Source organism: Quercus lobata, chromosome 10 (genome assembly GCF_001633185.2).
Source record: "Quercus lobata isolate SW786 chromosome 10, ValleyOak3.0 Primary Assembly, whole genome shotgun sequence".
Lineage (NCBI taxonomy): Eukaryota > Viridiplantae > Streptophyta > Magnoliopsida > Fagales > Fagaceae > Quercus > Quercus lobata.
Genome location: NC_044913.1, coordinates 2,890,794 through 2,962,292, shown reverse-complemented (window position 1 = coordinate 2,962,292; position 71,499 = coordinate 2,890,794). Strand labels below are relative to the sequence as shown.

The 71,499-nt window shown below is 34.5% G+C and overlaps 6 protein-coding genes and 1 non-coding gene across 8 annotated transcripts; 2 read left to right on the top strand and 5 right to left on the bottom strand.

Moving 5' to 3' along the window:
• Positions 1-216: 216 nt before the first annotated feature.
• LOC115965529 (serine/threonine-protein kinase RIO1-like) lies at positions 217-6,360 on the bottom strand. Its single transcript, XM_031084776.1, has 12 exons — positions 5,888-6,360; positions 4,585-4,710; positions 4,005-4,097; positions 3,820-3,899; positions 3,579-3,692; positions 3,237-3,310; positions 2,896-2,972; positions 2,362-2,445; positions 2,130-2,222; positions 1,937-2,044; positions 1,788-1,859; positions 217-878 (listed from the first exon to the last, which is right to left on the bottom strand). The coding sequence occupies exons 1-12, from the start codon at positions 6,182-6,184 to the stop codon at positions 444-446; spliced, it is 1,653 nt and encodes a 550-aa protein (XP_030940636.1). The 5' UTR covers positions 6,185-6,360; the 3' UTR covers positions 217-443.
• Positions 6,361-14,920: 8,560 nt separating this feature from the next.
• LOC115963537 (troponin T, cardiac muscle-like) lies at positions 14,921-16,215 on the top strand. The gene is made up of 2 exons (XM_031082573.1): positions 14,921-15,487; positions 15,823-16,215. The coding sequence occupies exons 1-2, from the start codon at positions 14,921-14,923 to the stop codon at positions 16,213-16,215; spliced, it is 960 nt and encodes a 319-aa protein (XP_030938433.1).
• An 8,064-nt stretch (positions 16,216-24,279) lies between these two features.
• LOC115965998 (ATP synthase delta chain, chloroplastic) lies at positions 24,280-25,308 on the bottom strand. The gene has a single exon (XM_031085332.1). It carries the CDS (start codon positions 25,172-25,174, stop codon positions 24,422-24,424), a length of 753 nt encoding a protein of 250 aa, XP_030941192.1. The 5' UTR covers positions 25,175-25,308; the 3' UTR covers positions 24,280-24,421.
• Positions 25,309-40,997: 15,689 nt separating this feature from the next.
• On the bottom strand, positions 40,998-42,598 carry LOC115962653 (F-box protein At1g67340-like). The gene is made up of 3 exons (XM_031081547.1): positions 42,348-42,598; positions 42,062-42,224; positions 40,998-41,826 (listed from the first exon to the last, which is right to left on the bottom strand). Exons 1-3 carry the CDS (start codon positions 42,506-42,508, stop codon positions 41,122-41,124), a joined length of 1,029 nt encoding a protein of 342 aa, XP_030937407.1. The 5' UTR covers positions 42,509-42,598; the 3' UTR covers positions 40,998-41,121.
• A 16,876-nt stretch (positions 42,599-59,474) lies between these two features.
• Positions 59,475-66,789, top strand: LOC115965834 (ubiquitin-like modifier-activating enzyme 5). The gene is made up of 14 exons (XM_031085130.1): positions 59,475-59,719; positions 60,700-60,768; positions 60,864-60,977; positions 61,978-62,106; positions 62,387-62,455; positions 63,397-63,549; positions 63,645-63,681; positions 64,164-64,246; positions 64,533-64,607; positions 64,847-64,921; positions 65,094-65,180; positions 65,287-65,402; positions 65,724-65,770; positions 66,384-66,789. The coding sequence occupies exons 1-14, from the start codon at positions 59,630-59,632 to the stop codon at positions 66,518-66,520; spliced, it is 1,281 nt and encodes a 426-aa protein (XP_030940990.1). The 5' UTR covers positions 59,475-59,629; the 3' UTR covers positions 66,521-66,789.
• A 452-nt stretch (positions 66,790-67,241) lies between these two features.
• On the bottom strand, positions 67,242-70,613 carry LOC115965343 (deoxycytidylate deaminase). 2 transcript variants are annotated; one of them, XR_004086034.1, is made up of 9 exons: positions 70,297-70,613; positions 70,115-70,190; positions 69,597-69,636; positions 69,234-69,292; positions 69,118-69,155; positions 68,924-68,987; positions 68,656-68,709; positions 67,741-67,838; positions 67,242-67,435 (listed from the first exon to the last, which is right to left on the bottom strand). XR_004086034.1 is itself a non-coding variant. In XM_031084538.1 (9 exons), exons 1-9 carry the CDS (start codon positions 70,473-70,475, stop codon positions 67,379-67,381), a joined length of 669 nt encoding a protein of 222 aa, XP_030940398.1. In that variant the 5' UTR covers positions 70,476-70,613; the 3' UTR covers positions 67,242-67,378. The 2 variants fall into 2 exon arrangements, 1 of the variants encoding a protein (XP_030940398.1); XM_031084538.1 differs by having other exon boundaries at positions 67,741-67,842.
• A 74-nt stretch (positions 70,614-70,687) lies between these two features.
• Positions 70,688-70,768, bottom strand: TRNAL-AAG. The gene has a single exon. It is a non-coding gene; the product is annotated as a tRNA-Leu (tRNA).
• Positions 70,769-71,499: the final 731 nt, after the last annotated feature.

Sequence of the window (71,499 nt, the reverse complement as noted above, 5' to 3'; positions counted from 1 at the left end):
CTTTGAACAATTCCGTTTTTAAAATCGAACCATAGTGTTTGAACAATTCGGTTTTTAAAATCGAACCATAGTCCAATCTCAGTCAAAACCTTAAAGCCTCCCTCTCGGTTTTTAAAACCTTGCTTTATAAATGGTCCGTGGGTAAAACCAGGAATGAAGAAAGTAACAAAAGGGAAGCAACAAGCACCAAATACAAATGCTAACCCTACAACTAGGTAAATTAAGGTTTATTCTTCCCTTCTCAGTAACCACGTACCATATGTATACAAATTGCAAAACTTTACTTCCTGACCAAGTTAAGGTAAAAAGAAGTTATTGCTCAATACCAAAATTGCTACTTCCCCCACAAAAATCAAAATGAAAAACGGTTTACAAAATTATCTAATATATTAACTTGTCTGCCTTCATATGTAGGCCAGCCACATAATAGCAACTACAAGCAACTATCTAGTCTTGTGAGATTTGGCCAACTTCTTCTTTCTTTTCTTTACTGCCTTGGGCACTTTAGTTTTCCGAGCCTCCCTCTTCTCCTCTTTAACTTTCTTTTTGTTCTCTTTTCTAGCAGCTTTCTTATCTGCAGGGGTCTCTGAATCGGTTTCAGATGAAAAAGTCCCTTCTGAATCACTTGAGTTCTCTTCATCTTCGACCGTTTGAGACTCTGTTACACTCTCAAGAGCATTAATCTGACCGGTGGTATTAACAGAGGACTCTTCAATAGGGTCTGCTTCTTGTTCTGCCGGAGAAGGTTGAGCTTTTAAAACAGCCTTAAGTCCTGTTATGGTCTTATAATTTATATCTTCAGTGTCCTGGCCACTGGTAATCCGGAAAGCATCCTCCTCAGCATTCTTTACATCGTCTAGCCTCTTTGGAATGTGCGACTGTAAAACAAAACAAAATAAAACATTCAACAATTTATTACTAATCAAAATTTATCAGGGTCAACTCCATTGTGTCTAATTCTCCACTTGCATACACACATGCACAGAGACACACAGACCAGACTCAAGAACCAATTGTGGACTATCAGTCCCCACGGAAACCAAAGGGAAACTAGATCTCCCATTTCATGGATTATGTGTATAGTGTAAAATAAAGTGAGGCAAATGTCAAGCATTTAAAATATCTTAAAAGCTAAACAAGAGGCCCAGATTTTCAAGCCTGTCACTTGATCTGGTAACTTGGGGAATTGATAAATCATAGGAGGGAAAATATCATACGAGATTGATCAAATGTATCAAAACTTCAATGGGCAAAGATTGGGGGAAATGGTGTCACAACAAGCCTCCAAGCCAAGCTGAGGGCTCTTAAAGATGGGTTGAGTACAGCAATAAATATGGGAATTACATGGTTAGAGATTGAACTTGACTCTGACAGTTATTGATCTAATTAAATCAAACAAGACCACTACTGCCTTTTTAAGACCTGTTGTGGATGAGCGCACGTGGCCTAATAGAGAGGCTTGAGCAGCAGAAGCTGCATAATATCTACAGAGAAGCCAAAGGTTGCACAGATATTCTTGCTATAGCTGGCTGTATCCAGCAACTTGACTTTGTGTCTTATGTTACCCCTCCAAGTCATGTACTGGACGCTTTATTTAAAGTTTGATGTATCTGAGACCATGTGTAATCAGTGCATTTTGTTCCTTTCTAACACACCCCCCCCCCCCAAAAAAAAAATGGTAACTAGCATGCTTAATGTTTTAGGAGACCTGCTTGAAATTTACAACGTACAGGAGAAAGGTAATCAAAAGAAAATCCAATAACATGATTCACTGGCACACAGGTTACCTGCTTAAACTCAGAGTCGGCCCTTTTATCCTCCACAGATCTGCCTCCTCTAGCCAAAATTTTTTGTTCCAACTGAAATAAGTTGAAAGCAGTCAAAATAAAAGCATTCTCAAGTTCTTTAGAAATTTTGACAGGACAAGGAAGCTAACCTCTTCCAGATAACTGTCCACAGCTTCATCAGCAATAGTAGGATCAACTATAAAATCAAAAAGTTCTCGAATCGTCATAACAGCTACACCATGTTTTTCAAAGAAATCCTGCAAAGCCACTTTTGCTTAATTAATTCATTCCACAGATTATAAACACTTGTCATATGATAATTTATGTTTGGAAAAAACTTACAGAAACATGATCACAATCTTCAATTAGGAATTCAATGGCACGGGGGTGGTCAAGATCAACTGATTGAGAAACATCAATGATATACAAGTGACCCTGCAAATCAGGAGGAAAAATAAATCAAATCAATGACAAATTGAATCGATTCAATATTGGATAAGAAAAGGGGAAAAACCACATACACAAACTTTTCTTTTACAAGTAAAACACATACTCACAAACAACTGATGCTCACCTCAAAATAGAGTATGTTATATTCGCTGAGGTCCCCATGAACCAGTTTGCACTTCTGATATAATGTTCGCATTGCAATAATCACCTGAAAAAATAAATGGGAAGAAGATATTTATATCAGTTAAACAAGACAGTATTACACAACCCTTTTAACTTGCCAAAAGAAAGTTATAAAAGTAGCATTTGCAGTTTGTGTAAAAAAATAACAAATTTGTTCAAAAATAAAATTATGACTCCATAAAGCTAAGCATGTCTAAAGATAGATGAGTTTAAATAACTAAAACATCTCTAAAGGAACTCTTCATCTAGGCTACTCCAACCTGATCAATCCAAGTGATAAACCTCAACTACACAATTAAGCATCCTACTATCGCTCTAGATGACATGTTCCACACTTCCACTTGAGATAACCAATTACCTATAGGTCCACAGAAGAAACCACTAACCCTAAGTGTTACCCCCAACATTCTAGAAAGCAGGTTTCACTTCACATAATTAAGAACTCTTAAAGAATGACTTAAAGATATGGACACACCTCCACATAACCTTCACGTAACTTGTCAAGAGATAAAGCAGCATCCTTAAGACGAGGTGCAGCCCAACCTGCTTTTCCTGTACAAGCACAACCACCAAGAAACATCAACCAGAAATATAACTGAATGTTTAGAAGCTGAAACTTAAATCATTCAAAAGGGACTAAGAATGAAATTAAGCAGTATCAAGGATAACCATAGGGACTCCACTGACTACTAACATGTAAGGTCAACTTACAGGGGGACATAAACCCAATTAAATCAGTCTTTACACAAAACTCTGACTAAAAAGTCACATCCATCTGACTAAATGTTTCTTATAACTCACACGTACACACAATACCTATGAATTCCATGACCAGAACATGAAGTCTCAAAAGAATTGGAGTTGGGCATCTAATTCCTGCTGCCTTTAGCCTGCAGTTCAGAATGACCATATTAAATATGATATAATAGCACTATTTCTCAAACAACTTCTAAATATGGTCATGACATTTTTTTTGTATTGGTAAATTACACATGAATTCAGTGGGTCTTGAACCACAACCTCGCCCTCCTTGAAGGACTTAAAAAAGGAGGTGGCAATTGAGCTAGAGTTCATTGGCCTAAATGATGGTCATTTCCTTCCCATAAACATTAGTATCCTAACAACAGTTAAGTATCAAGAACAATGTGTTGGACTTACCTCATAAGGTTCCTCATCTCTTTCTCGGCCCATGTTTTTACCATTTTCCTGGGATTACGCCTGCAGTATCCATGTCTGAAACGGTAGTCACCTTGTACATAACGATCTCTGTCCCTATAATTGTTTAGAACAAGAAGTTAAATTCATGTCAAGAAAAAAGAAATGAGAATACATCTCTGAACGATGGAGTTCAGCCACAAGATAAACTCATTAACAAGCTAAAAGGTTCATCTCAACATACTTAAACACCAGAATAGAAGTTTTGTATACTTTGATTGCCAACTCCTGACTATCAGCTTTGATTGCATGATAAACATTTGCCTGTTGGGAAAGGGGAAAGAAAATTGAATGATTCAGCTTTTTAAGAATTGAAAACTGGAACATGCAGTAGGTATCATCAGTACAGAAATTAAAGTTCATACATACTTCTTTTCCAGTTGAAATGCAGCCATTAATATCATGAAATACACCTCTATTCAGCATCTTGAACAAGACCATGCGAGTTCTAGGATCAATGGCCTGGAGGAAAAGTATGTTAGTCACATACTCCATGTGAAGAAGTCTTTGATGCAGCTCAAAGCAAAATATTGAAAAATAAACTTATAATGAGTAATAAGTAAAACTAGGACTGCACAACAAAACAATTATCCTCAAAACAAAAATGCAGATAGGTCCACAACACAACTAAGTTGAGATAACAACTAATTCCTTCAAAAGTGGAAAAAAAAGGTTAAACATGTCACTTCAATGCTGAAGTACAAGCAAGAGTGATTTTCTGTTAACGAAAGTCAAATAAGCAAATAGTCCCTCAAAAGTTGTATAGAACTCCTTCACAATTACCATCAATAGAAATCCAAAGCAAGGAGACACCAGAAGATAAAAATAAAACAACCTAGTAGAAATGATTTTAGCTTCAAAAACACAAGGAACAAAGAACACAAAGAAACTAAAATAAAGACACTTTTTGATAATTCAAAGTTGTCAATACAATTTTAGTACAGTTCACCTGCTCAACAGTCGCACGATCTGATTTCTCAGTAGTTCTAGTTTTACCAATAGCCATCTCCCGAACACTTCCACGGATTGCAGTTGTCACAGAGTTTGACATGCCAACACATCTTCCCTCCCACTCCTGCACCATCAATTGACTTGGTTAAAAATCAAAATACTCATAAATATAACCAATCAAACCCAGCCCACATATACATGCAAAAGCAGAGAAATTATAGCAAAAGTACCGACATTTCTTATCGTGGTTACTCATATTAACTACAACAGTAAAGCAACAGCTATGCAATATGCAGAAAATTGGTTCACACCAAAATGATATTAAACCCACCTTCACAGTAAAAGCAACAACATTGTTTACCATGGTGACTTGTATCAATTATGCAAGTAAGAAAACAACCATGCAATAGGCAGAAGAAATTTTGACAACGAAACAGTTTCAAACAACACCTCCATAGTCTGTCTTAGCAACTTTTTTTTTCAAAAGCAACAAAAAAACGTACATATAATCCCTTAAAATTTTCAATAAGTCCAAACAATAGGTAAAAAAGGATAGTCGGAAATCTCGTGTGGAAAAATGCCGCTCATGGCACTGAGGGTACAGTGCTGCACTGGCATAGAGATTCTCATCATTCTCTTCAACAAGTCAACAAAAAACCAATGGGGTTGAGTTTATGCAAGCTGAAACAAATCCCATGAAATTAAACCAAATAGCCCCAAAAATGTGTAAATACAAACACAATGTGGAAATTAACCAAAAAAAAACCAAAAATTCACAAAAACTCAAAAAATAGTAATAATAATAATAGTAACACTATGCATACCTTCTCAAAATAATGAGTCTAATACAGAAAAAACTTGAAATATAATCACAATCTCTATGATCCAAATGAGCAAATTTCTTTGACATATAAGCAACCCACACATGCTTTAAAGAAATCATAAAATTTAAGGTTGATTACAAGTTCCTCCCCTTAAGTCTTAAACAATAGCGCAGTTACAATGTTCCCTAAACTTCAAAAACCGAGGCACGTCACCTTTAACTATTAGTAGTAAGCACCCTCCCATCAACTATTAGAATACCTATTAAATTTAAAGAATCATTCAATTTTAACTGAATTCACAAAAACTATCAAAACTAACACCATGCATATCATCTCAAATTACTAATTCTATATCTAAAACCCTAAAAATGTTAAATTTAACATGAGAAACTCACACATTCTAAAATTCAATACATAAATCATAAAAATTCACCATCTTTTCCTGAAATTCATTCACAATAGCTCAAAATTTGATACCTCCAAAGGCGAAGCTCGAATATGATGGGCGAACTTCTGGTTTCGATTCGAGAGAGGCTGAAGCGTCGACGTATTGATGCGAGAGTGAACGCCACCATGCGCATTGGGACGCCGAGGATTGAGCATTGTAATCGTCCCTTCAATGCGTTCTCCATCGTCCTTTGAGTCCAACCAGTCCAATGCTTCTTCAACCTCCGAGTCCGATGACCACGTCAGCTCTTCTTCTTCCTCTTCCTCTTCTTCTTCCTCTTCTTTTTCTTCATTCAGAACCACTGGTTTCTCTTCCACAACAGACATTATCAAATTTTCTTTTTCTTTTTCCTGTTCGTTCCTAGGGAAAATAAAAATGGATTAATTTTTTTCTCGAATGTTTGAAAAAAAATCGAAAAATTCGGAAGCTTTTATTACAGGTTTACGGTTTTGCAGAAACCCTAGCGGCGCGTATTGACTGAAATTTTTTTTATTTTACCGTTGGGGTTGTTGGGGTTTTGGTGCTGAAAAACGATGTCGCTTTTGGTGTTTCTGTTGGGAGTACAAAATGGATTTGGGCTTTTAGACTTTATTGTTTTCTTGGATCGTTTTCATATGGTGATGAGATAAGGTAGAGCCCATTATTGAGCCCAATATCTATATACCACTTCTTTCTTGATTTTTTTTTTTTTTTTTAATAATTCGATGTCTTGAATGTTATTTTGAGAGGCCAAATACTATAATTTTGTTTACTTAACATTTGTTACAGTTTCAACTTCGTTCATATACTTTTAATTCTACCTTCTTCAAAAAAAAAAAAAAAAAAAAAAAACCTCCGTTCATATACTTTTAATTTAATCAACTTCACCCCTTAACTTTCATAATCAAGATCACTATTAATTATGTCAACTTTGCGCGAGTTTGGATAGCAACCAGTGTGCGTTTCCAGCATTTGCATTTTTGGCTGGGTCCCACAATACTGTTCATGACCCAGCCAAAAACACAAAAACGCACATGCTAATGCATTTTTGGGTTTCACGGTACTATTCACACCTTTAAAATTTATTTTTGCTACAGTATTTTCAGCAATAAGTTTTCAATTTTCAGTAAATAAACGGTATCCAAACACACCCTTTGTCCTTTAGTTTTTTGAAGCACGTCAATTTTTTCCTTAGAAGTTCACTTGATTAATTTTGAATGATCTATGTGAATTAAAAGTGCCGTATTTTTTTAATACATAAGCAACTCATGCTTTCTTTAAAAAAAAAAAAATACAAATTCAAAAATTAAAGGTTGACGTACATTTCTCCCCATAACTATAGTGCAATTATAATGCCAACGAAACTTTAAAACTAAACAATGTACCCCTTAATTGTTAGCAATGAGCATAGCACTCCACCTCCTACCAACAAAATTTCTGTCAAATTTTATGGAAAAATCTTTTTTTTTTTCTTTCAAAAAAATGTGTCATAGCAATTTGAATTTTCTATTAAATTTTTTGTGTAGGGTGAAAGTGCTTATTTCCAATATTTCAATGTTTGTTTGGATTGGTTTTTGCTTATGTGCTTAAACCTTGAAATAGGCAAGAGTACAGTTTTTTTCCTATTGAAAGTTACCATTCCCTTTCTAACTTGAGTTTCACAATGCCTCCAATCAACTTTGTTGGTTGGTAATTAATAAATCTCGAAAATTGTCCTCTCCTTGTAAGATTTCGACTGTTGGATCTCTAGACATCCAACCACCCCGCTCACTCAATTAGTCATAGTCATTGATGTAGTTCATTTTACTAAAATCCATCCACCTATTGGAGTAAACAATGCAAATATCTCCATTTTTTTTTTCTTATAATCAAATATCTCGACCAAAATGGCAAAATACCCCTTTCGCCTAAAACAAATAACAAAATGCCCTTGTTCTGAAATTATTTAGGAATATGTCCTTATTTTAAACTCGATTTTCTAAAAATCGAGTTTCAATGAAAAACTCGATTCACCTAAAATCGAGTTATATGCAAAAAACTTGCAAAACTTACATGGAACTTGAGTTCCTTGTAAGTTTTTGCAAGTAACTCGATTTTGGGCAAATCGAGTTTTAAAACAATGGCATATCTCTAAATAGTTTCAAAATAAGGGCATTTAACTATAACTTTTGGGTGAAATGGATATTTTGCCATTTTGGCCCAAATATCTGTTGGATATATTTCAACGATTTACTTTTGTGATAAAGCAAAAGAAACAATACACAGATCTAAGAACAAGTAATAACACAAATAGATGTGATAGGCAAAAGCAATAAACAAATACTGAATATATTTAAGAAGAAATCTGCAAATAATTAAAAACTCACAGACCAAATACGTGAAGGATGAATGATTCAGATCAAGTCTTGTGTTTGACACAATCTCCTTAAAGCAGATTTCTTCCCTCACACAATCACTGTGATACTTTGAGACTCACGGACATCTGTCTCCTAGGATAAAATGATCTACAACACAAAAAAAAAGCACACAAGGTCGTGCTCTACGAACTACTCAATGTCACTTTCTCTCTCTTTGACACAACATGAAATGCACAAAATATTCTCACTGGGAGAGTTTTTTCAGAGAAAAAGTTTTTATGAATAAGGGACTATGAAAAAATTATATATTATTGAACAGGCACTCTATTTCAGTAATAACTACTGTGCACAGACTAACTGACTCAAAAAATTAAAATAATAAAATATTATTATTTGGACAAGTATGCTTAGTCCATATATGCCAAAAGTCCAACCTAATATCCAACTCATGAGCATATAAACTCATATATTATCTCTTTCATTTCCTATGTGGGACTCAGGATTTTACTACTTTTGATTACATCTTCAAGTGAACATAAAAAATATCAATTTCTTATTCACTCCATACTATTTTTCCAACAATATCTCTGTATGAGGAGAATAGGAACTTTAATTTCCCTGGCTTAAGAGTGGGCTCAACCAAATGGGTTTTTAGTGCTTTCATATTCACGGTTCATTCAACAATTGGTACAAGAAAGAATCAAAGAAATGGCTAAAGAGCAAGTTGATCTAACTTTTTTTTGCCTCACACTTTTTTCTTTTCTAATTCCACATAACAACACATGCATTTATCATTATCTTCTTGCTGTCTGTCCTTTTCTCTCATCAACTTTCCTCTCTCAAATCCAACGTGAGTTTTCTTAGTTTATCCATGTACCCACATTGTTCATAGAATTCCCATCCAACAAGTAAAAACTAATCCGTGATTGGAAAAAATTGGCCACCAAGAACTATTAATGAGCATGTGAGAACTCTTTTTAAAAAGCAGCATTAGTTGGAGTCGTGAAGCAAATCCTAGATTAGAAGTCTACTCAAAAATCCGTGACTAGTAACTAACCATATTAACTTATATGTACAACTTTGGGTCCTCTACTTGGACCATTTTCACTTGCGTGCACATAATGCATTAGTTTTCCTCTTTTAAGCAAAGACAATTTTCTTAGCCTGCAAGTACATCTTTGGTGCCTCTATCTATCCTTCTATTATCTGTTTTTTAGTTTTTTTCGAAGAAACAAATGGTTAGGGGAGCGATCACTATGCTTTCCCTATCTAAATGTTACTATAGTAGCACCATAACTACTTCCCAACTAGACCTCCGCTCTATATGCAATACATAAATACAAAAGGCACCAACGAGTTGCCAGTGCATAAAGAGAAACTCGAACCCCCGAGTTGCCAATTGGTAATTATCTTATGCACATAACAAGTGGATCATAGGTGCAAAGGTGCAATAGTGCCTGTTATCCTCTTTCTGCGCATAGTGCATCCTTTCACGCTTTCATTGTCTTGGGTAGCTTTCGGAGAAGAGTCCTCCACATCTTTTATTGGTCGGTCTAGTGGTGTGCACTATGAGCTAAAAAAATTAGGTGTAGAAACTAGAAAGCATCCATTTATTTGATTCTCTTAGCAAAAGAGAAAATCAATGGTCCATTCATTTGATTTACTCTTTATGCACTGTGACGTTTTATTTAAAAGGAAAATGAATCTAACATCTTGTCAATTTCGAAAGCACATCATGTCAATTTCGAAAGCACTTTTTCCCTCAACTTGTAAGGTGGGAAGGGACACTTATGTTATGTCTGGATTTTTTTTTTTTTTTCAAAGAAATATTAAAAAAAGAAAAGAAAAGAATGAGATATAATAAAACGAGTAATCATGAGGAGACTGAATAGAATGAAAAATAAGATACCTTATTTGTTGTTTACGAAAGAAAAGAAATATATATTTTCAGCATTATTTGATTATTGAAATAGGTCCCATTTGTAACATCATCTCTAGTATATGTTACAAGCTACAGTTTTTTTTGTTTGTGAATATTTCACATGTTAAGAGCACCCACAGTAGATATGGGATATGTGCCAAATGTTAAATATTTGGCACATATCCCACACCAAACACAAAAAATAGCTCTTAGTAGATGTTACATATGTTACAAGCTACAGTTGTTTTTGTTTGTGCATATTTCACATGTTAAGAGTACCCACAGTAGATGTGGGATATGTGCCAAATGCTAAATATTTGGCACATATCCCATACCAAACACAAAAAATAGCTCCTAGTAGATGTTGCATATATTTGGCACATATAACATTTTGTGTCTGTACCGTTACAAATTTGCAACGGTACGGACAAATGTGGTAAACCAAAATAATATATTTTAATGTGTAGTAAATATTATTTTAATATATTTTAATATGTAGTAAATATTATTTTAATGTATAGAATTGAATTATAAAATATCTGATAAATGAGATGTTGTAAAATAATGTGATAAAATAATAAAGTAGGCATTTGATGTAGCAAAATAGCATAATTTTTACACCAGCTGCTACGGATGCTCTAAAAGGGAATATAACCAACCAGCTTACATCTTGTTTGGTAAAAATAGCCAAATACCACGTTTTGATAAAATTTGTGGCAAACTAGCATTGTTTCAAAAATATTTAGCAATTTTTCACTTTTTTAGTACTCGAGTTTCACAAAATCGAGTTCTAAATAGTACTCAAGTTCAGTAAACTCGAGTTCGTAGGTGAGTTGCCAGCGTGGCACTGTTGACCTAAAATTTGTATAATTAAAAAAGTAATATGGTACTCGACATTACGGAAATCGAGTACTTCTTTATAGTACTTGAGCTTAACAAAGTCGAGTACCTTTTTTTTTTTTTTTTTTTTTTTTTTTTTTTTCTACTTTTTGTTTCATACAAAACTTTTACTTATTTCATCATTAACTGCTTGTGATCGTTGTGTCTACCAAACTAAATACAGTGTTTGGACTTGAAAAAGTTCATGTGCAAGTAACTGGAGTTGCAATTAGCTAAGCACAGTGTAGTTTGGCAGTAACTATTCACTAAAGGTGCCCATGAGATGATAGGAAGTCAATAAGATGCAAAATGGCCCTTACCCTGAATAACACCTAAACAAAGCATTGGATGACAGAGGTCTCATTGAGTATACTATTGTAAAAGTGCTGCACAAAAAAATGATAAGAGTTGGTAATTTTATCTAATGTTCATAATCAGAAATCATCAAAGACACGTATGGATAGGATCTTTCAGTTCATCACTGTTAGAAGCCATGACATGAAAAATTGTTTGTTGTATACATATGTGTCGGCAAAATTTAATATAGTTTTTTTTAATACGTCATCCATGTGGCTGGCCCGGCCCCACCTTAGTTTGGTGGACAGAACGATCACAAGTAGTTGAAGATGAAATAAGTAAAAGTTTTGTATGAAACAAAAAGTAAAAAAAAAAAAAAAAAAAAACAAGGCACTCAACTTTGAAAAGCTCAAGTACTATAAAGAAGTACTCAATTTCTATAATATTGAGTACCACATTACTTCTTTAATTACTCAAATTTCAGGTCAGCAGTGTGACGTTGGTGACTCACCAAGGAAATCAAGTTCACTGAACTCGAGTAATATTTAAAACTTGATTTTGTGAAATTATAGTACTAAAAAAGTGGTAGACTGCTAAATATTTCTGAAACAGTGCCAATTTGCCACAAATTTTGCCAAAATGTGGTATTTGGCTATTTTCACCCATCTTGTTTAGTATACTAAGTCTATTAATAATTATGTAATTTAGATAGAGGAAAATTTGGATTTTTTAGGTCTACTTTGGCTCAAGATGTATTGAACTAATGTTCTTCTTCTTAATAAAGTTTCAGTCTTTTCACAAAAAAAAAAGGTATATGTTCTTTTGAGTTTTGAAGGAAAATCTTAGAAGATAATGAAATGAAATGGACACTCTCTAATAGTTATTCTATTCCTAACTTTTTCTTTTTTTATTTATTTATATATAATCAGTTATTCTATTCCTAACTACTAAAACTCGCATATAAGAGCATAGATAGATTATGCTTTCAGGATCTTTCCTATTATGATTTCCCCTCTTCCAAATGGAGTGTTAAACCATATTCTATCTTTGAAAAGATTGGACAACATCACTAACTCTTGAGAGATGCAGCCCACGTAAGGGAAGAATGTCATAACACAAAGGCTATTTGCCACTTTGTAAGGCAGTCCATAGACTCCATACACCTTTCCCTTTTCCCTTTTAAGTAATGAAAACTTTTTTTTCACAACAATATGGTGGCAATGTTTAATATGAACAACGAACATAACACCCTTTTTTTTTTTTTGGGTGGATTAGTGCTTGGTATAAATAGGTTCATGCCAATAAATGGACCAATTCAGTATTGTTTAACCTGCAATTAATTAAAAATGATCTGATTCATTTATGTAAATATTTTTTTAAAAACATAAATTTGAATTCTAAACATAAATTTGAGTAATTAAAAGAATTTCTAATTGTTATTGTAAGGACCAGATTTGAGTACCTAGCCCAATAGATGGATGGATTTAGGCCCAAAAAGCCCAAAATAATAAATTTGTAGAGGGTGGGTTGGAAAACTGGGCTTTAATGAACCAGACAACAAATAAAGTAGGTTTGACAACAAGAAAATAAAGATAGATGAGTTTAAACTAAAGAAAATCGTTCTCGGTTTAGTCCGAGGAGATCGGTTCTTATATTTTTATACTCCAATGTGGTTATAAGTGCAACTTTTGATTGTTACAGTGTTTTTCTCTTAATTTTCCGACCCCCATTACATTAGGAGTCTCTTACATTATATATCTCCCTCTCAATGATCTTGGCCCTCCACTTGTCGATCGTCCAAGCCACTACTTGAGTGCTTGTCCCATCGGACACCCTCACAAGCCCTCTATGAGTTGGGGCGACTAAGGTTGTAATGTTCAGGGGTCTTCTCCACATAAATGCAGTTAGAGAGTAAGCTGCAGAGCATTCAATGCAGTGGTAGCAGCTTTTTCCTAGATATTTCCCAGCTCTCATACTATCCCATACGTTCACAGTTCATATTCCTATCAATAGAACTTCCTGGAAAGTCACTCTGGATAATAGAACTCCCCTTCTGGCCCCTTCTTTGTTTAGCCGAGGAGATACTCCTCCTCAGCCTTCCACTCCCAGCTTTTACAACTATAGCTTGCTCGTGAAGTTTTTAGTCTTACTCCTCCCTCACTGTTGATTTATTCTCAGACCATTATGCCTCCTCGGACAAGGCCTAAAGCCCAATATATATTTGGACCCTTGTCCCCATAATAGCCCCTCAAAACTCTGGTTTTCGCTTCTTATCCGAGGAGAAAAGTGGGGTTTTGATATTTAGAAAATAAATCCCACATGTTCCTTTGATTTCTACACGTGAGAGTGCCGTTTTGCGTGTCCCATAACTACTCCTAACGCTTCAGAGCCCATAATGTCTCATTAAATGCTCCAGGTGACACATTGTTCCCTGTATCCTACAGTGAGATGTAGATCCTACAACTGGCATTTCTCCTTAAAATTTGAGCGGGAAAACTCCCACTCAAATCCACCTTCTATATAAGGCACCCGAGGGAATCACTTTTTCCTCATTTTACAAAATCTTCAAACTCTCAAGAATTCTCAAATTTCAAGCTTTCAAGAACTTCCCACTCTCCCAACTTTCAAGAAGTTCCTGCGGTGTCACTTGTTCTTTTTCCCATAAGTTTTCATTTTTTTAGGTTCTTTTCTCCTTGGCCAGTCTCCTCAACCCTCTATTTTTCGTTTCTTTTCCTTAAAGACTTTTTTCTTTCCCTTTTAGCCTGCCTAGATGGGTAGATTTAAGCACCTTGTAAGACACTCCCGCTAGTATGGAGGATTTCAGGACTAAGTACCACATTCCACAAGAGGTAGCCCTGCAATATTGTGCTCCAAACCAGATAGTCACAGATAGGGAGGAAGAGGAGGTTGTTATTCCTATGATCGCTTTCATAGAAGGAAGAATGACACTTCCCATGGGTAGGGTGACCCGAGACTACCCAATCAACCAAGGGTTATGTCTACACCGATGTGCTTCTAACCTATTTAGGGTCTTAGGTAGCATAGATGCTCTTAATGAGCATATGGGCTTGGAACTCACATAGCACGACGTCGTTCACATGTACGAATGTCATTCACTTGCTGACACGAGATATTACCTCAAGTCCCGGTCCACTGTTATTAGGCTCGTATCTTGTCTTCCCAAGTCCAATAAGGGCATGAAGGATAACTACTTAATCGAATTTGGGGCATGGCACAATGATCTTCACTACCTAACTCGGGAGGGAGAGCCAAGTAGGGACCCTAGGTTTAGGTCCCTTTTACTCTGAAGCATGGGCAACAGACTTGCGGCTTCACTAATCCTTCATTCTTTTGCATTCCGTTCACTTCTGATGGTGATTTCATTATACTGACCATAGTTTTGGTCCTCAGATGTTTTTGTAGACAAAAGGCACGTTGCTCCTAGACTTTGCTTGGTTAACGTCGTGGTTCTCAACAAGGTGTTGAGGTTCGAGATATTCGTGAGTAAAGACAGGCAACTGTGAGCCGTCCACTTGATACTTGACTTCGAGCCTTTATCCAATCTGTTCCAAGACGTGGGCCAAGCAACAAGAGTCAGTGATCCCAGACTAGCCCGAATAAACGTTTCGATGCCCGGCTTCTTAGCCCGAAAAGACTTGCTGCCCGTTGAGCTACCTTTCCATCGCTCTCCTCACGAGGTAGCAATCCCGAGGGAAGAAACAGCCTCCTCACGCTTGTCCTTGGAGGCTGAGATTAACCAATTTCGCCTCGAAGAAGAAGGAGAGAGGCAAGAAAGGCCTATGGAGCTTTCGGACTCTGAAGGTGAACTCGACAGATCCTTCGCGTCTCACTCTCCCAAACTTATCATTACCCGGGTGGATAGTAGCTCCGATGAGGAGGAAGACATGGCTTTAAAGCCTAGGAAATGCCTAAAAGACATCCTCACTAGGAGGAATAAGGGGTCATCGTCTAAGGAGGCCCCGAAGATTCAGCTTCCCCCCAATCTTCCCCCTCCCCCTCTTCCTTCCCCACTCGGCCTACACCCCAATCCAAACTTACAAAGGAAGAAGAGGAAAGAGAAGGACGTCGAGGAAGGGGAGATTCCTCAACCGAACGACCCGAAACAGCAAAAAGTCACCAAAGATAGAGCGCGGGAGTCCTCGATGGAGAGTAGGGAGGCTAAACACCCGGCCAATGTACTCCATCCAACTTAGAACCCCAAGTTGGAATTGGATGGGGCGGCATTGCCTTGGAACTCCTCAATCAGGGAATTCCAGAGAGGCCATGCTTATCATGTGGCCGAGACTTTGGAGCACCCCCTTTTACTGCCTAAGGACATGGAGGCCCTGAAGAAAGTAAGGTAGCTTGAGCTTTTCCTGTCCCTGAAGAGGGATCTGGCCATGGTAAGCCCCGAGGCTCACTTGTTTCCTTTCCTGCTCTTTTTGTTTTGTTTTTAACATACTCCATTATTGCTTAGTTACAGGCTATCCAGGAAGTTTTTGTGGCCAAGGAATGGGTCAATGACTCCTAGAACGAAGCCAGAGTAGAGGCTAACCTTCGCGCCAAGGCCAATAAGGCCTTGGGTGCAGCTGAACAAAAGAACAAGGAGCTCGCCAGCAAGCTGGTTGCTGAGGAAAGGGTGCGTCTGAGTGCCCAGGTGGGCTTGAAGAATGCCGAGGACCAGCGTAAGAAGCTTCATCTCACTGAGATAGAGCTAGCCACCCAAAGACAGCTGGTCATGGATTTTAAAGCCAAGTTGCAAAAAGCTAAGGATGCAGCCCAGGTGGCCAGGGAAGTTTCCGAGGCCGCGGAGGCGACATCCTACGAATGTGGGGTGCAGAAAACGAAGATAAGGTTGATGGACGAGTTGGCGGAAGTGTGCAGGGATTACTGCAAGGAGGTATGGGCTGAAGCGCTCAACTGAGTAGGGGTCTTTGCTACCTCCGAGTGGAGGAGCGCTGAGAACATATTTTATCCAAAGAACATCCAAGAGGTTCCAACGATGCTCTCTTCTCCCACTGCTCTTCCTTTCCCTCCCCCTGAAAAGCTCTCCACAATCTAAGCCCCTTCCCTTAATACTGAAGTCTCAACAGGGGCAGGCAAGACCAATGACCAAGACCAGGGGACCAAGGCAGCCAAAGGTAAGGAGGCTATCAAGAGGGGTCCTCAGCCCGAGGATAAGGGCAAGGGTAAGGAGGTCCAACCACCGACCAAGGCCAAGCACTTCGAGGATGCTCTCACGATTAGGGATGTGGTCTCCAAGACTAAAGATACTGAGTCCAAATCCAAAGCTAGTGATGCCAAATCTAAGTCAGCTGATCCTAAGGAGGACCCTTCCCAAGCAAAGCGTAGTTATAGGATCTTCTTACTTCTCTTTTTTGTACCTTTTTTTTTGTGGTAGTTCACCACTGATTATAATGTACCTTCCTTTTGATCAATGAAAATACTTCACTTTTTATTTCACCTCTGTTTATAACCTTTAATCTCTTATTGATGTAGTTATTATGTTGCCTTCTGATAAGACTTAGGGTTAATGATTGTGCTTGCTAGTTCAGATGAATTAAACACAAATAAGTAGTAAAGGAAATGATCATAAATTTGTACTGAGAACGAGACCCCTAACAGGGAAGGCTGAATCTTATGGAGATGGATAAAACAATTAGTAGAAAAAGATCTAAGGGAACAAACGTAGTCCTGGTTTTGCCCAATACTAATGTGAATAATCAAGAATATTAGTCTACTTAAAGCAGGAGGTCCGAGAGACCAAGCATAATAAAGATTCTGTTTAACATTTAGTGGAATGAATTGAAATATTAATTTATCCAAAGTATGTGGTCCGAGAGACCAGGTATGACAAAAGTTCTGTTTAATACTTAGTAAAAAGAACTGAAGTGTTAATTTATCCAAAGTATGTGGTCCGAGAGACCACGCATGATTGAGGTTCTGTTTAACACTTAGTGAAAAGAATTGAAGTATTAATTTACCCAAAGTATGTAATCCGAGAGACCAAGCATGACTAAGGTTCTATTTAATACTTAGTAAAAAGAACTCAAGTATTAATTTACCCAAAGTATGTGAACCAAGAGACCAGGCATGACTGAGGTTATGTTTAACACTTAATGGAATGAATTGAAGTATTAATTTACCAAAAATATGTGATCCAAGAAACCAGGCATAACTAAGATTCTGTTTAATACTTAGTAAGAAGAACTAAAGTGTTAATTTACTCAAAGTATGTGGTCCGAGAGACCAGGCATGACTAAAGTTCTGTTTAACACTTAGTGGAATGAATTGAAGTATTAATTTACTCAAAGTATGTGGTCCGAAAGACCAGACCTGACTAAAGTTCTGTTTAATACTTAGTAAAAAGAACTGCAGTGTTAATTTACCTAAAGTATGTGGTCCGAGAGACCAAGCATGACTAAAATTCTGTTTAATACTTAGAAAAATGAACTCGAATATCAATTTATCCAAGGTATGTGATTTGAGGAGTCAGACATGACCAATGTTCTGTTTGACACTCGGACAAGTAGAGAGATATGTAACACACAATGTAATAAACCAAAATATGGTAAAGGAAGCTTTCATTAATAGTAATACCTTCTCAGGTTGCTTAAATTCCACGCGCGTGGTACAACGTTTTCATCTAGATCCTCAAGGTAATATGCATCTATCTCAACCACTGAAGTGATACGATATGACCCTTCCCAGTTAAGCCCTAACTTTCCCAGACTGGTTCTTTGCAGTACCTAAAACCTTTCTTAACACCAAGTCCCCAGGCACCAATGGTCTTAGCTTCACGTTGGCATCATACCTTTGCTTGAACTTATGTTGATAATAGGCCAATTGGACCATGGCATTTTCTCTTCGCTCTTCAATTAGGTCTAGGCTCTTTCCTAACAACTCATCATTGTTGCTCGAAGTGAAAGAACTCGTTCTCAGTGTTGAAAATTCAGTCTCTAGGGGAATAACAGTCTCAGCTCCATAAGTCATTGAAAACGGTGTCTCTCCTATTGATCTGCGAGGTGTGGTCCAATATGTCAAAGGACGTGCGACAATTCATCCACCCATTTCCCCTTCGCTTCATTCAACCTTTTCTTGAGTCCACCCACTATGACTTTATTAACAGCATCGGCCTATCCATTCCCTTGTGGGTAAGCCGGGGTGGAATACCTATTCATAATTCCTGTGTAAGGGCTCTGTGAGACAAGGATTTACCCCCTGTGTTTCTTCCACAAATTCCTTCATGTAACTCCTCCAGAAGTAGCTCTGATGCCTCAAGGTGTATACACAACAAGTATGGCCCAGAGAAAGAGCGTTTGTATAGTTTTTGGTTCTCGGACAGCCAGAACCGAGGAGCCTTTCTCCATATCTTGTCAACTTCTGATTTCTCCTTAGGAAAAATATCTTCCTTAAGGAATAGCGCTATAGGGTCCATCCAACTAGGCCCCACTCTAATTTGATGGATGTGGACCATCTCTCTCTTCACTTCAGTAGGCTTGCACAAATCTTTAACAAGAATAACTCGAGACAGGCTTTGTGCCGAAAAGGTTGCTAGTGTGGCCAGAGAATTGGCATGGCTGTTTCCACTTCTAGGAATGTACTATAAATTGAAAGATTCAAATCCTAACTGCAAATTCCTAACCTGGCTTAAGTACTCTTGCATTCTCACGTCCTTGGCCTCCAACTCTCCCTGAACTTGGCCCACAACAAGCCTTGAATCTATGAATATCTCCACTACTTTTCCACCAATTTTTCAAACCATAGTTATTTCTACCAACAAGGCTTCATACTCAGCTCCGTTGTTTGTGGACGAGAAGTCTAATCTCAAGGATTTTTCAATTATGATCTTCTTCGAGAGATATCAACACTAGCCTCACTCCAGATCCTATGTGATTTGCTACACCATCAACGTACACCCTCTAGGACAAAATCTCTTGCACGGAGACTAACCCTACCAGTTTTCCATCCATGTCCTGCTTCTCCACTCTCTCTTCTACTAGGGATTCAGCAAACTCGACCACCAAATCAGTAAGGACCTAACCCTTAATAGAGGTGCAAGGCATGTACTTGATATCAAAAGCCCCGAGGATCGTACCCCACTTGACAATCCTCCTCGTATAATCAGCACTTTGGAGTAGAGATCTGAGACGGAGTTGGGTTAGGACAACAACTATGTGTGATTGGAAATAATGGGGGAGTTTACATGTAGCATGCACCACTGCCAAAATAGCCTTCTCCAGTGGTAGGTAACGGACCTCGGTCGCATATAATGACTTGCTCACATAGTATACTAGCCTTTGCACACCACTATCAACTCGTACCAGCACCGAGGCCACTGCAATGTAAGCAAACAAAATCTCGTCCACCTCAGGTCTAGACATGATTGGTGGCAGAGAAAGGTACTCCTTCAACTGCTGGAAAGCCAGGACACACTCCTCAGTCCATTCAAATCCCTTCCATTTATTCAACAACTGAAAGAAATGTCTACACCTATCTATTGATCGAGAGATGAATCGGCTTAAGGCAGCAGTCATTCCTATCAGCTTCTGGACTTCTTTGGGATTCCGAGGTGGTTATAGACTGTTAATTGCCTTAATCTGTTTAGGATTAACTTCAATTCTACGGTGAGTTACCATATAGCCCAAGAACTTTCCTGAACTAACACCAAAAGAACACTTAGAAGCATTAAAGGGCAGCTTGTGCCTTCTCAAGATCTTGAAGATATTCCCGAGGTCGTTAACATGCTCGAGTTCTAACTTGCTCTTGACCACCATGTCGTCTATATAAATCTCAATATTTTTTCCTAGTTATGGCTTGAACATCCTGGTCATCATCCTTTAGTAGGTAGCCCCTGTATTCTTTAAACCAAAAAGCATCACTTTGTAGTGGTAATTTCTAGTGAGGGTGACAAAAGCTGTCTTCTCTTGATCGCTCAAAACTAGTGGTATTTGGTGGTACCCCTGGAAGGCATCCAAGAAACTCATTCGAGAATGGCCTACAGTTGTGTTCACTAGCTGATCAATCCGAGGCATGGGGAAAGGGTCTTTTGAACAGGCCTTATTCAGGTCCGTGAAATCCATGCATACTTGCCATTTTTCACTTTTCTTTTTCACCACTATGATATTGGCCAACCACTCAGGGTAAAAAACCTCCTTAATAGCCCTAGCTTGCTTGAGCTTTATCACCCCGTCTTTGGCGGCATCAGAATGGTCCTTAGATAAGAGTCGAGGTGGTTGCTTTTTAGGGGTGACAGATGGATTGACATTCAAATGATGGCAGATGAAGCTCGGGTCCACCCTCGGAGCTTCGTAAGCACTCCACGCGAACACATCAATGTTCCTACTAAGAAATTCTATTAGCTCTTCCTTCTCCTGAGGAGGCAGTTGAGCTATAACCTAAAAAAACTTCTCTGGATCATCACCTACAACAATTTTCTCCAAATCCTCACATTTCACCTCAGGCTGATGCAAAATTGCGGCCACCAGGCACTGCCTAGTCATGGATTGACTCTTAACAAACTCTTCGATCTAGTCCCCAGACAAATATTTCACCTTTAAATGCAAAGTCGATGAGACGACCCCCAGGGCACGAAACCAGGGTCTTGCCACGATGGTCATATAGGGAGAATAGGCATCCACTACAATGAAGTTCACCTCCACTACCTTTGAACCTACTTATACGAGTAGTCTAATCTGACCCTTTGAAATGACAACTTTTCCATCAAAGCTTACCAAAGGTGAATCATATACTGTCAAATCCTCGAACTTCAGGTTCAGCCTTTTTTATAAATCAGGGTACATAATCTTTACACCCCTGCCCTAGTCTATCATCACTCTCTTCACATCATACCCTTCTTTCTTGAGCGTGACCACTAAAGCATCATCATGTGGCTGTATGGTTCCTACCTTATCCTCATTCGAAAAGCTGAACACCAGTTGAACCTCCACTCTAGCCCTCTTTAGCGCATGATTAAAGTCCTCGGCAAGTGGCTGAGCTACATACATCACCCTGGACAGTTGCGAACCAGTTCTCCAGGAGTAGCAAAGATGACGTTAATTGTACCCAAAGGGGGCCTTGAAGAAGCGTTTCCCTAAGCCCTCGACCCTGTTTGGTCTCCTTGCCCACTTGGCCGATGCAAATATTGTTGCAACCTTCCATCCCTGACCAATTGCTCCAGATGGTTCCACAAAGTTCTATAGTCCTCGGTGGTGTATCCTTGTTCCTGGTGGTATTGGCAATGAAAACTTTGGTTGCGCCTTTGGGGGTCTCCTCCCATCTTGTTTGGCCATTTGAAGTATGGCTAAGCCCTCGACCCTATTTGGTCTCCTTGCCCACTTAGCCGATGCAAATATTGTTGCAACCTTCCATCCCTGACCAATTGCTCTAGATGGTTCCATAAAGTTCTATAGTCCTCAGTGGTGTGTCATTGTTCCTGGTGGTATTGGCAATGAAGACTTTGGTTGCGCCTCTGGAGGTCTCCTCCCATCTTGTTTGACCATTTGAAGTATGGCTTATTCTTGATTTTTTCCAAGACTTGAAGCACTGGCTTTCGGAACACTGTGTTAAACACTTGAGGAGCCATAGACCTAGATTGCCCAGCAAACGGGGTCTGTTATTGTTATAGCAGTCTGACCTGAAATCTCTCCTCTCCTAGGGGATAACCTTTCTCTTCCCCTTGCCTTGCTATTGGTCCTTCTCGACCCGTTTATACTTATCTATCCTATCCATGAGTTGGCGTACACTAGTAGCAGGTTTCCCAGTCAAAGACTTCCTCAAGCCACACTCGACAGGTAAGCCGACCTTAAAAGTCCTGATGGCCACGTCGTTATAGTCACCATCTATCTCATTGAACATCTCCCAGTATCTGTCCAAATACCTTTTCAAGGTCTCCCCTTCTTTCATAGACAGAGACAATAAGGAATCTAAGGGCCGAGGAAGGCCTGCTACATGTAATAAAGTGAGATCCAAATGCTCGAGTAAGTTCCTTAAAGGAACCAATGGAGCCTGCTCCTAAGCCATCAAACCACCTTATGGCCACGGGCCCTAAAATGGAGCAGAACTCCTTGCACATCAAGGCCTTATTTTTGGAGTGCACAGCCATTTTCTGGTTAAAGTGGCTCACATGCTCCACCGGGTCTATTCGACCATTGTATATGGTGAACGTGGACTAAGTGAATCGCCGAGGAAGTCTCCCTCCCTCGATTCTGCATGTGAATGGTGATTTGGAGATTTTGGTTGAGTGCTCTACTCATCGCGTCATTTCCCAAACCTTTGGAAGACGAATTTTTGTTTCTGCGCTTATGATGGACGTCCTCATCATACGAGAAAGACTCACTAGGAGGAGAACCTGATCTGTGTCTGTAACTACGATCCTCTTCATCGTCAATAGAAGAGTTAGAAATGGACGGAGTTCTCTTTCGCCGTTTGTGGCGCAATTTTCTCTTCAAATGATCAATTTCTAGTTGCAAGGCCCTAGTATCCTCCTCGTGAGAAAGGTGGCTCCCATTTCGGGATTGGCTCCTGCTAATGTGAGTGGTATGCACATTAACCTCTCGATCTCTTCTTCGCTCAAGGTTGACGAAATGGTCTTCACGCTGGGACCCCATAGATTATACCTGGTTCGGACCTAAACCTGCCATAGTTGGACGTTAGACTCACTACAACCCAAGTTCTTTCCATAGACAGCACCAATTGTAAGGACCAAATTTGAGTACCTAGCTCAATAGATGGATGGACTTAGGCCAAAAAAGCCCAAAACAATGAATTTGTAGATGATGGGTTGGAAAACTGGGTTTTAATGAATTAAACAACAAATAAAGTAGGTTTGACGACAAGAAAATGAAGAAATACGAGTTTAAACTAAAGAAAATCGTCCTTGTTCAGTATGAGGAGATCGGTTTTTATATTTTTATACTCCAATGTGGTTACAAGTGCAGCTCTTGATTGCTACAATGTTTTTCTCTTGATTTTTCGATCCCTATTACATCAGGGGTCTCTTACATTATATATCACCCTCTCAATGATCTTGGCCCTCCACTTGTCTGCTGTCCAAGCCACTACTTGAGTACTTGTCCCATCGGACATCTACACAGATCCTCTACAAGTTGAGGCGACTAAGGCAACATTGTTCAGGAGTCTTCTCCACATAAATGCGGCCAGATAATTAGCTAAAAAGTATTCAATGCGGTGGTAGCAGCTTTTTCCTAGATATTTCTTAGCTCCCATACTGTCCCGTACGTTCACAATGCATATCCCTATCAACAAAACTTCCTGGAAAGTCACTCTAGATAATGAAACTCCCCTTCTGGCTCCTCCTTTGTTTAGCCGAGGAGATACTCCTCCTCGGTCTTCCTCTCCCAGCTTTTACAACCATAGCTTGCTCATGAAGTTTTTGGTCTTACTCCTCCCTCATTGTTGATTTATTCTCGGATTATTATGCCTTCTCGGACAAATCCCAATGCCCAATATGTATTCGGACTCGCGTCCCCCGGTTATATTGATAAATTTATCTTTAAAACTCTTAAGTCTGTAACACTTTTACACAAAACATAGGAATAAACAAAAAAAAAAAGCTTTTTTTCATTTTATTTTTCTTAGATTGTGTGTTAAACGAGTTGAAATTAATTGTGTTGTCTACCCATTCAATAAACAAGTTGTGTTAAAAGGAGAATAATTTTGACACAATTTTAAAATTGGTTATTTTAGGATTGAGATATGTATTTGAAATTTTGAACACCCTTACCTTAACACACGACAGGAACATGATTCGCTAAGACAAATTGCCTCCTCTAGTATCAAGTTGTGACCGAATCAACATCAATTTCACCTTACTACGCCACTAAAATCATCATAATTTTTAGTATACACATCAATTACAACATCATAATAAGAAACATATGTCATTATACTTATTGCTTTCTTTTTGTTTTTTCTCTCCTACTAATTGTACGTATTTTCCAAGTATAATCTAAAAGTTAACAATAAGTTCAACAATCAACCAAATAACAAATTTTTTTCCCCAAAATTTAAAAAGTAGCACAAAATATTCCGAAGCCTTTACACTTCATACAATAATAACTACCCAAAAAAAAGAAAAAAAAAACACAGAAAAATTCGAGCTTGAAAACTCATACACCAAGTTTGATATCACCGAGATCGAGCTGCGCAGCAATTTCCTCGAGCTGCTTCTTCACACTCATGTCAATCAACTTAGACCCAGAACTCCCATATCTAATGGTGAACCCAGCCACCAAACTCGGGTCGATCACAGTCTTAATCCTCACATTCTTAGCCCCAGTCAGCTTCTGAACCTGCTTAGCTATCTGGGCCAAGTGCTGCGACTCCAACTTCACCACCGAGCTCACCACAGCGAGCTGCGTGTCGGTGAGGTTGTTGTACACGACCTCGAACTCCGACACTATGTCCTTGATCAAGTCGATTCGGCCCGAGTCGACCAAGATGTTGAGGAAGTTCGCCGTGTGCGGCGAGAGGGCCGACGAGCTCGCGATCTGGTCGATCATTTCGCGCTTCTTCTCGACGTCGATTACTGGGCTGGCGAAGAAGTCGAAGACCTGTTCGTTGGCGAAGATTTTCTCGATCTTCTCCACGTCGGCGCTCGTCGCGTCGAGGGTGTTGTTCGACTTCGCCACGTCGGCTAGCGCCGAAGCGTAGCTGGCGGCTGCCGACGCGGCCATTTTTGCTGATGATGCTCCGCCGTTAGTGGTGGTGCTGGTGGTGGAAGCGACGACGGCGGCTTTGAGTTTGAGGGATGGGAAGGTGGCGGAGAAGGAGAGGTTGTGGATGAGGTTCGATCGAGATGGAATGGACGGTGGGGATTTGGTGGATTGGAGGAAGTTTGGAGTGTGTTGGAGAGAGGCCATTGTTGTTGTTTTTTTGGGAGGGTGATGGGAGAGAAATGGTGGTGTGGCCTTTTTTGGTGGCAATGGGTGGATGGGATTTGTGAAAGAGTTTTACATGATTGACGGTGGAGAGAGAGGATGGGTTTATCTTTTAATTTTTTGGAGCAACCATAGGCCTCTTATCTTGCAAAAAGATAAGAGTTGACACGTGGTTGCATTTTGTGTGAGGGAGATTTCTGATTTAGACATACAAAAAGACTAACTTTATCTGATCACTATATCCATTTATGATTTTGATTTAAACATAACTTTATCTAATTTTAGGATTCTGATGCTTTAAATATTGTAAGCTTACGGATTTTTTTTTAAATCTTAACTATTTTTTGATGATGTAATGGTCTGAATTTTGACATATCAAGTTCTACTAACAATAATCTTAATTATTTTATTTGTAATATTATTTTATTATTTTTAGAGTACTAGTAGTAGAATGCTGATATATTAAAATTTAGACTCTTAAATCATAAAAGAGTGGTTAAGATTTAAGGAAATTTATTGATAGAGTACCTTAGGAAATCTAAAAGATCTGAATTTCTAATTTTATGCTAAAAAAATTTTATATACAAATTTAAAAAAAAAAAAAAAAAAAAAAAAGAGAGAGAGAGAGAAGAGCTCATACACCCCTCGAACTTTTAATTACTGGCCAAAACACCTTCTAAATTTTTTTATTAGCTAATTTACTTTATAAACTATACACATCCGACAAATCAATAGCTCTGTCAATTACATGTGAGATTTAAAAATTAACTCAAAGCTCTTAAAGCTCAAATACTCATCTTCAACCGAAACCCCAAATCTCTAAAACCCAGTCAAGCTCTACCTCCATATTGCTGGAAACACCCCAATAGCCAAATTGGTCCTCTCCAATAAACTCACTTCTTACTCTTCCATCAAAGTCCTATCAGATTAAAGAACAAGGCAATGATGATAATGATGAAGAAGAACAAGAAGGTGAAGATTCTTGGTGGGTTTTGAAAGTTGGGTCCAAGATTAGAGTCAAGGTCAATTGAACACTTTTTGTGACCAGCGTTGTGTTGATTTCGTGGCTAATGGTGTTTGGGCAATGAAGTTCTTTATCAACGACAACAAGGACTATAAAGGGTTTGTAGCTAAGTTTCAAGACTATTTGTTTTTTTGTTTGATAACCTTCAAGACTGTTTGTTTGAGAACACGTATAGGTACGAGTAGAATGTAGAATGAGAAGAACAAGGTCGGGGTTTACGGAAAGGACTTCTTGTACGAGTTTGCTAATTTTTAAATCTCATGTGTTTCTCATATGAGTTAGCTGTTAGTTTTTTAACACCAAGGTATTGATTTGGCAGCTTTGCATAGTGTAGGGAGTAAATTGGCTAATAAAAAAATTTAGGGAGTGTTTGGGCCGGTAATTGAAAGTTCAAGAGGTGTATGATCATTTTTTCCAGAGTTAAATAAAATAAGTTGATTATTATTATTATTATTATTATTATTATTTTGAAAGTAGGTAAAAAAAATTGACAGGATCTGCAAAAAGTTAACTTTACAATGACATTTTGAGAAAAAACACTCCAACGGAACCCATAAATTGTACAGTATAGTTGACTTTTTTATCTAAAAAATTTTAGGTGGAACTTACATATATTTGAGTAGGCCTGTTTATGGATATACCGACACTGATAGAACTGGTCTGACCGCACCGCACCACCCCGCCCCGCTCAAGGCTCTGCCGAAGGTTTTCGGCACGGTGGTCGGAGATAGATCTTCAGTATCGTCGTCGAATCAGTGCGGCCATCGGCGTCAAGATGTTCACTCCGACAAAGACCAAACTGACCCAAGCATGTTTTATATATATATATATATATATATATATTTATCATAATATTCTAAGAAGTAAGAATAGGCCCAATGTTCTTATCCATGAAGCATGAACAGGCCTATAACATTCTTATCAAAAAAAAAAAAAAATTTGAACTAAAAAAAAATTAACATGTGTGAGGCTACCTTTCTCAATCAAAAAACGTGTGTCAGGAGGAATAGTCTCATCACTGAGTGGTCTTGTATAGTAACTCTAGTGTCTTGCCACTTGCATTTTTTGAAAAAAAAAATATATATTAAAAAAAATGCCATATGGTCATATGGGTTACAGACTTGCCACTTACATTTTTTGGAAAAAATTTATTAAAAAAAAATGTTGGATGGGTTAGTCATTGTCTTGCCCCTTGTGTTTTTTGAAAAAAATAAATAAAAAAAATAAAAAACGATGTCATATTGTCATTGTTTGAGAAGCTTACTGCTGTCACTGTTGGAGTCACTGTTTGAGAAGCTTACTGATGGAGTCACTGCTATCATTGTGCAAGATATTTTTTTTTCTCTTTTGATCTCAGCCACACACGTCTTTTCTCTTAAGTTGTCCCCTAATTAGCTACTCTCATTTCTCCTCTTTAGACTTCTGCTCCTCTCACCTCTCAGACCCAGAATTCAGTCACTCATCAATCATCAGCCACCTTCATTTTTCTTCCAAACCCTAATCCTGTCAAACAATTAGTAGTGTTTCCTTCTCAATCTCAGATTTTCAGGCTTCTACCAACCATTTTTCTCTTCTGCACTTAGCCACATAATTTCTTTTCCATACCCTAATCCCGACGAACAAACCGTTGTTTTTCCCTAAAAAATTCTCAATCTTAGGCTCCCACCTAAACTTCCACTATTTAAGAACACAAGCTCTCAATCTCACTCTCAAGACTCATCTCTGATTCTTAGTTTCACTCTCTCTCACAAAGAAAGACTTTCCTCTCAAGGTCTCACGAAATTCCTAATACTTAAATCAGTCAGTCTCCTTCTCATCTCCGTTCTCCACCGTGGCTCTGCCACTATGTAGTTCTGTCTTTGGTAACCTGAATCCCTACTTTGTTTTGGTTTTATTTTATGGTCACTAAATGTTTCTTGTTGATTCTTTTTTTTTTTTTTGGGTTATTTTTTAGTAATTTCAGTAGTAATTTAAGAGATTCAGCTTCAGCCTAGTAAAGGAATAAATCTCAAAGGTTTACATAGTTCCTTGGTATTTTCTCATACTATTTATATTTGTTCTGAGTTCACTATTTTTGATTTTTTTTTCTTTTACTGTTTGATTTTGTTTTAAGGGTTATTTTTTATTTTGTTTTCAGTTCACCATGTTGTCTTTCAAATTGCTACTTTTTAAAAGCCCAAAAGCACAAACCTTAGAATAATAATTTTTAAAAGCCCAACCTATATAACTGAACAAACTGCACCGAGCCGCTAAGATTTAACTGCACCTTGTGTAGACCGGTTTTTACCTTTTAAAAGTGAGGTGCGGTCAAGCATAGGGTGAAACCGCACCCTATCGTTGTGGTGCAAAAAACCTCTCCAAAACCAACCACACCGAACCATGTACACCCCTATATTTGAGAAATAAGCTAACGGACCTTAAAAAAATAAAAATAAAGCTTTTGGAATCGAGACTTATGTGGGACCCATAAACAATGCATAAATTAATCTAAAAGTTAGTTTGAAAATTGAGTGGGAAACTCACACTAAATCTAATCACACCACTTATTGCAAAATTATTTTCACGATTTATTGAGATGTCTAATTTAGGGATGGTCATGAGACAGGGGCAACGTGGGATCATGACTGCCCTATCCCCACCTTGTCTCCTTTTCAAGATGGGGAAAACTTGTGCGAGGCGATAGTGAGGCAGGTGGGATTCAAGATGAATTGAAAATATTTTACTAATATGAATAAGATTGCTCTGACATTGATGAAATAAAAATGAAATATGATAGGAAAGGGTGATCTTGAGAGTATTAAGATTTAAGAAAGAAGTAGACACAAATATTTTTGAAGATAGTGCTAGAGAATATATATATATATATATATATATATAATCAAGGTAAGTATAGAAATTATTATATTAAATGTATAAATAAGTTAAAATATATTACATAATATATGTATAAAACTATATATACATTCAGGGGGCAAGTAAAACTTATCCTGATCCCGTCACCTCTTTGTGATGAGAAAAATCTGTGCATGACGAAGTGGGGCAGGGGTGGGGTTGTTTTTGCCATTCCTAGTCTGGTTGTTAGTGATGAAAAGTAAAAGTGGTACCATTGATGAATTATGAGTTAATAAAAAAAATTGTCTACTAATCACAATTTATCACCTCACTAAATAGTAAAGAGTCATGCTAACGAGTGCCCTTAGGACATTGGTTAATAATCTATTTTAAGAAAGTTTTGACAATACTTTTATAGGAAATGAAAAAAGCTGTCAAACCATTAATTACTTTTTTTTTTCTTTTCCCATTAAAACTTTCTTTAAATGGATTGTTAACCAATGTCCTAAGGGCATTCATTAGCATTTTTCAATAGTAAAAGCAAAGTTGTAAAGGACCTTGTGTTACTTACATGTAGTTCAATTGACCCCTTATGATGTTTCCAACCTAAATGTTTAAGATTCAAATCTTTTTTTCCCTATTATTTGGTTTTAAAAGAAAAAAGAGTTACAAACAAAACATAACAAAGCCGTCAAAAAGTTTGTAGCTTTTATAAATTAAATATATATAGTTCAAATATTCCCTATCCCAATTATTGAATTAAAAAAATTATTAAAAAAAATTACAAATATATTACAGTGGGATGGACGAATCTTTGACCCTAAGAATGAATTGTTCTCTTTGGAAATGGCGTTAAGCCTTAGTCCTCAAGGTTTTGCTCAATCCCACATTGGGGAGGAACGCCTCCCACTCATGCCTTATAAACCTTTGGCCTAAGAATAAGTGTATCACTACTACACCTTTTTGTGGGAGGGGCGAATCTCTAATCCCAAGAAGGAATTGTCCTCTTTGAAAATGGCGTTGAGCCTTAGTCCTCAAGGTGGCTTATAAGGCACGAGTGGGAGGTATCTCTCCCTAATGTGGGATTGAGCAAAACCTTGAGGACTAAGGCTCAACACTATTTCCAAAGAGGACAATTCCTTCTTAGGGTTAGAAATTCATCCCTCCCACAATTACATTATTTTTTTTTTCTTGGTAAACTGGCATGGATAAAGAAGACTACAAATTAGATTTTTTTTTTTTTTTTTTTTTTTTGGGTTGATGAAATACTAGAATTAAAGTGCTTAACTTTTTTTTTTTAGCAATTTTTTAAAGAATTTTTCAATCTTTATTTTTAGCAATTGATAATGAATAATTAGGACAAGTGAAAGAGAATTATAAAGGCCAATCCCAAACCTACTCTAATAGGGATATTTTAATTAATGACCTTGGTTATTAGTTGTTTGGTGAATGGTAAAAGGATGATATAATGTATAAATTTAATAATAGGTTCTAGTTAGCTAAACTAGTAAAATATCTGATGGTTGAATAAGAGATTTGAGATTCAATTCTCCCTTATACCAGAAACCGATTGATATCTTGGTCTAATATTAAAGAGCTATCATCAGAAGCAAACGTCATAGGTTGAAACTCTCTAAAAAGAAAAACATATAAATTTAATGGAGTTGAACGAGAAATATAAACTTCATCTCAGAAGCAAACGCCATAGGCCTTAGTCAACTTATTCATTAGTTGTTGGTTAGTACTTAATAGTGCCTTAGAGGTAACCAAATTATATGACATATCAATGCTGATGGGATAACGTTGAACTAGTCAATTTGAAGATATAAAAATCACACCCCTAGAGTTTCTTTCAAATTAGGTTATCTTTATTAATCCCACAAACATAATGACATGTGTTAGTACTAACAATCCAAGGTGAAGGTACCCAATCCAACTCGACATGGGCTACATTAAATTAAAATTGTATTTATTGCTTGACAATAATATAGAAAAAATTATAAATGATTAGTTAAATATTTTATTTAAAAACGACTATACATAGAACAATAACTAAAAGATTCTTCACAACCAGCTGGATGATTTGAATTCCGAGCATAATGGAAGCTAGCCTACCATGGTACTCTACGTCCTAATCCTCCTTCCCTAGCTAGCTCGATTTGCTGTCGCCCATGCTTTAGAGTATTTAGAAGTTAGTTATGGGAGCCTCTCTTGATGACTTTTGTAGGCAATTCTTATGATGAGACGTTGCTTTAGTTGATTTTTGTTGGAGAAGCCGCCTTTGTAATGATCTTTTGCTAAGCTCATGTTGTATAGTTTCTTTCTTTGAATAAATTTTTCTACTTATCTTCACAGCTCACACACACACAAAAAAAAAAAACAAAAAACAAAACAAAACAAAACAAAACAAAACAAACAAAAAAAAAAGTCATGAAAATAGTTAATAGTCACCATCCTTAGGCTTACATATTGTTCAATTTAGATTGGTCTCAAATTCAACTTACCACACAAGCTTTTTTTGGGTTTTCCCTTGAAATCATTTTCTAGCTTCAATTATGTATTATTAAGTGTCAAGATCATATCAACTATATTTATATCAGTTAAATTCCTTAATGATAGTGTTTGTTGGAAGTCGATATCATAATGTCCCCTAAAATAATAACAACGTTAATCTTATTCTAAGCAAAACCACAAAACAAAAATGCTACACGACATGTGTACCTAGGTAACCATAAATAATATAGATCGATGTGTCACATAGCTCAATCTCTTTCTATCATAAACACTTCCGTGTATCTCTACGCATGCTTCAAGTTGATCGATCAGACTTGTCAAGATGAACTTTGTGACTTGTGCGATACTCGTGATACTGGATTTTTTGAAAATCAAGTTGAGTTCAATGGTTATGACTTGTGAACAGGGACATGAAAATCAAGTCGAGTTCAATCTTTCACAAATCACGGAAAGTGGAATTTAAATCCGAGTTCTTCTCATTAGAAAGAACAAAACAAAAAAAAAAAAAAATCGAACCTTTACTACATAGTACATACTATATAAAACAATCTAATTTCATTTCCTTTTTTCTTGGCAGTTTCAAAGACTAAACAAAGCATAAGATCTTTGAAAAAGAAATAGCCACTAAAAAGCAATTAGTTCAAACTGACTGTCATGGATTTTGCACCCCATAATTTTTGTTAAAAAATCTTTATCCAAATATGCAATATACATAAAAATACAAAATAGATGACACTATTCACAAAAAATATTTTGTAAAAAGTTTTATAATTTGCTATAGTGCTTATTGTAAATATTCATAAACATGGTAGCATTACGTAACTTAGTTTTGTGTATTTTGTTCCTCCTTTATTTTTCTCTCGTATCATTCTCTATCCGCTCTCACATTCTCACTCCTCTCTATTTTTTTTTTTTTTATATTAAAATATGATGTATTGTAAAATGAAAAATAAGATGTAGGGTGTATTATTTAAGTTGTCGTTGTAATATAGAAAACGTAGATTTTTGGTAATACAAAATAAATGAATTTGACATAAATGAACAGGAATTCTCTTAGCTTATTAGTTAAAAAGTGAGACAAAAATTAACTTTAAGTATATAAGTTAAATTACTTTTTCAAGAAAAAAACAGATATTAGTTTATTTATTTATTTTTAAAGGTGAGATATAAAGTTATATGAAAAAAACTAGTAAAAATACGAGATGCAACATGTTACTCCTCATACCATCTACTCATGCTTTTTGTTTTTTTGTTTTTTAATAGGAAGAGTAACTAAGAATTTTATTCAAATGGAGAAATAGAGATTATATTATAGAGAATGAAGAGCTTTTTCTTTAAAAAAAATTCTCTTCAATCCAATCAGAAAAATAATCAATACCTAAAACATATTTTGCTCACTAATGGACAAGTCTTTTGCCTTACCTGCATACATATATGTGAACTCGATTCTACAAAAATCATGACACTGTTCTTGCTTTGACAATTCATTTTAAACACTTTGTATAGTTTGTGTTTGTAAAGTTTAATGTGAAGGGATTGTAATACATCCATGTTCATATCACTGGGTGCGCTATGAGTCATAACTCAAAGCCACAAAAGCTCAATTATTATACCTATATCTACAACGAATTTGACTAAAATTGCAGTTTACATCAAAAGATTAGCCCATATTCATATATATTTTTTTAAAATGCAACATGATTTGACTGCATGCTATCACATTCATCTCTCGCATCATTTGGGGGTCATACACAATAAACTTCTAAATTCATCCACACTCAGAGTCTCGATGACATCAATGATCGATAGACACTCTATTTTTGCTTCCACTTTTTTGATCTATATCCCATGTACACAAAATTTTCAAATCATTAGCTCACCACTTTGGGCAAATTTGTATGTTTTATTAGGACATAAAAGATACGAAGAATCCTCTCATTTTTTTAGTTTCCCCTTCAATAAAAGTATGCTTATTCCCCCAAGAAAAAAACAATTTTATATGCACCACGTTTTTGAAAAATTCATTTACGTATAATTCACAAATACAATAAGTTCATTTATATAATATAAACATAAAAGCATAAGAAAAATATAGTATAAATTATATATAAAAATATATATATTTTTCAATCTGCTTCAAGAGTCGCCCATAGAAACACAAATCTGGTCATTCATATAATCATTTCCTCCATAAATAATGTGTAAACAATGGCCATTATATCATTAGATGCATGTTGAATAATCTTTTTTTACGTAATTCTTTGCGTGTTACTTAGTGCTATCAATTTCCATCTGACGCCGAAAGAAACACCCACAAATTAATCAAACCTTTTGACCTAAACTTGCCACTACAACATTGGTGGCATACATTTATATCATATAAAATCAGTATGTGATAATATTAAAATTATTATCAGATGTGAGCAAAGAAAACATTGTCACTATCAATGGTCTACAAGGGACAGACATTCTGGTATTATTTATTATTTTCGAGCCAATAAATTTGGGATTAACCATGATCACAAGCAAAGGTTGAATCTTCACCAATATATATATATATATATATATATATATATTATTCTCATTTATGAGGCATAGTTTCTTGTCTAAATCAGCCATTAGCAATCAGCCATTAGCCCCATGAATTATTTGCATGATTAATTAATTGCTGGATTTTTTATGTACTGATTACGAAATGTGAGTTCCTAATTCATTCTTATCAAAGCTATATATAAATAGTGGGTTCTAATTTGCTCAACTGGTATTATTTATTATTTTCGAGCCAATAAATTTGGGATTAACCATGATCACAAGCGAAGGTTGAATCTTCACCCAAATTCATTTATGAGGCATAGCTTCCTGTCTAAATCAGCCATTAGCCCCATGAATGATTTGCACGATTAATTAATTACTAGATTTTTTATGTACTGATTACGAAATGTGAGTTCCTAATTCATTCTTATCAAAGTTATATCTGGATAATGGGTTCCAATTAGTTCAACTGGTAAATTTTCTAATAGTTGAATAAGAGATCTGAAGTTCAATCTCTACCTACACCAAAAACCGATTAGTGTCTTAACTTGATGATAAAGAATTATTATCAAAAGTAGACTCCATACGTTGAAACTTTTTAAAAAAGAAGAAGTTATATTTGGATAATCTTTGGTGGATTGACATCCATCACTTACTTGGACTCTTGGAAAAGCAAATCAACTAGTATGCTAATCAGCTAATGAACTGGGTAAGAAGATTGCAACAATTATGAAACCAAAACATATATGTGTATCGATGAATACAAGAAAAATAGTTGTTTGTAATATCAGGCTGTCGTTATGGAATTAAGTAGTCATTAATTACTTTTATCGTAACAGATGGAAACAACATGCAAAATGATTGTTGATAAAACCATAAATGATCACCAAGTCAACAGTAGCGTTAATTATAATTTCTTTTAATGAGGGTCCAACGACTACAAATAGGAAGGCTATATTTGATAGTTTCCTTGAACAGAGAAGTGTATACAATCTATAATACTTTTAATTCATATTAACCATCGAAGGTTTTTGACCAGTATCACCCTAGTGATAGTAATTTGTATGCTTTTTATTCTTTTCAGATCACATTTAATTTTCTATCGAACCTGGTTAAGAAGTTAAACTTACGAACTTTGACATCATCAGATATGATAAAATACTAGTAATAAAGAAGTTTTTTTTTTTTTTTTTTTTTTTATGGGAGTAATAAAGAAGATTGTAACATTCATGAAATTTATGATAAATGTCTTATTTTCTTTAAATAACTGGTTTAATTTATGGATTGTTTATATCCAAGATTATGCAATACAAAATTAAACGAAGCTTCTGCCATATAATAAGAACTTATTAAGAGAAAAGTAAACAGAAGAAAAAGTTAAAGAATAAATGGCAAGGGAAATCTAATTCCACTTCTATTATGATGACTATCCGTACACCTTTTTTTCTATCACAGATGTGATAGTGATTCCGTAAACAAGAAATGCTTCTATATATTGTTAACAGGTGGCTTGGGAGTAGGGACGGGTTAACATGCACACTGACATGACTTGTATATGAAATTATTAACATTTCCTATACGGAAAATCCTATCTTGATTATCAAAAATAAAATAAAAAAGCTTTATCTTGTAGTGAATTTTTTTCCTATAATATGGATTTTAAGGCTCTTAAAAAGCTTGATTAATTCATGAATGAGAGTAGTTTTATCGTTTTACACACATTAGATCATTACCAAAAACAATTCTTTGAAATTGGTTTTAAAGTATTGACCAAAAGACTTATACACAAAATTTCATTAATTATATTATGCTTGAAAAACCACTAAATATACGTGAATAACGTATAGAGTGTTACATTTAATTTAGTAACTTCCTCGCACTTTATTTATTAAAATCACCAATGGGCAGTGATGGCACCCTGCTCCAACCCACCTTGGCCTATCTCATGTAGATTTTTGTCGCCTCGCAAAGATGATGGAGCAAGAATGTGGCAAGGTAGGGGGGATATAGGCTGCATATATTTACAAAAATTGCCTTGTGTTATTTAAAATTCATAAAATGCCTTAGAGGTTATTGTATTACTAAATATTTAAATGATTGGATATTAACATCTCTTGTTTTTATTGTGATATTATCTTATTAAAAACTTCAGATTATATTATTGAGTCCTTCGTAAAAACTAGTTTGACTTAATATGATCAATTTAGTCACAGTTTCAATACGAATTATATGATCATAACAAATGTTGACGAGGTGGGGACAAGTACACTAAATTACAGAGTGTCGATGAGGCACATCGTCACACCATGATCGTGGACCTGCTCTCCCTTGTTGCCATCCTCATCTAATGGAGGTTATTGATTTGAATTTTTCTTCACCCTTGCTTGAAACAGAATTCACTTATCCAAACACAGAAATGAAATATGAAATACTATTCTGCATATCATCAAAAAGAAGCAAGGTATACTTTTCTCTGCATTAGCTTGTGATGTACCATTTAAAATTGACACGCTTGTTATCAGTGAATGTGGTGGGACTTGGGAGACACTAATCTCTTTATTTGGTATGGGGGTGGGCCAATAATCGAGAAGTTACTTTCGTGTAATCTCATATAAGAGCAGACCAGGTCTTTCAAAGACTCTGCATCGAAAGGGCAGTTGGAACAACAAATAAATATATTCTTGTGTGACTTGCAAGAATTAGAGTTCCCTCTTCTTTGTTCTTCTAGATTAAACAAGGTTTATAAAAAGGATTCAATAGTTCCCCAATTCAAGTCAATTGAATATCCTGTAGTACTACAGGGACTCAGGGAGACTAACGTCAGGTGGCCTAACCAGTTGATACCGAGCCAACAAGTCTCAAGACTTGGATTTGAGTTTTAACAATTAGTTGTGTGTTAGTCTTCCTTGTATCTTATCTCTATTTCAAATCATTAAAAAAAAAAAAAAAATAGTTTTTCACATATCGAAAATATGGCATCTCGTCTAGAAGCAAATAAAATGTTACCACTTCTGGATAAAATATTACTATAGTCATGTTTAGGTAGAGAAGTCATGCCGCTCACTCTACCCATTTTTTTCTTTAACCCAAAAAAAAAAGTTCTATAGGTGTCCTCCAAATGCACAGTGTGATGCACTTAGACAAGTCATCAAGCACTGAAAGCAGCAGAGCAAGTGTCAGCTTGTCAGGTACTAGTGACGTGAGAATCCAACACCCATGCCAAACTGAGTCCATAATCCAAGATAGCCTCACTCTTTTATAATTGACCATTCAATTTCCTTTTCTTTTCTTTTTTTAATTTTTTTTTTAAATAGTAAGATTGAGGATACAAATTTTTTTTTTTTTAAATGTTTAAGTTACCATCAATTCTATCCTCTCAAGCAATAAGTTTAGTTAATTATATATATGGGTAATTATTGGTTTAGATAGTAGACTAAATAAGGGTATGATTTTTGTCCAGTGTCCTATGACGTTGAACCCATTGTGATTATAATATATGTTTATTTTTAGATATATGTTATGATCGTAACGGATCAAGTGCATTGGAAGCACTAGACAAAAATCACATTACTAAATAAAAGTAGATAAAATAAACGTGTACAATATTTTATATATTTGTAAAAAGTGTATAATATTGTACATATTTTTTTAAACAATATAGTACACATTTATTTAGTTTATAATGTAAATTTTACATTATTAGCATAATATAAATTAATAATTGCCCTTTATATTGATACGGTAAGGTCTATTATTCATAGGAGATGAGAATGTATTACTCTTTGATAGTTTTCATAATTTTATTATTAAAAAAATCTTATAATTAATATAACAATAAATGAGATTAATGTTACATCGACAATATAATAAATAATTATCTTTTTTTTTTTTTTTTGTTGGTAATTGATAACCATAAATTTGAAAGACTAGTATAATAAAATATTTCATGTTGCTCAAAATTTTTGCAATCTTTTTACAATTGTTGAGGTATTATATTTGTAATCAGTGCTAATAAAAATAATATCGATGATGAGATTATATGAAAGGTAGACGTTGTTTGACTAATTTCAATCATAACGCACCGTATCAATAATTGCAAAATAATATCCTGAAATTTTGGGTCCCTATTCTTTTAACCACATCCATACTCTTTGTAATCTATATATACCTTAAGTTTTTTTAAACGAAGTAAACTCAAACAAGCACAACCAAATATTTTAGATAAGGCAACGGCGCCGAAAATATTAAGAAACGTAATTTAAATAAAGCTTTTTAGATTGCGTTTCTTATTCCTTAGTTTCATTCACAAATTAATCATCAAATTGTTAATTGAATTAAAGTCAAATTTTATTACTAGATTGTCATGCATGTCACTTTTATTGAGATAAATGTGGAAAAAAGTAGTTAGAGATAATGACTGAAAGTAACTAGTGCATTATAATAAACATAGAATATAGTTGAAATACGAAATTTTCATAATATTCGATTAAATATATAATAGGTGGTTGATATCCTACTTTACCTTGGTGATTTTGTAAAATTAAATCTAACAAACCCGATTTAAAAAATCATAATCTAAGTTTTTTACTTATACCTAATGATTTGCATAAGATATTTGATGGGGTCACATACTTTTTGTTTCTTTCTGTCCTAGAACTTATCTACATATATGGGTGCTTGTGCCTTGAATGCTCGAATTTTCTTTCTCTATGTTATGTAATGCATGTGAATCTGTGTTGATGGGTCGACCTTCATATAGAAATCGACCTTAAATAAAAGAGAAACTTCATTGAAGTTTCCCAACACAATTTCGTTCACCCATCAGCAAGAGCCAACAAATTTTTTGGCTTCTTCTTCGAAAATACTTGGTGCGTAAGTGTGTGGTTCATATAATTACATAGTATTTGTGTTTTATTTATACCCTTCTATATGAAATTAAAGAAAGATTAATCTATGTCTCAATTGGGTTTTAGGTAACTAAAATATTTGGAAGCCGTTTGGTTAGAGATTTATAATATCGTTGTTTAAATGTTGTAAAAATATATGTAGGTTAAAAAGTATTGTGAAAATACGTATTTTAGTATTTAAATACTGAAAACTGTTAAACACCTCTACCAAACACCTTTTGATAGTTGAATAAGAGACCTTGAAGATTTTAATAATAACCTACACAATATCTTGATCTGACGATAAAACAACACAATTTTCAAAAGTGGACATCATAATAAATAAAAAGGATTAATCATTTTTTACAATTAATTTAGTCATCACTTATCAAAGGCTGGCTTACTGGCTTATTGCTCAAGTCATGTAAAGATAAGAATTCAACTAGTCTTGCAAGTATACATATATGGATAAAGACAAAAATGGATCATGGGAACAAGTTGTAACATAATCACGAGAAGGTTGTTACTTTATGGGTTGGTTCTATCAAAAATAGTTAGTGGATCAATTTAATGCTCACTTAAAATAAGTAAGAAATAGATGAAGAAGAAATTGTTACAGTGGGAAACGGGTTTTTAAATTTTTTTAACTCCTATCCAGTTTCCAGCAAAACACAACGTTATGATTTGCTTTATGTCCCTGTCAATGTATCTTTCATTGTTCATGCTTAATTTGCACACAAATCCAATCTTTGTCCATATGCGCAGTTCGTCCTACAATTTCCTACTCTTTTTTTTCTCTCTCTAGGATAAGACTTTGAATATAATAATATAAAAATTCAAAGTTAAAGAAATATAATTTAACCAATTTATTTATTTCTCACCAAATAAAATAAAGTATGGTTAAGATTTTCAACTTATTGATTGACGTGGGGTGATTACATTCTTTCTCATTGAATCAAAGATATTAATCGGTTATTTTATAGACGGTAATTAAATTTTACTATAATTATAAAAAATTTAAAAACGTTTCAATATTAAACGGTTTTTTCATTTAACTATAAAAAAATTTATTAATTGAATTAGCGAGTATTCTTAAAGTATGAAAATCACAAAAAACTATGAAAACAATATTTGTTTTATAAAAAAAATTAAAACCAATTTTCTCTTAGTCATTTATTAAGTTTTTCCATAAAATAAAGGTATAAAATAAAGTTGGAAATAGGAATCGTTCATAGTGTGTGACATTGATTGGAGCTTGCCCTTAGGAGTAGTCACAACTCACAACTACACCACCATTTCACATGGAACAAAATCCTGCAATTTGACCTTAAAAATTCCCATTTGGGTAAGCGACCGTAAAAGCTTAAATCAATATAAAGTCCTCTTCAATCAAAATCTACTGAATAATTAATTTAAATTTTTATCTCCAACTCTCAAACCATAGGCTGGATGCTTATTAGAACTTATCTTTTTAAAATTTTTTATTTTATTTGCTTCTAGAACTAATTTATAATATCCAACTTAGCGTCTTTCGGGGATTCAAATAGTCACCAATATTTGTTTAGAATAGTTTACTCTCATCGATTTGTACCTAATAAAAACTTGGGACTCCAAACTATTGACGCATTAAAAAATAAACCAACCTAATCTAACTTCAAATAATTTTTTTTAATTACATTGGGAACACAAGATTCTGGATCAATAAATTTTCATATTACTTGATTAAAATATTTATATGAATTAAACAATAAAAAAAATTCAAAAATTATTATAAGTTTATAATTCACACGATACTTTCTACCGTTTCTAATAAAAATGTTCACTTTGAATCGTCTCAACCCCAACCCCAAAATAGTTTAATGGATACTTTCTACTGTTTTCAATAAAAATGTTTCCAATAAAAACGTTTAATTGATACTTTTTACTGTTTCTAACGATCGAATATTAAAAAAAAAAAAAAAAAAAAAAAAAGAGAGAGAGAAAAATAGAGGCCAGGTTGTTTTTGGTACATAATAAATAAAGGTCCAAAAAAAACTTTTTTTTTTGAATTTTTGAATTTTCCCCAGATGTACAACAAACAAAATCTGAATTAAATAAATAATAAAAAACTAAACTTAATTACATATTTTACTAACTTTTTTTTAATTTAGCTCTCCCTCCTCTTCACCACCACCACCATCACCACCGCCGACACCGCCATTATCGCCGCCGTTATTCTCCTCTAACCACCGCTCCATCGGCATGCATTCAATCTTATGTCTCAGCTTCCAATCCAACGCTTGACACCCACGCGAGCAATAATTCACCGCTCCACAAACCGAGCACCGCCGAAACTCATGCGGCCTAGTCTCGGGTCTCCCACACCCGACATGCGAGCACATCCGCAGACCCGACCCGTCACAGCCCGACCCGAACCACTCTTTCAAAAAAGTATTCACTGGATGCGTTTCCGGCTCCGTCACGTCGCACCCGAAGTCGCTCAACAACCCGCAACCCGATCCGTTTAAACCCGGGTCGGGAGAAACCGACCGGGCTCGTAGGACAGAGGCGAGCTCGCGCGTGTTGGCCTGGACGAGCAGTCTGCGGCCCTCGGCGACGTTCTGGCGGACTCCGTAACCGTCTTGGAGGCAATGCCCAAGCTCGCGCAGCGCGTCCACGTGGCCGAGATAAGCGGCGCGTGCGCATAAAGCCACGCCGGCTTTTAAGTTCTTATCGTTTTTGGAACCTCCGCTGCCGTTGAACTGTATAACCGCTAGCGAGTACAGAGCCGGCGCGTGAGTCTTAATCGCCGCCTTCGCCATTAGTGACGCTCCACTCCCTCGGTTTTGAAGACAATAAAAACGGATCTGAAACCAAAAAAAAGAAGAAGGGTAAATTAGACTCTTCACACTCTAAACTAAACTTTAAACCATTGCGACCCCTCACTTCCAAAAATATCCACTTCTGTTTTGCGGTTAACTCGAACGGAATTTAGTATTAAAAGACCAATTTGCCCCCCTCTATTTTGGTAAATTGAATCTATATGCTTAACACCAACGCAACCCTCAAAATTGAAGAAATAGGAAGTGGCTTGTTACTGACCATGCCTAGTGTATACGAAGCTTCGATGTTTCCAGAATTGACACATAGTCTGAGAAAGCGGTGGGCAGATTCGGACCAGTTTTTGGCTCTGATTGCGAGAGCTTTAGGACTCGCTTTCGATAGAACCAACGGATGAACACCCAAGCGGTTCAGTCTTTTACACCTGTTTCAAAATTTGAATCATTATATTCAAATCTGTTTCCAAAAAAAAGAAAAAGAAAGTGAATCTATTTCAAAAATTTAAACCCTAAATCCACAAAAAAGAGAGAGGGGATAGAGTTCTTACGTGAAGAGAATGCTGATGAGATCGGAGGGTGAAGAAGCGGAGGAGCTGACTTTACAGAGGATGAAAACGACGAGGTCGTCCGGCAAGCCATCGAAGAGATCGGATTCTTCGGCGTTTGTGCTATGCGGCGGCGGCGGCGTCGTTTTTTGCTTTTTCCTCATATGTTTTGGTTTGGTTTTTGTGTGTGTTTTGTTTTTTTTTAACTTCTGCTATACAGTTTTCCGAATGGAATTAGTAAATGCAGATGAGAAAAGGGGAGGGGGTGATATTTATATGCGAGAGGGATTAGCATTTAGATGTGATGGACTGGGCCCAGCCCAGGAATTAATTATTATTATTATTTTAATATAATAATAATTAATAAAATAAATATAAATAGTAAAAGCTTAACGTGATGAGTGCACGAAGGTTGATGAAAATTAATGGGCTAGGAGTGAATGGAGATTTCCCAAAAATAATATTTTTGAAATTTCAAGACGTTACAAGTTCTAGCCAATTTGGTTTCTTGGTTTCCTCTATTATAGTGTGTTGTTTGTATACCACGGCAAACAGACTGGTCAAATACTCTAGAGAGGACCCAAAGGCCCCCACACCACACACCTAGTAGATCCACCAATTTTTAAGTTTTAAAAAAAAAAAAAACTTAGACAATTTCTTTCTTAGAGTATGTTTGGGATTTATTTATTTTGTTGAAATTAAAATGTTAGATGAAATAGTATAGTGAGACCCATAAATAATATTAAAAAGTACAGTTAGACCTATGAATAATAGCAAAAATAAGATGAATAGTAAAATAAGTTAGCAAAAAATAAGCTAGTCAAACAGATACTTAATTTGTATTTTCACCCGTTGAAAAAATATGTCATGCATCAGATATATAAAATCTTTTACATGTGTGGGCCGACACAAAAATGATAATCCAACATGATAGACAAATGTTTACCTTTAAAAAAATCTGTTAATCCACGATGTATCGATTGGCTTCAAACACGTTTGAGTTAGCGGTGGTTTTAGAAATTTTTTTGAGAGTGGTCTTTAAGAAATTTAAATTATACAAAATCTAATAAAAAGAGAATTTCATACATTGACACAAAAAAAAAAACACATGCAAATACATAAAATCTTATAATTTCCTTCTACAAATCTTTTTTATTTTGAAATCGTTACATGATAGTCTCATCATCAATGTTGCAAGTTACATCTCTTCAAAATTTTAGTTAAATAAAATTTTTCTTGGACTTTTATTTTTATTTGTAAGGACCTAATATATTGTTAAGGAGACCAAAGTTTAAGAATAAAATTTGGCTACAAACTTTGTTGTAGTCACTCTCACTAAATGAATTAACATTATTACATATTTTAAAAATCTAATCAATGAATTGCATGTTCTGTATATTCTTAAAACACATTAAAATTTCATACTAATCAGATGTTATTTGCCATTCGATCCATAAATTTATTTTTTATGTATAATTTTAGATTACAAAAACTTGAAATTTAAATATTTGATTGACGACATAACTATTGATCTTTTTATCTTCTTGAAATGTTGCACGTATGAAGGATTTAAGAATAAAATGTAATTAAATTGTGGATTTGTTAAAATTCACGTTGAATAAAAAAATATTGAATAGAGTTGTAGCCTTAATCTACAACCATGCTTGTTAACAAAATTTGTCTAGAATTTAATTATATTGGGCCTAAAAAAAAAAAATTAGGGTGGTCACAAAGTTTTTTAAAGAAAAAAAAATCATAAATTTTTAAAAATTATAGATAATAATTGTATTTTTTTTCCAAGTCAGCGTGGTCCTGTGACCACCCTGAACTCTACGTAGAGCTGCCCTTGGTTTGAGTTATCTTACTCTAACCTATTGTGTGGCAATTGAAAATATCATGGATGTGTAATTTAAGTTATATGACTCTTTTAATGTGTTACATGACTTTTTTTTTTTTAAATACATATAAATAGTCTTATAATTTGTCACGTAATGCATTGAAAATGATAACTACAAATATGTTTGAAACCAAACTTTGTCATTTAGTAAGTTATGTGACTTGTTTAAGTAAAAATAGAGTTTAGCTTTAAATATGTTTGGAGCTATCTCTTCTAACCTACTAAGTAACGATTTATAAGACTATCAATATGTATTATCTAAACAAGTCGCAAAATTTATTTAAAAGGTCATATGACTCAAACTACAAATTGATGATTTCTTTAATTGGTCCAAACATGTAAATTTAAAATACATGTGAATGATCATTTAATTATCATGTATTAGTAGGAAAGGATTCCTCTAAATTATTTGGAAGGATTTCATACATGATTCTTTAAATATTAAGTTTTTTTTTTTTTTTTTTTGTGTGGAAAAATACAGTTGAAAATTGACGAGCATGATGATTTTGTGTTTATAATAATCTATGATTTTGTAAGTTATATAATTTATATGATAAAAGTCCCGTGAGTTATGGTTTTGGTATAGATTCTAAAATGCCATCTCAATCAAATGATTCCAAGTGAGTACTTTGTATTCTATCATGAAATCAGCTTTTTGAAAATTGATTTGATTGTACAAATTAATCTATTCAAATCAAATGATTCCAAGTGATTGCTTTGTATTCTATCATGAAATCAGCTTTATGAAAATTGATTTGAGCGTATATGAGTTGGTTTGGGCAAGAGTTTGTAGTATGAACTAATTTATGTTTTAATTAATTTTTAATTGTTTTGAATATGCTTGCTTTTATGTTAAAACTCATATCTGCCAATATCACTTGATTCATAAAAAAAGGACCTTCTTAAGAATCTTTTAGAGGGCTAACGTGTTAATTGGTTTGAGTTTGCCTTTGAAACCTAGGGAAAATTTATTATGGATGTACTTTCACTCAGGCTATCTTTTCCCCTCCAACTTATCTCCATCTTTCCCAAAAGGCCAAAATCCATTTTACTCCATATCATGATAGGAAATGTTAGATAATTACATGTTTTTCTTGCAAAAAGATAATGTTTAACATTCAAATTCGAGTATCTGATTATTTCCTTGAGCATGTGTAGTCTTCCGTCCTACACACACACACCAAATTATTATAGAAATAAATCTCTAAAAATAACCTCAAAATATTGACAAGAAGTTTCAAAAGTTAGATTGTAGTCTCTAAAACATCTACTTTGCGGGAAGTCATTTTTATTTTATTTTAATAATAATAATAATAATTTCATCCCTTTGAGTAAAGATATAATATTGTAACAGAGGACTTGAGGTTGCCTACATATTTCCTAGTAACTATGGTATAATTATAATCACTATATATAATTGAACTTAATAGTGGTAGCTACTCTATCTAACAGTCTAAACACTCTAGCTGCGAAATTAAGACAACAGAAGTCCAAAGTGTCATCATATTGTATTTGTTTTACTTGGAGCACTATATAGGGTTAAAATTTAAAAACCCATGATAAACGTGTTGTTTGACTAAAATAATCTTGGTGCCGTCTCCAAGAGTGACGGAAAAGCCAAATCTCCCAAATTGTAAGTCTGATAGTACTTATATTTCAAGTTTTAAGATTGTGTTATTTCTTCAATACGCATCCATTGGTCTTATTTTTTGAGAAAAAAGCATCCATCGATCTAATGTTACTTGTTAGTGCTGTTTTAGTCCACCAATGGTTTGTTTGAATAATTGTATAATTAGTATTTATTTTATTAATCAAATATATGCATCATCACTCTCATAAAATACAAGTCCCATAATCACATGAATTATACATAATGTTAAAAAGATGGTACATATAAATGATATAATATTCAATATATAAGATACATTCTTCTTCTAATCAAGTACTTATGTCTTTCAGGGTCGAGGTAGTTTACATGGTTAAAATTTAGGGTAAAATATAGCTAATACCCTTAAGATTTGGGCTAACACCAACCAAGTTCAAGACTTCTCAAAATTGACTAATTTAGTCCTTAAACCATTACTCGTTTCTCCTCTTTTTCACCATGACTAGAGTCTAAATTGGTCTATTTTAAAAAATCTTAAATTTAATTGATATTAACCCAAACCTCAGAGCCGAGGTGTGAACTGTATTTTACCCAAAATTTTATTTCTAGTCAACAATCACGCGTCCCACGTGATTCCCACATGCACTTGATTGCACGGAAGGCCACAATACAATTTTCTAAATGCACTGTGACTTTGGAGTTTAGGTAACAATGATGGATATGGCATGGCTTCCTAGTTCCTCATCTCTTATAAAAAACTTACTTTCATACTAGATCTTTACGCATAGTGTGCAAGTTGACAGAGCTAGCTTAAAACTTTTTGTAAATCAAGTTAACCTAGATATTTATGTGGTGGGGACATATTTAAAATAATGCAAACACATGTTTTGAATTGGATATGGAAGAGAAATGTGAGGTTGGATAAGGTTGGAAGATGTGGAGTTGGTGGAACACAAATCTTTAGTTTCTTTCCCTTTTCACCAAAAACAAAATGAATCCCCTTTTGTTTGGTAGGAAACGATTGTGGCATTAACTGCCTTATACCACAGCCATCTTTTAAACATTTTTGCTTTACCTTTGTTTATGGTTTCTTTCATCTAATTAATACCGGCCCAAATTGAATTTAAGATTGTGCAGAAAACAGCCACAAGTAATCAATGGCGTGAAGCATTTACAGTAGTGAGTAATTAAACTTTGAGTACTACTACGTCGGTAACGCTTTCATAATAAATCTTAGGTGACGATTTTTTACAAATTATTAGTTAGGACCATTACTAACATCATTTTTTCAGTCACTAGTAATAATTTGTCATCTAAAATTTGTTGTAAAAATATTGTAAAAGCGTTATAAATCTAGTATTTCTCTTAAATTTTAGCACTCTTTGTCAAGGAAAAGTTAATGAGTCAAGAAAGATTATCTATGTTTAAAATAGATCTATTTCGTTGTTCAGATTAAAATTATGAATCTAACATTCTGCACATAGTCATATTTAAGAAATAAAATCTTAATCGTGAAATCTTCTCTCTTCATCTAATTCCTAATTTATTAGGCCTTTTGCACTTGGAAATTAGGAGTGCCAAAGACATGTATCAAAGAATAGTTCGAGGTTTCATTTGACATGTTAACCATAATTAGCCAACAAATCATTTGTAACATGCTTGGATTTTTATTTTATTTTTATTATTGTTATAACTCATAATTACAAAAAACAAAATGAATCCCCTTTTGTTTGGTAGCAAACGATTGCGGCATTAACTGCCTTATACCACGGCCATCTTTTAAACATTTTTGCTTTACCTTTGTTTATGGTTTCTTTCATCTAATTAATACCAGCCCAAAATGAATTTAAGATTGTGCAGAAAACAGCCACAAGTAATCAATGGCGTGAAGCATTTTTAGTAGTGAGTAATTAAACTTTGAGTCCTATTATGTCCGTAACGCTTTCATAACAAATCTTAGGTGGCAAATTTTTATAGATTATAATCTGGGACCGCTACTAACATCATTTTTTCAGTCACCAGTAATAATTTGTCATCTAAAATTTGTTGTGAAAATATTGTAAAAGCGTTATAAATCTAGTATTTCTTTTAAATTTTAGCACTGTTTGTCAGGAAAAAGTTAACGAGTCAAGAAAGATTATCTATGTTTAAAACATATCTATTTCGTTGTTCGGACTAAAATTATGAATCTAACATTCTACACATAGTCATATTCAAGAAATAAAATCTTAATCGTGAAATGGTCTCTCTTCATCTAATTCCTAATTTATTAGGCCTTTTACACTTAAAAACTAGGAGTGCGCGTCAAAGAATAGTTCGAGGTTTCATTTGACATGTTAATCATAATTAGCCAACAAATCATTTGTAACATGCTTGGATTTTTATTTTTGTAACTCGATAATTACAACAATGGAGGATGAAGATTTGAACTTTGATACTTCTAAAAAAGAAGATAATCATGTGAGTCACAAGACTCTTCTTGAGTATGCTATTGCTAATAGGAGTGATGTTTAGGGATATTAAAAAATTTAACTGAATTATCATCAATTATATATAATAGTGCAGAAAACAGCCACAAGTAATCAATGGCATGAAGCATTTACAGTAGTGAGTAATTAAACTTTGAGTATTACTACGTCCGTAATGCTTTCATAACAAATCTTAAGTGGCAAATTTTTACGGGTTATATTTTGAGTCCACTACTGACATCATTTTTTCAGTCACTAGTAGTATTTCTCTTAAATTTAAACTCTGTTTGTCAAGGAAAAGTTAACGAGTCAAGAAAGATTATCTATATTTAAAACAGATTTATTTCATTGTTCGGATTAAAATTATGAATCTAACATTCTGCACACAGTTATATTTAATAAATAAAATATTAATTTTGAAATGGTCTCTCTTCATCTAATTCCTAATTTATTAGGCCTTTTACACTTAAAAATTAGGAGTGCCAAAGACATGTGTCAAAGAACAGTTCGAGGTTTCATTTGACATGTTAATCATAATTAGCCAACAAATCATTTGTAACAAGCTTGGATTTTTATTTTATTTTTTATTTTTTGTAGCTCGATAATTACAACAATGGAGGATGAAGATTTGAACTTTGATACTTCTAAAAAAGAAGATAATCATGTGAGTCACAAGAATCTTCTTGAGTATGCTATTGCTAATGGGAGTGATGTTCAGGGATATTAAAATTTTTAACTGAATTATCATCAATTATATATGATAGTGTACAAAAAAAATCATGTACGGTGTCAATTAGTTGCGTGGAGCACACCAAAATTTAAGAGACAGATGGCTGTGAGACACCTAAGCATTTCTCAATTAATTTTTCTAGCAGCGAAAGTGATATTGAAGTCTACTAAAGACCACTAGTCTATTAATTAATATGTATATGGTACAGGGAGAATAATGCCTTAATCAGGGGGCTCAAAATAGTCTAATTTGATGAAAAATACATCGCAGTTTCTCACACATTTCTTTAATTTTTGATTAGTTAAAACACACATAATATATTGTAATTGATAAAGCATGAAATGGAGCACTTGTTTTTTTGGTATAGACTATTGAAAGCTTGAGGGATTTAGTTGGGTCAGAGAAATTTGAATTCTGAATGTCTCTGTTAGAACACTAAAAATAGTTAATTGAGCTGCAAGATTCTTAATTATGTTACTTGTAGTTCGTAAAGCATTTAAGTGAAGCAATTTTCATGCTATAAAGAATCGTTGTTCACCTGAAAGCATTTAAGTGAAGCAATTTTCATGCTATAAAGAATTGTTGTTCACCTGAAACACCTCCTGGTGTTTCAAATTAATTTCAACGAAAACATCGAGGGTTGGATAATATTATACAGTATATACCCATGGGAAGTGCCACAGTGGTTAGAACTGGAGAAGTGGATTCGCTATGTGGCAACGCGCAAGGTTTTTTTTTTTGCTTTCTCAATTGCCCCACACACTACTTGATTGTTGTAAAGACCTTCTAGCAATTGAATAAACACCACGTAGAAACTAGGTTTTTTTGTTGTTGTTGCTATAGTGATTGCTCATATAAAGGAGGAAAAAGAAGCCACCTAAGAAAAAAGCATGGCATTAATTTCGGGCCTTTCGGCTAGGCATTAGTTATTAATTTATTAATATTATTATCACTCATTACTTCTTCTTTTTTGACATATAGCTAGGCATTAGTTATACACTTATACGTAAGAATTAACTCTAAATTCGATGGTAAGTTCTAATTAGCTTGATCGATAAAGTCTTTTAGAAGTCTTAGAATTGGGTATTGTTTACATAAAAAAGAAATATATTGATGTCTTCAATTTGACTCGTTAATTTGAAACAATCATCATTAAGTGAATTGAAATAACCCAAAAACAAAAATAAAAGGGGAAAATGTGTGTGTGTGTGTGTGTTTTTTTTTGGGGGGGGGGGGGGCTGAAATGGGAAAAAAGATCTTTTCCTTCATATTTTTATCCTATATCAAGGTAATAATTTCATTAATTTGCAAGACTAAAACTTAATTTCATCTCTACAATTTGGGTTCAACTAAACCACATGTTTAGAACTTTAGCTAACGAGTCCTTCCAAAATAAGAGAACTTGGGTGCTAATAAGTAATATTTAACAAAATTTGTTCAATTTTGAATTGGTAGGATCGATGTAGCCATGTCGGGAATACTTATCTGAAGAGGCAATTAAAAAGATTGTTTGTTAGTATGATTTCAAGAATATGCTCACAAAGTCTACTAGAGACAATTGCTTGTTTTCGATTGACAGAGATTTCTTTTTACAAAGACCAGCATATACCACAGAGTATGAATATTATATGAGCATGGTTTTGTTGCACCGACACAAATTCTCCACAAAATAAGGTTGATATGCTAGAGAGTCCTAGAAGTTCCTAGTGGGTGAATTGCATTAATTTCCTTCTGATATTATATTGTACCTTATTAATATATTGCATTTCCAAGTCAACTATATCCTTTGAGGCACCATACTATTCTTTGATTCATGAATCATGACCGACGAGCTTTATGCCTTTTAAATTTCACCTACTCTCCTACAAGTAATCCACAAAATAAAATGTTTTTACCTCAGCTTTGAAAGTCTTAAAATCAGTGACAGTGATAAACTTCACTATCAAATAAAAAAGTTATATATACTCTTACACACATTCATTTAATATCAGTGATTATAGTCATATAGAAGTATGGAACCCACTTGCCTTGGAACATTGTGAATTTATGACAATTTGACAATCCATTTTCTGCAATGAAATAAATCATAAAATTTCTGGTTTTGGTGAGGCAGTAAGCACGGAAATTGGAATGGCCCTGATGTATCATAAGAGAAGGTTGAATCATGAGAAGCATATTTTTTTTTAAGACATAAGAATCAATTAGGGATTGGTTGGTCCCTAACTAACTTGTACAGTTGCACCTCAATAGAAAAATATGAATGATTGTCACTTTTTTCCTGTTCAATTTCTTAGTCAGACTAAGCAAATCAATAATGCAAAAGGGGTCACAAACTTATTGAACTTGGTACTTAGGGAAGCATGCATGAAAATGACTTTTATTTGTAGTGATTGATAAACCCTACACTACATAGATGCTTATGTGTTTTTAACTTTACTGATGATGGTAATTAAATTACCCCCACATCATTTTCCTAACCCCAATAACAAAGGTCTAGAAAAAGAAGAAATCAATAGGACGGCAACAAACAATACTGAAATAAGTACAGAAAGAAACAAGACATGGGACAAGATATACGTGTAATATGGATAAAACTCAAGTTTCAAATTAATTAGATCCTATTTCAACATCCCAAAAAAAAAAAAAAAATCCTATTTCAAAATTAAATACCAAAAGAAGTCAACAATAGTAAAAACTTAGTTATAAAAACCATACCGGAAATTGACCTTGGTACTTAGTAAAAACTTGGTACTTAGGGAAGCATGCATGAAAATGACTTTTATTTGTAGTGATTGATAAACCCTACACTACATAGATGCTTATGTGTTTTTAACTTTACTGATGATGGTAATTAAATTACCCCCATATCATTTTCCTAACCCCATTAACAAAGGTCTAGAAAAAGAAGAAATCATTAATAGGACCGCAACAAACAATACTGAAATAAGTACAGAAAGAAACAAGATGTGGGACAAGATATACGCGTAATAGGGATAAAACTCAAGTTTCAAATTAATTAGATCCTATTTCAACATCCCAAAAAAAAAAAATAAAAAAAAAATCCTATTTCAAAATTAAGATACCAAAAGAAGTCAACAATAATAAAAACTTAGTTATAAAAACCATACCGGAAATTGACCCGGCTGAAAAATTAGTTCACTAGTTCGTTAGTTCAACCAGTAGTTCATTGGTTGAATTGTATGTTTATTAATTAATTAAATAATATATTTTATAATTATAAAAATAAACTAAAATAAAATAAAAATATTTCATTTAGGTAAATTAATAAATTATAATAATAAAAATTACATCATATGACTTAAAGTTAGAGATTATAACAAAAAATAAACACATCATTCACATAAATCATCCAATAAGCAAGTTATATAGTCCAAAAGTCTTGAAACAGCATATCTTATAAAAATTTTAAATAAATTTTTAGCTTAATCATTAAACCCTAAAGCATAACGGAATTATTTAAACCTTCAAATACAGCTGATGATTAAAATCAATCCGGTGTTATTGTTGTGATATTGGCCGCTTGTGTTCTATGTAGACCAATTGATATTTTTTTGGTTTTATTCGCGGGTGAAAAGGATTAACCCGTGCAATCCGTCGGTTTACCTAGTTTGATAATGAGTTATTGCATCTTCAGTATTTTATACCAAACCATTCCGAATAATACTTTGGTTCACAGTTTTCACGATTTAATTGATGGTTTGGTACGATTTTTATAACTATGAGTAAAAGTACATTCTTAACTAATGTAAGACTCAAATAAAACCCCAACATTTCGAAATGACAAAAAAAAAAAAATCATTTACATAAATTGATTCATTTCATGTTTTAATTAGATTAAATATTACAAATTTAAATAGCGACAATGCTAGCAAATTTTCAATATTCAAATTTGAGAAGGCCAAATTCATATTTTTATACACACATATATATGATATTGAAAATAAGTTCAAAATTTGGGGGGCCATGCATTCTTCAACATGGCCCCTCTATCAAATTTAAAGATTTATAAGCCACCATTTCAATTACAATTTTAAATGACGTGACCTTTATTACATTGTTACATTAAAAAAAAATCGTTAATAGATGAAATGAGAGAGAATCTTTTTTGTTTTTTTGTTTTTCTTTTTTTTGTGGTAATACGCAAGCTTGCGCCGCACACGCACAAGAGCGAGAAGTGGGTATGCCGACATCCAAAACAACAGCGTATGGTAGCTATCGGATGCGTACATGTGATTACTCCTCAGGGGCATGATTACAGTACTAATAATCATGACTTCCACATGCAAGCTTGAATGTGAAAACTCGAAAGAAGCAGCAAAAAAAAAAAAAAAAAATAAGAAGAAGAAAGGTAGCTAGCGTGTTCACCACATAAGATTTATCACAATAATTTCAGGTAATGCTATCTGCTTAGTTTAAGGTTTTTCTGAACTGGTTCAAGCACCTTTCCGCGGTTGTTGATAGAGATAATCAAACCAGGAAAGCTAGAAATGTTGACAAGGGCTCTGTGGAAACTAGTCATGGCTCATGGGCCACTTTTTGTGTAACAATGATAGCTCTCCTAAGCTTGAATGTGAAAACTCGAAAGAAGCAGCAAAAAAAAAAAAAAAAAAAAAAAAAACAAATAAGAAGAAGAAAGATAGCTAGCGTGCTCACCACATAAGATTTTATCACAATAACTTTCAAGTAATGCTATCTGTTTAGTTTAAGGTTTATCTGAACTGGTTCAAGCACCTGTCCGCGGTTGTTGATGGAGATAATCAAACCAGGAAAGCTACAAATGTTGACAAGGTCTCTGTGGAAACTAGTCATGGGCCACTTTTTGTGTAACAATGATAGCTCTCCTAATGAGAGAGTTGAGACCCCATATATGCATGAAGGAAATCACTGATTGCTTTTCATTTAAAAGTAATAATATGGTGCACTTGCTTCTCATGCTGAAGCATGCAGGAACAATGTGTGGATGGCCCAGCTATGTGGGACACTTTAAACAAGACAGAATTTGATTGGAAGGACTAGGTCCTATCTTCGTGTGCACGTTAAGGTCGTTTCTACCATAATTTTCCACCACGCTATCAGTCTAGAAATAATGAGCTGCTTGTATAGGTTAAATCAACATGAAATGGTTCACGGGAATAGACAAGGGTTTCTCTCTTTTTCAATTCTTCTAGGCAGGGATGGAGCCGGAGCTAAAGGTTTGGGCCAAACTTTGGACTATTTATTATTATTTTGGACTTTCAAGAATGATTTTTTTTTCTTTTGAAGTCAATTTAATATTTTATGACCTACTTGGGATTTTTGAATTGTTGAGATTTGTTATGTTTTTAACTTTTAGGACCATGTTCTTTGGCCCCTTGTTATTATGAGAGAGAGAGAGAGAGAGTGTGAGAGAGATACACTAGGCCTGGGCGGCTCTACCTTATTTGTTGCTGGCTACGTGCGGCTCTACCTCTCCCAATCGGCCAATCTATCCCTGATTTAGTTGTGTAAATTTCTCTTTTCCTCTCTTCTCTTCTCTAGGTTTGCTGCTTAGGTTTTTTTCTTCCTCCTTTTTGACTTTTTTTTGTGTCTTGCGTGTGTTGCTAATGGGTAAGGACTAAAAAAATAAAAAAGAGATTGCTATTGAGCCGGGTTATTTGTTTTGGTAAAATTGGTTTATTAAGTTTATTTTTTTTAGCATTGCTATTTGTAATTTTTGTTGTTAGTCTATTTTTTTTTTTTTGGCTAGTTAATTTTGTTTTAGATTTTAAATCTATAATTTTTTCTATGGCCTTTTTAAAAGATTAGTGATATTGTTACGGGGTGGCCAAGTGTAATTTTATTTAATCAAATTGCTAAAGTTAATATTTACATACTAGTCTCATCACACGCGCTTTGCGTGTGCGATGAGGCCTTTATTTTTATTTTTTTGGGTCTAGTGTCATAAATTTTATTTTTTATTTTTAAATTTGGGATAAGTTTGTTTTGAAAACATGGATTCGTAGGAGGGTGTCCTAAATTATAGGCATTTTAAGTGGAGTTGGAGATAATTTTTTAGAGATGCTATGTCTACAACATTTTTACAACAAATCACAGGTGATTAGTTATTATTGGTTCAAATTTGAAACTAACACTAAGATTACTTTTTTGCCCTAACAATAACAATCAGTAACAACCTGCCACTTAGGATTTGTTGTAAAAATGTTGTAGACATATCATTTCTCATAATTTTTTACCGAGTTGTTCTCAAGATTTTTGCTTGTTAAACATAAAATTTAGGGGTATTTTTGAACCACATAAAAGTCCATTCTAAAGAGAGGAATCCTCTTACAGATAATATAGATATATTAGTATTTTTTTTTATTGGGGCATATTCCCCCTAATGTCCATGAATGGCCCCGTCATTGCTTCTAGGGCACACCTGTAAACCACACACTATCATAACTTGCACATGTGTTAACTTGTAATTAGATTATACTAATTATTGTTGCATACACTGAGTTATACACTGTAGGACACTCTCTAATTAAAATCGTGTTTCAAAACATCATTTCAGCTGTGTATCTCGTATACAAAGTGTGTAACTAACTAACTATCACTACTAATTAGATTATATTATTTACACATTTATTCACTATCAGTATCTAATCACCACTTAACACATGTGCAAGTTGTGGCAATGTGTGTCCTTATACTTTTCCTTTCGTCATCTCAAATAACAATCCATATTTTTGACAAAAATAATAGGCATTTTCGACAGATTCATTTTGCCGTCACAAATGTTTTAATATTTGACGAGCAATTATTAACGAAAGAAACTTGCCGTCGGAAAAGCTAGTTTTTTTGACGGCTTTTTGTAGTCATCGAAAAAGTTTCATTGCAAATAACAATATTTTTTTCTCGTGTAAGGGGTATCCACAACACATCATTTAAAATTGAAATTATATAGTGTTATATTAAAAAAAAAAATACAAATTTAATTATAAAATGGACTTCCTAAGTGAAATGGAGAGCGTCATTTTCCCATTGGAATCCCTATACTTAGTTTCTATATATTGACTAAATAAAACTTCTACAAAAATGAAAAATATTTTTAAAAAAATGGAAAAATATTTTGACAAAACGTCTAGTAAACAAAGAAGAATAGTGAGGATAATATAGCGATCGCTTGGATAAAGTTAAGAATTTTCATTTCCAAGATTGGAATTTCAGACAAAGTTGTTTTTGACCTCATACAAGTTTCCGGGACAGGATCCAAGCAAGAAAAATCATCAAATTCTATCCTTGAATGTTTTACAAGATATAGAAATAGAATGGAGCACTAGGAATCTCTTGAACCATATTGAAGCACGTACTCTAAAAGCAATCAAATCATTACCAATTTTTTGACATTTTTGTCAAGTGAAAATCAACTGAAATATCTTTATAATGTAACTTCTAATTATCTTAACCAATAAAAGTCTTCATTTAATGAGATCAAATCTTATCGTATCTATAAATCATATCCTATTTAAATAAAAAAATAAAAAAATCGTTGTGATTTGTTCTAATATTCCTAATCATTGGTAACAAATATAGTGTGGGTTTGGATCCACCTTTGAGTTTTGCGTTTGCGTTTTTCTCCCTTTTTTTTTTTTGCTGCACGCGTTTCAGAGGGGACAAAATTCACTGTTCCCGTACTGTTTAATACTGTTCACGCACTGTTTCTGCGCTATTCATGTGACCCACAGTCACTTTATTTATAAAACAAATATTAAAAATGGGTCCCACGATACTATTCACACATTTAAAAATTATTTTGCTATAATGTTTTCAGTTTTCAGTTTCAGCAAAAATAAGTTGTATCCAAACGGACCTATAATATCTATGAGTTCTAGAAAATATCACCCTTAAGTTATCAAAATTATCAAAATTAAGATATGATTTAAAAAAATAATAGAATGTACTGAATTAAGGAGTATTATATATATACAGACATTGACATGGACATGTAGGGTTGACAAAATTATGTGAGCCTGTTATATTCTTCTTGGAATGGTGGGTGGCGTATCAATCTCTTTGTTCTCTGTGTGAATATTGCAAAGCTGGGACCTTTGTGCAAGTTGTGATTGAAAATGATTGTGGGATCTGAATTTTTCTTTACTTGTGGGCTACTGGGCTCTACCCTAATTTTAGAAAAATAGATTAGTGATGTAGAAAGAGAAAATTTTTTGGGATAAGATTTGAAAGTTACCAAACGCAAAATTAAGAAGCATATCCATCCATCAGCCCAATTGGAAAAAATTTTGGGATAAGATTTGAAAGTTAACAAACGCAAAATTAAGAAGCATATCCATTCATCAGCCCAATTGGATTATTGGGAAAAAAATTGGGATAAGATTTGAAAGTTACCAAATGCAAAATTAAGAAGCATATCCATTCATCAGCACAATTGGATTATTATTATTATTATTATTATTATTCATAAAAAAATTGATATTTTTTTAATTTTAATTCTAGATTCTTTGTCTATTACAAATAATTTCTCATATATTTAGTATATTAAATCTTAATCTCAAAGCAAAATTAAGATTACAATGCTTTTTTATGCATCCAATTCCAAGGTGGAAGGTTTAACTTCTAGTCATTTCTTCCATTAACATGTTAGAAGTATGTAGTTAAATAATTAAATTTGTCATATTCTTATAATTTAAACTTTTAGAATAATCGGTTATTTAACATAACCAAATCATTACTTTTCATTATAAAAATAAAAAATCTATAAAGATTCAAAGAGTTTCACTATAATTAATCTTCTAAAAAAAAAATAGAAAACGTAATAATAATAGGTCAAAACTTAGGTACAGTACTTAGGTGCTGTTCATTAAGTTCTCCTTTTAAAATTCAACCAAGTAGCTATATTTAACTTAAAATACATTTCCATCTCATGAAAAAAGAAGCCACATGGTTGAATCTTAAGAGAATAACCTAATAATAATACAATAAACTTATAATTAGTCAACATTCTAATAATATCTTGTTGTTACTTGTGCTGTGAATTCTGTCAAAAAAAAAAAAAAATACTTGTACTGTGAATGTGTGTGTATATATATATTCACGTGTATATAATAACAATTGCAATCGGATCATATCTATGTGCCTTTTATTTGAAGGCAATGATTTTAAGTAGGCAAAGTTTTTTTTGAGGGGAAAAGTAGGCAAAGTTAGTTCGATCATCATGAATGTAAGTAAGTAGGGTCATTGGTATATCATGAAAAATTAGTCATTAGCACAAGTTGTACACCTGTACTGTGCTTTTTTTCCTTGCCCAGGTTGACTGCCCATCCTTGTCTTAGACTCTTTTTCAAAGGGATTTTTCAAACTTTCAATCCTTTCTCTCCTTTTATAATAAGCTTAGTGATGAGCCACCCACAAGTACTACAAGGTATTTTTATACTATAATTATTATCTTGCCAATTAAGGCATCTAAATCTATCCCTCCAAGAGTCATATCACTTGTTATTCATCTCCACTCTTCCCCAATAACAATTGTTTTCAATATTTATTTTCACTTATACTTATACCATGTTAGAAAAATATTAAGGAGTGAATGAGAATTAACTCCTAACATGTTCACAATCCACTTGAATGTTGTATTAAAGTGATAAAAACCTTTTGAGTCCCGTATAGAAAAAGGAAAGAGATAATATATGAATTTATATACTCATGAGTTGGACATTAAGATAGGTCCTCCTGTTCAAATAATAATATATTTTTATTTTTATTTTTGAGCCAATAAGTCTGTGCACGGCACTTTGTCCTAGAGTCATGCACATAACATATATGTAAAATAAAGTAGAGTAGCATAAAATTCAATCCCTTTGATAATACTTTTTATATTTCTTAGGAAATACATATAAAAATAATACTTTAGGTGTCTAAATACTAATATTTATAAATTTAAATTTTAAAAAAAAAAATGATAGTCCACTTCGGTCTTATTATTTTTTATTTGGTCCACCTCGGTCTATTTTCTCCACTTTGGTCATATTCGGTCCACTTCGGTTTTATGCGGTCCATTCTCTCCGCCTTAGTTCTATTCGGTCCACGTTGGTTCTATTCGGTCCGCTTCGGTTCTAGCCCATTATGTCCACTTTGTTCTTATTCGGTCCACTTCTGTCCTATTCAATCCACTTCAGTTTTATTCGGTCCAATTTAGTCTTATTAGGTCCTATTAGGTCCATTCAGTCTTATTCAGTCTACTTCGGTCTTATTCGGTCCACTTCTTTACTACTGGGTCCATAATTTATTTTGAGCCCAATTACTGGTAGGCTCAAAATTCTACTCAATTATCTGTAATCCCAGCCAAGCTACCAATACATTGGGCCTTAAAATAAAAACAGCCCAAAAAATTAGAATATTCAGACAAGAAGAATAAAATAAAATAACTCTCAAATTCAATACCGCAAAAGTGCGAAGAAGGAAAACCAATTTATATATCAGAGTTCTCAGACACGGTGATTTATATATCAGAGTTCTCAGATTCACACACCGATACAGAATTACAGATCGAAAAGCTCCACAGAGAGAGAGAGAGAGAGAGAAGCAATGGAGGTAGAACTGAAAGAGATGCTGCATGATCTCGAATCGCTCAAGCAATCGCTTCCTGATCCTTCTCATCGTGCTTCAATCGATAAGGTATTTTTCCAAATTCATAGCTATTCCTATGTATGCATGTATGTATGTATATGAGCCTTGATCATTGTTAAATTTTGCGTTACCTAGCTTGAATTCTGGATTTTGTATATTCAGTTTGGACTAACTTGAATAAGATAGAATTGGTTTGAATTCGAATTTTGGACCTAGCTCTGTTGATGTAAGAAATGTAAGCGATGATCGCTAGTAATGGTACTATTAGTATTAGTGTGTGAACTGAAACATTATTTTAGTTTTTAAAAGAAATCCAATTATACTATATGATTTGGGCTGTGAAAAATGAGGCCTAAACTATCAATGTAGATTCTTTTTTGGTTGCTGATAAAATTATGCAAAAGGAAATGTTGTAAATTTCGGATCTTGAAGAGCAAAGGGTGAGAATCAATACAGATATTTTTACGTGGTTCGGCAGTGTACCTACAATCATAGGAGTGAGCAGAAAAAAAATCTTCACTATGAGAGGCTCTGCTCTGCTCGTACTTCCAATTCAGAATATGAGTCACTATCTCTAACAAGAAAGTAAAATCTTTTTTTTTTTTTTTTTTAAGTACATTAGCTTGTGTTAATTAGGGAAAAATTGATGATTTTTTTAAGGCTTTATTGAGTTTCAGAAAGATGGAAAATTTGAAATTTTGAAACTTGATATAATTTATTTTCGAACTTCAAAACTTGTCCAGGACTGAGTTTGCCTCAAAGTTTGAGCATGTTGTTCTATGAACAGTATTTTGTTATGAAGGAGAACCCTTTTTCTTGACACTTTTGTGACATTTAAAACCTTGGTTGTGATTTATCAATTTATTTTGTTGCTACAATTGCATAGTCGTGATTTCTTTAAGTGTGTTTTGTAGCTATGACTTTTTTTTGGTAAGTAAAAATTTTATTAGAAAAGGAAAAGGGAAAGACACATAATAATGTGTACAAGCCCTTTTCAAAGAATATAACTCACAAGTTACATTTTGTAGTTACGGCTACGAGTAGAACAACTTACAAGTCTGGAAAAGTCAGGACCTGCTCGGCGTTTAAAAGTCAAGGTATCTGTCTTCTGTATTGTACTATTTTTTTTGTTTTGTTATTGTGTTATGCCTGATTACATTACTGACTCACAAAGTAATTGCCATGGCTGCAGGATATGAGTGCAGAGGTTGTAGATAGCAATCCTTATAGTAGGCTAATGGCTCTTCAGAGGATGGGTATTGTGGAGAACTATGAAAGAATACGAGAGTTCTCGGTTGCCATTGTTGTATGTACATAGTCTCCTTTCATTGTTTCTTTTGTTGCTATAGAATGAGTGTCTATTGACTAGAACACACCTTTTTATAATATGCATATGTTTGCACATGTGAATTGATTTGTGTGTATTTCCTAGGGAATAATTTTAGGCATTATTTGGTTATCTAAAAAACTAATTGAGAAATTGGGATTTTGGACACCCAAAAACCCGCCATTACTTATGTTGTATCAACTTAATACTGTTGGATTTTCTTGATCTACTTCACTGACTTACACAAAAAGAAAGGAAAGTTGCAAATCCTGCATGTAATTTTTCTGTTAGTATTTAAAACTGAATCCTGAAATTGTTATTGCAAGACACTCATACTTTTGCAGCAAAAGTATGAGATACTTAATAGAACTAGTCTTTGGCATGTTTTGAATGATAGATAGTGGCTTGCTTCTCTGTATTTGGGATGCCACTTGCTTAGATTTATGTGTGACATCAACAACATTAACAAAGCCTTAGTCCCAAAATTTAGGGTCAGCTATGGATCCTCGACAGATTTGGTTGGGTCGGCCATGGATTTATGTGTGACTTAAAATATCTTATTTCATTCAGATTTTTTTATGGATAAAGCATACTAATATTCCATTAGAATGTTAGGAGCCCAACCTAACTGTTTGGTATTGTAATTTGGGTGTAAAATTTAATATGGAGGTTATTTTCGAGCATGCATGTATATGAATTCAATCTAAATTACTGGTTTCATTTACCCTCTTCCAGTAATAGCAGTGCGGCCCACTGGGTGATTTTTTTTCTTGTTATTTACTCTAATTGGCAGAAAGCTTTAAAGTGGCAACAACAAAACTATGTCTGGTTCAGTCAAGTTGTTCCTGGGCCTCTTTCAGGAGTTCTCCAATTTATATACTTGTTTAAAATATGTAATATGTACATACCTTACAATAATCAAGACATTTAGTTGGGTTGCTCTGATTTTCTTTCATTTGTCATTCTCTTGAGGTCACAGGGAATAGGTGGTGTAGGGAGTGTTGCAGCTGAGATGCTAACAAGGTGTGGCATAGGTCGCCTTTTGTTATATGATTATGACAAAGTGGAGTTAGCAAACATGAATAGGTTATTCTTTCGTCCAGAACAGGTATTTGTCTGCATAATTCTCATTATTGATTCCATTTTTTTAAAATTTTATCGTAGAGTTTCTTCTTTTTGGATTTTTATAGTTCAAAAGTTAAGTGGCAATGATTTTAGATAATAGCACACACCTTTCTCTCTTTATTGACTGTTGTGAAGATGCTGCTTCAGTCTTCCTATTTGTTATACAAACCAAGAATAATTATAACTCTCTAGCATAAGAAAGTTCCTACTAAATGAGCATTTAATCCTGCTAATAATGGATGTAATGCAATTTGTCTTTTCAGGTTAATATGACAAAGACAGATGCTGCTGTACAGACCCTCTCAGACATAAATCCTGATGTCATCCTTGAGGTAAACACTTTACAAGATTTAGTTACCTACTTACCTTATGACTTAATTACATGTGTGGAGTTGTTATCTAGAATTCTTTATCTGCATTTTTTGAGGAATTGGTCCTTTTTTTTTTTTGCTAGCATGTGATCCTTGAATTAACCTATGGACTTGACTATCTACTTACAAATAGGCCATCCTTAACCTGTCTAATTTATAGAACCCCATAATTAAGGTTTTATTATGAACTCATGGGTGCATATGTAAATTACATATGCACCTGGTGGATCGTAAATCTATGACCTTACCCTCCACCTTGTTGTTACAAAGTGGGGATGTGTCATTTGAGTTAGAGCTCATTGACTTTATCATGAACTCATGGCTTGGAACACATCTATTATCAACCTAGGACAAAACCAAAACAAATGCAACAACAGCATTAAAGAACAGAAAAATAAAAATAACGAATTAGCATGTAGGTAACACATGCTTGATGACTGGGGACTGAACAGTCAAACTATAAGCAGCTCTTAATTCTTAATTCCAAGTCTATATCCCAAAATTAGTATGACTTTATGAGTAGGCCATGTCTGTGTCTGTGTTAAATCGAGTAAATAGCAGTTCTTGTCATCTCTTACATTTAAAACAGCTCCTTGTTTAGGAGCCTGCAAAACCAAGAAATATGATTCGACATAAAAATGCCACTTTTCTAACCATCACCTTGTTATGTGGTCTTTAATTGCTCATGTTCAGTATTTTCCCTTCATTTATAACTTCTATATTGTTACATAAGACAAAGAAGTAATAGAACTTACGTGGAAAGACTAGATCAAATTTTGGAGAAGTGAAGAGATGCAATTGCATTTATATATTTATGGTTACTTTTGTAGTTTGACATGGCTAAATCTCATTAATGTGTTTATTAGTGTTTCCCTTATGCTGATCAGTCATCCTGTGTTTAGAGCTATACAATGAACATCACCACAGTACAAGGTTTTGAAACGTTTGTGTCAAGTTTGAAAAACAAGTCATTTCGCCCAAATAAAGAAGGTAGTGGAGTGGATTTGGTCTTAAGCTGTGTGGATAATTATGAAGCAAGGATGGCTGTTAATCAGGTAATCAGACTTTAACACTAGTTTCCTGTTAAATGTTTGAAATTCATTGTTTCTCTCTGTCAATTTCATATCTAACTTTATAAATGGTTATACAGGCTTGCAATGAAATGAATCAGACATGGATGGAGTCGGGTAAGCATGAGAGTTCCTTTATTTAATTTTTCCTTAGCGGTGACAGAACCCTTGAACTATATATTTATCAGTACATGCATACGTTTAATGTGAAATTTTTTGATGTTGGTCTATGTTATGCTTACATTTCAATTCTCTCTAGCTGGCATTTTCACCCAGTGTAAATTTTATATGGTTGACAATTTGCTTGCCTGTTCCATTCATTGTTTAGTTCTGAACAAATTCCATATCTGGATACTTACACATGCATGTGTATAGTATCTGCTTAGCCAAAAAAAAGGTGTCTACCATGTATTATACACGTAGACAAGCTTACCCACATCTATTAGATGTAAAAACTGTGTGTTTACATCATCAGCCATATTGAGTGGGGGTGCATTTTAAAACCAAGATCTATGCGCTATTGCAAGATTGCAAGTTTTGTATGTTTAGATGCACATTGATGTACTTTATAAGGAAATTTAAAACGTACATTTGTGCAGGTGTATCTGAGGATGCTGTTTCAGGTCATATTCAGTTGTTGATACCTGGTGAAACAGCCTGTTTTGCATGTGCACCTCCTTTGGTATGTTCTTTCATTTATGTAAATTTGGATGAGAGTGCATGGTTCTCAATTTGCTATGTATGATGTTGTTATGTAAAGTATTCCCATTTGAATGTGTATTTGTATATTTCTAAGGATGGTTTTATATAGTAGGTGACTTTGACATTAAAGGATTATGTTCTTTATTCTTTATAAACATCTTCCTTTGTCTTACCTTTCAATATAAATAAAATTAGTTTCTTCTATGAATGGACACTTTTATAATGGAAGTGTGAAGGGATTTGTGCTTTCCCTTTTTGTGCTTTAGGTTGTGGCATCTGGAATAGATGAACGGACACTGAAGCGTGAAGGTGTTTGTGCTGCATCTTTACCTACCACCATGGTAAAGCTTTTCTTTCCCACTATTTACCTATCAAAAGAGAATAAAATTCTTACTCACATTCTTTCAACTGCTCTTCTTGGGTATTTATTTCCCCTGTACTTCTTCAAGTAGAGATATTTTGTAATTTTTTAGTGGTCGACTGGGTTGTAAATATACTCTGCACTGTAGCGTGCTTTGCGTACGTAACTATTTTTACTGCTATATTTCCTTAGCTCAGCATGTTTTATTTGGTTTTGTAGGGAGTTGTTGCTGGGCTTCTTGTCCAGAACACCCTTAAATTCTTGCTAAATTTTGGACAGGTTTCCCCATACTTGGTAAGTCTTTACATTTGCTCCTCTCTTACACACACACACACACATGCTCATAGGCATGTGATGTTAACTTGCATAGCTGAGGCAAGCTGCTCTAGGTTAAGGTCACTGCCTACTTTTGTTGGAAATCAACAGTGATATACTGATCTCCTGCCTTGGTTTTGCTTTCCTCCAGGGATATAATTCTCTTAAAGACTATTTCCCAACCATGGAAATGAAGCCAAACCCTCAGTGTTCAAATGTAGCTTGTCTAGAACGACAGGTGATAAGATTAATTTCTAGCCTTGGTTCACCAAAGTTCATCTCGTGAAATATACCAATGTCAGGTTATTAGCTTCCCTTCTGAGGAAATGATATGTTCTGTGCAGAAAGACTACATTGTTGCAAAGCCAGCTAGGGATGTTGCACTTAAAGCAAAGGTGGAAGCTGAAGCTTTGTTGGTTCCAGAATGCCCACTTCATGCTGACAATGAATGGAGCATAAGGTGCTTCTCTTGAAATTGGTTTCTATTTGGTCTTAATTGTGGGTGAAAAAAGATTAATAATGCTTAGATGAGGGGGGAAAAAAGAGGGTTACTGGGTTACAGGGATTTTAAAGGAAAAGGTTGATGCCTTAAATGTAACTGTCGTTTGAACTCTTGATACTGATTATACTTGCCATCAAAGCATATTGGTAATTATTATCAGATGTCACGCATTAATAATGCCAAATTGCTGATTCCCTTTGTGAAGCATATATTGATTACCATGTCTTATTGAGCCTTAGTAGTCAAAGTTTATTGAAATCTTCTCTGTTGATCTTTCAGTGTCGTTGATGATAGTGGGCTGGATGGCATGGATGCAGCTAGTTCTGGTAATTTATCATTTTACTCTTTAACTTATTTAGATAGCCTTGTGGTTCAAATTTGCTTAAGTTTCTATTTAATATGGATTACATTAGTTCTTCACAAAGTTCTTGTTCAATGTGAATCAAGCTCCCACATAGATGACCCCTTCTATTCTGATTACATTCACTGATTGTTTGAGGGGCTGTGTTCTGCATCTATGTCAGGAAAGCAGGCACCAAAATGGCATTGCTTTGCTTCACAGATTGTGTATTTGCATTTCACTAAATTGCTAAACACTCTTCACACGTTGGTCATTTGCTTTAAGAGACGTTGTCCCTTACGTGGGATTCCAATCCCTTATGTAGTATATATCTTGCTATGCTTCTACCATTTTATTTCGCTTCTCTGCTCATCATAGTTTATTTCATTCTATTTAGCTATTCTTTCATTTACAGACATGGAAAAGAGAGCCGCCCCAGGTGGGAGTTTAAAATACTATATGCCTAGAAATTGTATCAGGATTTAGATATTTATGTCATGCTAGCAGCCAACTTTTTTGATAAGTCATGCTAGCAGCCAACTAAAGCATGCTTGTTTGTTTATGTCAATTATTTTCTCTTACGTGGCCTTTCACTTCAGATACTCTCCCAGAAGGTCTTGTCCGAGAGCTCCCAAGTGCAGACAAGGCTCAAGAACTGCCGACTTCTGAAGCTCCACTTACGTCTAATGATGACTTAGAAGATCTTAGGAGGCAACTTGAAGCTCTCAATTCTTGATACCCCCAACAGTTCCCCACCCACCATGCTAATTTCTTTACCAAGTTAAAGATATTAATTGACTCCGTTTTTGTAACATGATTTGTGATTTTTTTTTTTTGTCTTCCTTTGGAGAGGGGGTTGTTTGGGGTTACTTCCTCTCCTTTTGGGAATTCATCTGTACAAGTTTAGATGTTATACATCTTCAAATCAAGCATCAGATCCTTTGAATTAAGAAAAAGGATAGAGACTTTAACATGATAAATGGGTTTCCCTTTTGCACTACTGCAGTGGATTCTGTTTTTCCTCTCTTTTTTGAAAAAGGGGGGGGGGGGGTGGCGAAGAGTGTAAAGACAACGAGAGTAGTTGATGATAAATCGAGTGCAGCACTGTCTATTATTCAGCAAAAAGGAAAAACAAAAAGAGCAGCACTATTTATATCTGCATTAGGCTATGATAGTTCCATCAACTTTACCAAAGATAAAAAGAAAACTGGCTTCATTCTGTGACTGCAGGCCGCCCAATAGTCCCATGCCTATGATAACCCTTCCTGCTTGTTTAGAATATATATATATATATATATATATATATATAGACGCACAAAAGGTTTTTGGCTATTTTGAAAATCGTTTGTTTAGGAGATATTCAAAAGTATTTTGATGTCTTCCCTATTTGCTACTATAACTCCTACGTAGTCATCATGTTTCAACTTTCAAGACAGTACTTATTGAACACGCAGGATATGCAAGAAAGCCACAATAATAATAATAATCAGAACAGTTGAAAACGAGGAGCTAATATGATACAATATTGCTTCAGTGAGCAACAAACTTAAATGTTCAGTTTAATAAGAACATGCAATACAAGTAAATGTGAAATCTAGGGCTCCTCAAACTTGATTAAAATTTGATTCATATGTGGCTGATGTTTCCTTACCTGCAATTTACAAAGAAGTCTCGTATTAAAATGTTAGTTGGAAAAGTTTAACTGTCTCCAAGATATTTAACATGTATACTACATGGACATTGCACATATGCATATCCAGCACACAGCACTTTTAGTTTTTACCATAAAAGACTTGAGAGTTAACTACAGATTAAGGTAGGAGCCAACTTTTGCAAAAATCAACAAAATTGAATCAATGAGGGTATTCTTAAGCCAAAACAAGCGCAGTCCTTGTCTTTTCAAGTATTCAAATTCAGAGTTTAGAAAGATCTATACAAGAAAAGAGGAAGGCTTACTTTTACACCAGCCATTGATAGTAGTTTCTGAGATGCAATATATGCAATGTCGGAATCACTTAACCTCTTCTCTACAAAATATATAACTTCAGACACACCTGCCTGCAAGAAAGAAGATGAATTAGATTTATTAAGCAACTAACTACGAAATGAGCAGATGAGATGGAAACAAATGCACAAAGTCGATATGTTGGGATAGATCCTGATAATTATGAAGTAAGTATCACCTAGAAGGCTATGACCTACATGCCAGTAATAGGTTGTTACTATTTTTGGATACAGTCTTTAAGGATCCTATCAAAAACTCCAATGGGACTCTACAAACTGCAAAGGCAGTTTCCGGATTCAAAATATTACACTGCAATAGCCAATATGAAAGGCATTTTGACTTTGTCCCATTACTAGTAACTTTAAATATCACTCTTCTTATCAGGTAAGTATGTTGAAATGTTCAACAGTTGTTGTTTATGTGAGACTTGTGAGTTGCTAACCTGACACTGTCGATTATAGATTTTATCTAAATTTGTTGTGGTTTCACCAGTTCGGAGTTCAGGTTGTGAGTGCAATTGCTATTGTTTGAGTAAATGGTGCACATCAAAGGCTCTTGTGATTTATTTATGAGGACTTAATCCCATAGTTTGTATCATGTCTTGCAGATAAGGTACAACCTGTGCATAAACTAGGTGAGAGAATGGAAAAGTTCATGCTTTAGCAATAAGGGGTGTTTAATTAGACCTAAACTTAAGTTCCCTGACAAGAAAAGGAATGAACACAGCATTCTCCCAGCAAGCCCCTTAACCATGGATCAAATTCTTGAGGGAAATATTAGCATTATTGAATGAGGGAATTTAAAACCTCAAATAGTTATACTTATTATAACTTTGTATACATAGAAAAAGGACAGAAAAACCACACCTGAATGATTATTTTGGCACATTCATTGCAAGGGAACATGGTCACATAAAGCCTCTGCAAAGACAAAAAATAAGAGGCCACTTTCACTAAAGTAATAGGATCATTGGGGGGGAAGGGGGAAAAAAAAAAGCAAGTATCATTGCCAATTACTTACATTTTTAAAGATATTTACATGAGAATGAGAGAGATGACGAAAAAAAGAAGAATTCAAAGAAATTAATAGAGGGGACAATGAGTGAAACTAAAATATGAAATGCCTGAAGCAAACCTGCCCAGCGGCAGAAGCGTGATTTGTGTTTAGGATAGCATTGACTTCAGCATGACAAACATAACTGCAATAGACAATTTAAGGGGCTGAAAAAAAATCCAAGCTAAGATATAGAATAACTTGGTAAAGATTTCAACTTAGTACAAAGCATTTGCTGATACAATCCCGTGGTCTTATGAGATCATAATACTTACGGATACTTTGTCTCTAAAGGATCCCCGCTTTTGGATTTCTGGAACATAAGACGGCAGATATTACTACTAGCTACTACTTGACAATAAGAGGAATTTATTCATTATAAAATGCTAACCTTTGCCCAAGGAAGCTTGTCATCAGAACAGCCTCTAGGAAATCCATTATAGCCAATCCCTGAACAAAGAACATAGAACACAACCCTCATTCAACATGCTGTACATGACTTTCACTGTAATTTTCAAACTCACAAATAGCAGAACCCATATGACAAAATGGATAGTGTGATGGTTTACCAAAGGTTTATATCATTCACCACAATCATTGCTTCGTGTTTTTTAAATGATCCCACTTTTTTTTTTACTCTTTTTCTTTTGGGACCTTTTAGAAGGCTCTCATTCATAGCAAATGTAAACAAGGCACACCATTTTAGATAAGATCTTACACTAAAATACTTCAAATGCCATCTTGAACAACTTACCAAGAATTATACCATTTTGACTCACTAAGCATGCACCAACCTGGATCACCAAATAAATAATCTCATATTAGACCAAGTAAACTACCAAAACACCCGCATCAGATGCAAAATCATGCATTTCAATTCAAAACATAATAAAATTTTAGGAGTAAATTAGAAAATGGAACTTAGCCCCCTGATTTTACTATTATTTTATTTTTTCTGGTCTTTCTTATCATATAACCAGCCTGATTAGTATGTTATTTTAATAAAAATTAATTTAAACAATGCATATATTTTAACTCAATTCATAATGGCAACTAAATGCTCAATCGAGGTATTTGTTATATAAATCAATACCTTAAGTGGGTTTTTGATATTTCCCCGAACCCTCAAGCGAGGTTAGTGTAATTTACTCAAATTTCTCCTCCAATACTTTATTTGTTTCACAAAATTGAATAAAGATAATTAATTTACTATACTCTTTTTAATTACAAAATAAGCACAGAGCTAACTAATAAGAGATTTAAATGTATGACCTGCCTGTTAGGGTCTTTGGATCTTTCAGCTGATAAAAATGCAATTGCCATAAAATAATCATCCCATGACAAATATCTGAACCCAGCAAATTCAAACCCACACAAAGAAACAAAAATTAGCCAATACCCAAAACAATGAATAAGTAATTACTAAAAAAATAAAATAAAAAATAAAAACTGACTCTTTGCGTTTGGAGGGATCAAATGGGTTGGGAGGAGAGCAATTGGCAGAAACGACACCGTTGTGAGTTTGGGGAAAGTGCTTCTTTTTAGGGTTTAGGAAGAAACGGAGAGCAAAAGCAGAGGCTAAAGCGCCGAACACGGTGGCCGTAGAGACCAGAGCGAGCTCCCGAGAGTTCATTGAGTTCGAATTGAATAGTAGAAAGACTTTGTTTTGGGAGGTCAATTTTTGCCGAGAAAATTTTTGCTTTAGGTTGAGCTTTCTGCTTCTGTGTTTGGCTACTAAGAAAAAGTAGCGGGAAAATAAAATGGAAAACGCGCGCCAATAAACCCTAAAGTTAAATAATTTTTTAATGATTTAAATTTTGGAAGGAAAATAGTAAAAAAGGAAAGTGTGGAGAGTGGGATTTGAACCCACGCCCTTTCGGACCAGAACCTTAATCTGGCGCCTTAGACCAACTCGGCCATCTCCACGAGGTTGGCGGATTTTTTCAAAACAAATTATATCTATGTCTGAATATTAATTAAAATAAACGAAAAGTATAAACCACAACATTTTTCAGAACTTCTTAATATAGCAGAGTGTAAGTAGTGCAGAAAAAATTGTATGTCTCTGCGAAAGTGATAGGCAACCAAACTACAAAAAAGTATTTTGTATCAAATAATACCGTATCAAAATTCAATAAATGTGAGACATGTGTGTAAAAATAACTACCGACTAACACATAACTTTCATTTGTTAGTGAGTTATTTATTTTTTGCTAACATGTCTTATACTTATTAGATTTTGATATCACTAACATGGTATCATTTGATACTAACTACCTTCTCCTTAACTACAATCTGCCATGTAAAATAATTGTGGTAAAAGTTATATGTGTGTGTGTTTTTTTTTTTTTTTTTTAATACTAGTGGTGTGTTTGGGATCCGCTTATTTTGTTGAAACTGAAAACTTTTTATTAAAAGTACTGTAGATAAAGATAAAATTTAGCTGAAATAGTACAGTGGGACCCATAAATAATACCAAAAAGTACAGTGAGGCCCATGAATAGTAGCAAAAATAAGCTGAATAGTAAAATAAGTTGGTAAAAATAATTTTTGCCAAACACACACTAGGGGTTTGTTTGGCATCCATTTATTTTGCTGAAATTGAAATTTTTTTGCTAAAAGTATTGGAAATAAAGGTAAAAGTTAGTTGAAATAGT

Excerpts from the sequence above, each read along its gene's own strand:
- LOC115962653 (XM_031081547.1), bottom strand. The coding sequence starts at position 42,508 with ATGAGGAAAAAGCAAAAAACGACGCCGCCGCCGCCGCATAGCACAAAC. Across the intron at positions 42,225-42,347 it reads CTCATCAGCATTCTCTTCAC|GTGTAAAAGACTGAACCGCT; the intron begins GTAAGAACTCTA and ends ATTTTGAAACAG. Across the intron at positions 41,827-42,061 it reads CTTCGTATACACTAGGCATG|ATCCGTTTTTATTGTCTTCA; the intron begins GTCAGTAACAAG and ends TTTTGGTTTCAG.
- LOC115965834 (XM_031085130.1), top strand. The coding sequence starts at position 59,630 with ATGGAGGTAGAACTGAAAGAGATGCTGCATGATCTCGAATCGCTCAAG. Across the intron at positions 60,978-61,977 it reads AGTTCTCGGTTGCCATTGTT|GGAATAGGTGGTGTAGGGAG; the intron begins GTATGTACATAG and ends TTGAGGTCACAG. Across the intron at positions 63,682-64,163 it reads TCAGACATGGATGGAGTCGG|GTGTATCTGAGGATGCTGTT; the intron begins GTAAGCATGAGA and ends ACATTTGTGCAG.
- LOC115965529 (XM_031084776.1), bottom strand. The coding sequence starts at position 6,184 with ATGTCTGTTGTGGAAGAGAAACCAGTGGTTCTGAATGAAGAAAAAGAA. Across the intron at positions 2,223-2,361 it reads ATAACATACTCTATTTTGAG|GGTCACTTGTATATCATTGA; the intron begins GTGAGCATCAGT and ends CCTGATTTGCAG. Across the intron at positions 1,860-1,936 it reads TGGACAGTTATCTGGAAGAG|TTGGAACAAAAAATTTTGGC; the intron begins GTTAGCTTCCTT and ends AACTTATTTCAG.
- LOC115965998 (XM_031085332.1), bottom strand. The coding sequence starts at position 25,174 with ATGGCCTCTCTCCAACACACTCCAAACTTCCTCCAATCCACCAAATCC.
- LOC115963537 (XM_031082573.1), top strand. The coding sequence starts at position 14,921 with ATGCCCGGCTTCTTAGCCCGAAAAGACTTGCTGCCCGTTGAGCTACCT. Across the intron at positions 15,488-15,822 it reads AGGCTAAACACCCGGCCAAT|AACGAAGCCAGAGTAGAGGC; the intron begins GTACTCCATCCA and ends AATGACTCCTAG.
- LOC115965343 (XM_031084538.1), bottom strand. The coding sequence starts at position 70,475 with ATGAACTCTCGGGAGCTCGCTCTGGTCTCTACGGCCACCGTGTTCGGC. Across the intron at positions 68,710-68,923 it reads ACGCTTCTGCCGCTGGGCAG|AGGCTTTATGTGACCATGTT; the intron begins GTTTGCTTCAGG and ends TTGTCTTTGCAG. Across the intron at positions 67,436-67,740 it reads TATCAATGGCTGGTGTAAAA|GTAAGGAAACATCAGCCACA; the intron begins GTAAGCCTTCCT and ends TGTAAATTGCAG.